This window comes from Phyllopteryx taeniolatus, chromosome 15 (genome assembly GCF_024500385.1).
Source record: "Phyllopteryx taeniolatus isolate TA_2022b chromosome 15, UOR_Ptae_1.2, whole genome shotgun sequence".
Classification (NCBI taxonomy): Eukaryota; Metazoa; Chordata; class Actinopteri; order Syngnathiformes; family Syngnathidae; genus Phyllopteryx; species Phyllopteryx taeniolatus.
The window spans coordinates 23032816-23104904 of record NC_084516.1 but is presented as its reverse complement, the minus strand read 5'-3'; the positions used below and the strand labels follow the sequence as shown (position 1 = coordinate 23104904).

Genomic DNA, 72089 nt, shown 5'->3' with positions numbered 1-72089 from the left:
ACTCACTCCTCATTATTCTCGGTGACTTTAAAAAAGCTAAACTCAACCAGAAACTCCCTAAATACAAGCAGCACATCAACGGTCCTACCAGGGAAAATAACATTTAGACCACTGCTATACTATGCTAAATGAGGCATATCGTCTGGGCTCGTCTGATCATTGTTTAATTCACTTAATACCAACATACAGGCAAGAACTTAAATGCACGAAGCCTACGGTGAAAACAGTGAAAAAGTGGACCAATGAAGCAAAGATAGAACTTCAAAGCTGTCTAGACTGTACAGACTGGGGTGTCTTTGAAAATTCAGCTTGCAGCCTGGATGAATATACGGACACTGTCACATCCTATATCAGTTCCTGTGAAGAGGTGTGCATACCAACAAAGTCATTTCACGCATTCAATAACAACAAACCGTAGTTCACTGCCAAAATCGATCGAGAAGGTGGCAGCGTAGGTGCTATGTGTAAGCGGGAGGAACACTGATTACATCATCACAGCATGTGACTAAAACGGGCCAATCACGAGAGATGCTCTCCATGGCATTTTATGCTTAGAGACAATTTTTGCCGTGTGCGCGTCAAGCTACGCAGAGGGGCCGCGCGGACCAATTCGTCGGTCACGTCACCCAATGCGGGCGTTGTCGGCCAATCATTGTGCCCACCCTGTGATATGTGAGATAGTTGATGAAGTGTTTAGGACCTTTGATTGTAAAAGTGGGAGTTATAAGGGAACGTTAGATACTTGATGAAATATGTAATTTTAATTATGTTTGACGATGTGTTAAGGAGTGATTTGTGAATAGATGTCCTGTTTCACGATTCATCAGGTATGAACAATCCATCCATCCATCCATTTTCTGAGCTGCTTCTCCTCACTAGGGTCGCGGGCATGCTGGAGCCTATCCCAGCTGTCATCGGGCAGGAGGCGGGGTACAACCTGAACTGGTTGCCAGCCAATCGCAGGGCACATAGAAACAAACAACCATTCGCGCTCACAGTCATGCCTACGGGCAATTTAGAGTTTCCAATTAATGCATGTTTTTGGGATGTGGGAGGAAACAGGAGTGCCCGGAGAAAACCCACACAGGCACGGGGAGAACATGCAAACTCCACACAGGCGGGGCCGGGGATTGAACCCGGGTCCTCAGAATTGTGAGGCTGACGCTCTAACCAGTCGGCCACCGTGCCGCCGGTATGAACAATCCTTTGATAAAAAACAAACAGAAAGAAAAGATGTTCAGATGTTTCTGAGAAATGTTTTTTCGAGGAATGTCTGAGAAATGTCTTTAGAGGAAGTGGGTTTAGCATTCACCGCATTCATTGAAAAGGGAAATTACTGGCGAGAAGCTTACAGGAAGAAAAGGTCATTTATGAGAAGTTTCAACTCATTCGGGGAAATGTATCATCATATGATTTGTCTCTTGGCAAAAAAGGGCAAAAAAAAATTTGAAACTTGTAGAGATGGGAGTGAGTGATTCTCAGATGACTCCAAAGTTCTCCCATAGGCCTAACAGCCAGTTTAGGCTAACACAAGACCTTGGCAAGGCCCGCCTCATGTATAAATAACTGACAATTTTAGTGTTTTTCTTCTCCCGTCGGTTAGCAGCTTAGTTTCAGATCTATCTATATGTAAAATGCAGGATTATTCGAGAGGGAGCTCAAAAAGGGACGATCTGAACTGCTTTAGAGAATGGGATAGACTAAAATAGAAGAGTACAGCAATGACCAAAGGGACGAAGCCCCACAACATCTCTCTTCTGAACCCACACCTATTCTCAACTCAAGGTTTGAGGGATGTTCGACCTGATCAATCGAATATTCCTTCTTTCATTTGAATTTAATTTTATTTTTATTTTTTATTGTACTTTGGATTTTCACATTTTGGACTGTTTTAATTTACCATCTTTTGAAACTTTGAATGTAACCAAATGCTCTCATTGCACTGATGCTTTTGGACTGTTTTGGTTTGCTCTTCCAAGGGCTGGCTTGGAACATTCCATCTCATTTGTGAGTGAGTAGATGTTTCACATGCAGGTCCTTTTTGTGAATTTTCATCCATCCATCCATTTTCTGATGCAAACTCCACACAGGGGGGGCCGGGGATTGAACCCCAGTCCTCAGAATTGTGAGGCAGACGCTCTAACCAGTCGGCCAACGTGCCGCATTTTGTGAATTTTATTATTTTTATTTTAATTATTTGAAGCTTTGCCCTTGCTAAATCCTGTTTATTAAAGTACCCTTTTCTGAGCATAGAAAAAATGTCCCTTCCTTTTCTTTTAAGAGTAATGAGTGTAGTGTTATGTATGTTAGCAGACCTAATAACATATTATCAACACAGCCATTGATTACTTTAGCTCTATTTTGAAAAGGTTGTTTCGGCTATAATTTGAACAACAACAGATCCTGACTGTCGTACCAAGACCGTCTAATCTACCTAGGTCACTTCAAGTGCCACAAGTCAAAAGCGGGAGAGCAGCCTTCAAGAAATGTGGTTAGAGTTTCACCCAACATCTACTAAGGTTACTCTGTGAAGGTGAAGCCTAATTGAAGCAGGGCCATCGCTTCATAAGTTGCTGTGAGAACCTAGGCGAATCTCTCTCGACACCGGCTTAAGCAAGCTCATGTCGTTGGTCGATTGTGAAATATGCATGGACAATGGGAAGCTCTAACCCTTTAAATGAAGAGCCTGTCAGGACTCCCTTTGTTCTAAAGAGCAGGGGACCCTGGGGTAAGTGAGACATGACTCATGGGACCCAACAGTGGGGCCTGGAAGTGTTTAGGGACAAAAAAGAAGCATTAACTATTTGTTAACCGGAGCGCAGAAAGCCCTACTGAACCTGAGTGTGAGTTTATCCTATTTTTCTTTCCAAATGACTTCCCAACTCGACTCACTGACGTATTTTGAGTCAGTCGACACTGAGTTGATGTCAAACAGTTCTCTTTGAGGAATAGTTTTTCCTGGAAAATAACCTTTCTGCCACAGCGCTGAAATAGGCGTGCCACAAACAAGATTGTGACTGTTTTAGATAAAAAACAACAGCGACCGTCCCTTCCCTGCAAAATGCCCATGGACATATTTACTGGTGATCTGCTCTGCTGGTTTGGTATAAGATTTTTCTTTTTTGGGCGATTGCAGAAAACGCTAGATTGCAGCGTGCTTGGAGAAAACAACTGTCTTGGAACAGCATTGTTGGTGGAGAAGCAGTCCGGACAAGCGATGACCACCTGGTTGAAGAATTCACCTATATGAATCTGAAACGTTACCTTTTTTGGAGGGCATCCGCTTTTTTTTAAACCGGGGGCCAGAGCCACCATTCTGTAAAGAGGACAGCCAGGTGGATCGCAAACATTTTTTTTTTTTGTAAATAATTTCAGGCTTTGTGAGAATCAGAGAGTGGAAGGCATCACTTTCGTCAAAGACTGCTTTGCTGAGAATGAGACAGCGGAGGCGACGCTGAGTAATCAGAAGCTGCAGTACATCCCTACCACTACAGGAGACTTTGGAAGACAACAGCTCAACCCTACAACTAAACGACTGGCTGTGAGCGATGGCGACTCCAGCTAAGACAGCAGACGACGTTCCGGTGGAGGTGTCTGCGCCCACAGCCCAAGTACGACACAACTTGCCCATTCAACTTATCCAGGTGCTGGTCATATCATTAGAATATCATCAAAAAGTTGATTTATTTCAGTGATTCCATTCAAAAAGTGAAACTTGTATAATGTATACATTCATTTCACACAGACTTATATTTCAAGTGTTTATTTTTTTCATGTTGATGATTATAACTGACAACTAATGAAAACCTCAAATTGAGTATCAGAAAATTTTAATATTGTGGAGGGGTGCAATATTGAAGACACCTGGTGCCACACTCTAATAAGCTACTTAACTCAAAATACCTGCACAGACCTTTAAATGGTCTCTCAGTCTAGTTCTGTAGGCTATACGATCACGGGGAAGACTGATGACCTGATAGTTGTCCAAAAGACGACCATTGACACCTAGCACAAGGAGGGCAAGACACAAAGGGTCATTGCTAAAGAGTTTGGCTGGTCGCAGAGCTCTGTGTCCAAGCACATTAATAGAGGCAAAGGGAAGGAAAAGATGTGGTAGAAAAAAGTGCACAAGCAATAGGGATAACCGCACCCTGGAGAGGATTGTGAAACAAAACTCATTCAAAAATGTGGTGGAGATTCACAAAGAGTGGACTCCAACTGGAGCCAGTGCTTCAAGAACCCCCACGCACAGACATACGCAAGACATGGGTTTCAGCTGTTGCATTCCTTGTGTCAAGCCACTCTTGAACAAGCGTCAGCCTCAGAAGAGTCTCGCCTGGGCTAAAGACAAAAATGACTGGACTGCTACTGAGTGGTCCAAAGTTATGTTCTCTGATGAAAGTAAATTTTGCATGTCCTTTGGAAATCAAGGTCCCACAGTCTGTAGGAAGAGAGGAGAGGCACAGAATCCACGTTGATTGAGGTCGAGTGTTAAGTTTCCACAGTCAGTGATTGTTTGGGGTGCCATGACATCTGCTGGTGTTGGTCCACTGTGTTTCCTTAGGTCCAAGGTCAACGCAGCCGTCTACCAGGAAGTTTTAGAGCACTCCATGCTTCCTTCAACTGACATACTTTATGGAGGTGCAGACTTCATTTTCCAACAGGACTTTGCACTTGCACACAGTGCCAAAGCTGCAAGTACCTGGTTTAAGGACCATGGTATCCCAGTTCTTGATTGGGCTGCAAACTCGCCTGACCTCAACCCCATAGAAAATCTATGGGGCATTGTTAAGAGGAATATGCGATACGGCAGACCCAACAATGCAGAAGAGCTGAAGGCCACTATGAGAGCAACCTGGGCTCTCATAACACCTGAGCAGTGCCACAGACTGATCGACTCCAAGCGACGCTGCATTGCTGCAATAATAAAAGCAAAAAGAGCCCCAGCTAAGTATTGAGTGCTGTACATGAATATACTTTTCATGTTCATACTTTTCAGTTGGCCAACATTTCTCGAAATTGTTTTTTTTGTATCAGTCTTAACTAATATTCAAATTTTCTGAGATATGGAATTTGGGATTTTCATTAGTTGTCAGTTATAATTCTCAAAATTAAAAGAAATTTGAAATATATCAATCTGTGTGTAATGAATGAATGTAATATTCAAGTTTTACTGAAATAAATATTCTAATATTATATATTATTATATATTCATATTCTAATTATATCACCAGCACCTGTACTCTACCCAGTGGGGTATTAATAGTAAATAAACAAAAAGTGAGAGATAGATTTGAAAAGTTATATTCTTTCACACCACCTGAGGAACTCCTGGGTAAAATAGATACTATGATTATTGATAATGGTGTTTTTTTTTTGGAGAAGCAACAGAGACTATCACAGGGAGCTATAAGGTGCAGTTAACAGCAATTATACCCCACCCTACAGTCCCCATTACAAAAGAAGGGAACAGAGAATGGATTCAATAGTGGATAGACAGACTGAAGTTACCGATGGGTCCTAATGTAAGTAAGATAATAAGTCCTGGGTTTGCCTATGATCCAATAGTGAAGTTAAATCCACAGGAAGCAAAGACAGAATATGAGCTAGTAGACGTGAATGCAGAATTTGCTAGTCATTATAAAGAGTGTGCTGAGGTACTAGATTTGTTGCAGGAGCTTGTGGGACACCACAGAGAGAAACATCGAGACTGTGTCCCAGAGGGGGATTCGACATGGAGCACTAACTCGGCCGAAATAGTTCTCACACCAGAAGGTAGACATGTACAGCTCAAGTGGGACATCCAGTCGGAAGAAGAAGACCTTCTGAAAGAGCTACTGCCTCATCAAAAAAATAAGAACAAAACCAAACACATAGGGGAAAAAAATGTGTCCTCTTATTAGGACGGAACCGCGCCCAGGTTTGCCCCCTTCAACAAAGTATGTGGAGACGAATGGAGGACCGAAGATTTGCATGTATCACGGAGAACGAGATTCCCCGTCCAAGTTTCAAGGATTAGTGACAAGTGGAGGTAATTCTAACTTTTGCATGATTATTCACCTTCCCATAAAAAGGTACAGCAAGGAACAGGAATGACATGAATATCGAGATTTGATGACAAGAAGTCTTGGAGTTGGGTTGGACGCGGCCATTGAAAAAGGAGCACAGCGTGTGATAGTCGACGTTAACGGACTGTATTCTCACAATCTGCCCTGGGAAGAAGCGGAAAGTGCAGCAGTGTGGGCCATGAGAGTACAGGTAGCTACACCCTGTAATCCCTTAGCGGGCAAGGAGTTGGTAATTGTAATATCACCAGAGCACCACGAACAATCAGTGAAAGAAGCTAGACCTGAGGCTCCGCCCCTCGCCAAAACCAAGATTTGCTCTGCCAAATGAAAAAGAGCCACCAGCACCACCACCAACACTTACGCAACCTAATATGCCTTTGACAGTAACATTTGCAGAGGTGCAGGGTTCAGACCCCCTCCAAGGACTCCAAAAAGGGTGGGTACTCTGAACTGCTGTTTGGTGCATAAGCACAAACAACAGTCAGGACCCGTCCCCCCACCCGAAGGCGGAGGGAGGCTACCCTCTCGAACCCCAACGTACAGGTGCCGAGCCGGGGAGCAATGAGTATACCCACACCTGCTCGGCACCTATCACCGTGGACAACTCCAGAGTGGAAGAGAGTCCAACCCTTCTCGAGAGGACTGGTACCAAAACCCAAGCTGTGCATGGAGGCGAGTCCGACTATATCTCGTCGGAACTTCTCGACCTCACACACCAGCTCGGGCTCCTTCCCTGCCAGAGAGGTGACATTCCACGTCCCTCGATCCAGCTTCTGTAGCCGGGGATCGGATTGCGAAGGTCCCCGCCCTCGGCCACCACCCAGCTCGCACTGCACCCGACCCCTATGCCCCCTCCCACACGTTGTGAGCCCATGGGAAGGGGGACCCACGTTACCCTTTCGGGCTGTGCCCGGCCAGGCCTCATGGGTGCAGGCCCGGCCACCAGACGCTCGCCTTCGAGGCCCACCTCCAGGCCTGCCTCCAGAGGGGGGCCCCGGTGACCCACGTCATCATAAGGGGTCTTTGAGCCGTGCTATGTCTGGTCCCTCACCTAGGACCTGTTTTCCATGGGTGACCCTGCCAGGGGCATAAAGCCCCAGACAACTTAGCTCCTAGGATCATTGTGACACACAAACCCCTCCACCACGATAAGGTGACGGCTCAAGGAGGGGGAAGGTAAGTTATTTAAATTATATTGAGACAGACAAATGGAACTCAAAACTTAGGATGCACCCGGTCCGCCATCTTGCCAGTAACCATTTATTCCTCAAAGAAAAAGAACTCACAGGCACTCCTCCACAAGTCCAATCTCCTAACCTTTAAGCCACCTTTCCTTAACTTTTGTTGGAATACGTCATGGGGTTAATCAGTTTCAAATTAATTCGACTCCACTTTTTTTAACTGGTAAGGTCGCGTAAGGTCTCGAGCTTGCCGACTTTACCCGTAAAATATTTAATTAATAATAAAATACAACATCTATAATGTATTTTACCACAAAAGGTCAGGATAAAGCAATCAAAGATTACAGCATTTGATAATTAGGCTTTATTCATGTTTACATATTTATATCACATGATATTTGTATAAATAAATGATACATATGTATTTACCTTTTTTGCTAAATATTTGCTTAGTAATAAAATATATTATTAATAATTCACACATTCTACCCATGTAAACGGTTTCTACAATGATTAAAAGAAATATACATACTAAAATAAAGTAAATAAATATCCATAAATATTAATGAAAAAGGTCTATATCTCGCTTTCTTCAGTCCTTTTTCTCTCTCACTCGAACTTGTATCCTTCGCAGATGTTACTGTATTTTATAATATTTTGAGTTTAAAGCTGTTTCTTTGTATGGATATAATATTAGTCTTACACTGATCGAGGCAAATTCATATGTGTACATTGCCGTTGTTACCAAAAACTATTCTTGATGCATGTTTGTTGATACATATCGTTCAGTACTATTCTTTTTTTGTTATTCGCAAACCTCCGTAAATGATTGTGGGTAATATGTCTGATTTCCTTTCATAAAGGTTGCTCAAGAGTAACTTATATTAAAGGTGGCATTGAGGCACCTTTCCAAAGCATCCATCCATCCATTCTCAACACCGCTTATCCTGGCTAGGGTCACGGGCACTGGAGCCTGTTCGAGGCAGACTTCGGGCGAAAGGCGGACTACACCCTGAACTGGTCGCCATCAGTCGCAGGGCACATATAGACACAGACAACCATTCGCACTCACATTCACACCGTCACTGAGTGGGAACTGACACTTTCCAAAGCATTTTGTAGAATTCGAACGACCTATCCTTCAAGTACTTCCGGTTCATCACGCTTGGATAGGATAGGAAAGTTTCAAAGCCAAATCGAGAATGGGAAGGGGCCACTATTTGGAGGTGATGTCGCTTTATGGAAGAGACGCAAGAATATTCATTTAATTTATCCAAAATAATATACTAACCCCAATAAGGATGGTTGAGAAATGGTCATACAGATGGGGATTCAAGTTTCCTGTTGAAAGACAACGTTAGTCGTGTTTAATAGGAAAAAAGATAAAAGATGTGTCTATCAATATGTATGGAAAACAATTAAAAGATAAGTCTTTGATTTTTTAGAAGTTATATTTGACTCGAAGATGACATGGAGTGAACATATAAGCTAGGTTGAGCTTTATATTCATAAATATAATGAAAGGTCTTATGGGTCCAAATGAGGCACCAGTAAAAATACTTTAGAGAACATTTATGTTCGTTTAATATGTTCAGTATTTGGACTATGGAAGCTTGGTCTATAGAGGAGCATCAAAAACATCAAAAAGTACAAGTGATGCAGAACTATGCATTACAATTATGTTGTGGTGCTTTCAAGACGTCTCCTGCCAATGCAGTACAGATAGAGATGGGAGAAATGCCTTTGCAAAGAAATACCCAAACTTGTAATCTGATGATGAGCTAGTGGGCGACATTTGAGTCACAAAGAAAAGCAGCATCCAACTGTGAAGGTTCTTCGTCCATACAGGGAGAGTGGCAAAGCCGAGATAGATGGTTCTGGGAGAACAGCAAATAAGATGGCAAATCAAATGGGACAAAGAACAAAAATATACAATTCAGCAGATGATTTAGCATCACCTTTGAGGCTATACGCCCCTGTGGAAATAGATCCTTACAAAAGAGTATACGCGGTGCTAAACGAAAGGATAAAGGATCCACAACACTGTCTCCTTCTCCATTACCCCGCAGCACTGGCCTCCCCCAGGGTTGTGTGCTGAACACTTAAATCTTTTCAAGTACAATGGACCATGGAAATATCATGTAAATATTATGTGCAATTCAAGCCTCTGGCATTTGTATTTCTGCTGCATCTAAATCCTTGCTGCATTAGCACCTTTGTAGACGTTCACAACTGCAAATAGGTATTTTTGATCTTCTTTTATTTTATATTATGTTCTTATTCTATTTATATTTCAGAAGTCTTGAGACTCAATGGGCTAATGTGGGATCTTGGGTATCAAATTGAATGCCATATCATGTGCATCATATCATGTGTGTTGGTATGGCAATTAAACTCCTTGAATCTTTGAAAAGGAAACATGGCAGAAGTAGTCGAGCAAAGAGTTTGAACAATACATCAATTTTACATCTCTTTTTTTACATATGGTTCAAAAGATCTTGGGAATGGAAGAACAGCGTTTACATATGTCATCCCAGATTTAAATTTAAACATTTAGGAACGAACATCAGATCACTTAGCAGTATATACAGTGGAATTTCTTGCAGTGACAATGGCACTACAGTGTACTGAACAAAACAAGTTAACGTAAGTTAAAGTCTGTTCAGATTCATTACACTGGTCAACAACAAATTTATTGTCTTAACATTTTTGCCAGATTTAGAACAATTTTTATGTACTGAATCCAAATATGGTGGCACGGTGGTCGACTAGTTAGAGCGTCAGCCTCACAGTTCTGAGGACCGGGGTTCAATCCCCGGCCCCGCCTGTGTGGAGTTTGCATGTTCTTCCCGTGCCTGCGAGGGTTTTCTCCGGGCACTCCGGTTTCCTCCCACATCCCAAAAACATGCATAAATTGGAGACTCTAAATTTCCCGTAGGTGTGCCTGTGAGTGCGAATGGTTATTTGTTTGTATGTGCCCTGCGATTGGCTGGCAACCAGTTCAGGGTGTACCCCGCCTCCTGCCCAATGATAGCTGCGATAGGCTCCAGCATGTCCGCGACCCTAGTGAGTGGCTCAGAAAATGGATGGATGGATGAAAAAGAAAAAGAAAAACTTGTAACCCAGTGTTATTGGTGTTTGTCCTTAAATAACATGGTATCACAAAGCAGGTCAGATTTGTTATTGTATTTGAAATTTATGAGACATTGTATAAACAAACTAGAGATAAGACTCAGATTTTATGATGGTTTCAGCACATAAAGGAATAAAGGGGAATGAAAAAAGCCGGTTATTTACCAAAACAAGCACCGAAACGGAAAGAATTGATCAAAATATCCTTCAGTGTGGGAGTGGTCAAGGCCTATGTAAAAAGCATAATCAATACTGAATGGCAGAAACGTTGGAATGGAGGTCACACCAGATGGCATCCCTAACAAACACAGCAGATGGTGGCAGGGATGAAGACAGTAGGTGAAAACATAAGGGAACAAACAAGATTAGGATTGGGACATACAAAAGGACTATAAAAGGGACAATGCGTTTAATTGGGCGGGACAGCGGGACGACTGGTTAGCACACCTGCCTCACAGTTCTGAAGATTCAAATCTGGCCTCTCCTGTGTGGGCTTTGCATGTTCTCCTCGTGCCTGTGTGGGTTTTCTCTCGGGTACTCCAGTTTGCTCCCACATTCCAAAAACATGCATGGTAGGTTTACTGAAGACTCTAAATTGTCCATAGTGTGAATGGCTGTTTGTGCCTTGCGATTGGCTAGCGACCAGTTCAGGGTGTACCCCTGCCTCTCGACAAATGTTAGCTGAGATAGTCTCCAGCTTGCCCACGACCCGATTGAGAATAAGCGGTATGGTAAATGGATGGATGCATTTAACTGGGAAACATGGAACAGGTTTGTGTGAATGTGGAATAAAGGAGAAGAGTGTTTTGGAATAGCACATCAGCTCTATGTTCACAGATAGAGGATATGCAAAAATGAAGCATACCAAGAACACTGTCCCAACTGTGAAACATGGAGGAGGCTCTGTTATGTTCTGGGGTTGCTTTGTTACATCTGGCACAGGGTGTCTTGCATCTGTGCAGGGTAAAATGAAATCTATCAACGGGGTTTCCCACGGCAGGAACCGTTGTGGGAAGTTCCCTAGCTACGCTGGTAGCTTGAGTTCCCCCTCTGTTCCCCCCCCAAAAAAACTACCAAGGTACGGAAGGATCCCCTGGATTATTTTGTTCCTCCTGACGGATAGGGTCTTCCTAGGGAGTCTTTGAGGGGGCGGGCTGTGCTGACAAACGCTGATTGGTTGACAGACCCCTGTAGGTGTTTACTTTTTCATTCACAGAGGCTGAAGAACGCTGATTGGTTGACAGACCCCTGTAGGTGTTTACTTTTTCATTCACAGAGCTGCCATTTTGCGGCGTTACGCAAAGCTCAAAACATCCATCCATCCATTTTTTACACCGCTTCTCCTCACTAGGGTCGCAGGCGTGCTGGAGCCTATCCCAGCTAACTGCGGGCGGGAGGCAGGGTACACCCTGAACTGGTTGCCAGCCAATCGCAGGGCACATATAAACAAACAACCATTCGCACTCACATTCATACCTACGGACAATTTAGAATCTTTAGTTAACCTACTGTACATGTTTTGGGGATGTAGGAGGAAACTGGAGTACCCATAGAAAAGCCACGCAGGCACGGACGGGAAGAGCATGCAAAATCCACACTGGCGAGGCCAGATTTGAACCTGGGTCCTCAGAACTGTGAGGCGGATGTGCTTAGCAGTTGATCACCGTGCCGAGGCTCAAAACAAGAGGATTAAAATACAGACCCATTCCAAAAAAATTATTTATTAAATATATTTATTATAATTTAATTCAAAAAGGTAAACTTTCATAGATTATACCGGGTGATTGAAAAGTAACTCCCTATTTTAAGTACTTGTAATTTATTTCTGAACTATAATTCTTACAAGAAATAGACATGAGAAGAAAGTGTATTGCATGGAGTTTTATTTAAAATTCGATATGTGCGCCAGCATTAGCCACCAGTTTCTCAAGCCATGTGGGAACCGGATTTATTGATTTCACAAGGAATTCTTGTGGGATGGAAGACATAACTTCTCGTATTCGCCCTTCAAGTTCTTCCAAAGTCGTTGGTTTGGTCAAATAGACTTGCTCCTTTAATCATGGAATATACACAAAAAAAATGAGAAAAATATTACAACATATGAATAAATATTTTACAACCCCAATTGCAATAAAGTTGGGACGTTGTGTTCAACAGAAATAAAAACAGATTACAATGATTTGCAAATCATGTTCAACCTATATTTAATTGAATACACTAAAAAGACAATCCGATAAACTTTATTGTTTTTAGCAAATAATCATTAACTTAGAATTTTATGGCTGCAACACGTTCCAAAAAAGCTGGGAGAGGGTCATGTTTACCACTGTGTTACATCACCTTTTCTTTGAACAACATTCAATAAACGTTTTGGAACTGAGGACACTAATTGTTGAAGCTTTGTAGGTGGAATTATTTTCCTTTCTTGCTTGATGTACAGCTGCAGCTGTTCAACAGTCCGGGGTCTCCGTTGTCGTATTTTACACTTCATAATGCGCCACACGTTTTCAATGGGAGACAGGTCTGGACTGCAGGCAGGCCAGTCTAGTACCACTACGCAGTCTCTTTTACTACGAAGCCACGCTGTTGTAACACGTGCAGAATGTGGTTTGGCATTGTCTTGCTGAAATAAGCAGGGGCGTCCATGAAAAAGACCTTGTTTGGATGGCAGCATGTGTTTCTCCAAAACCTGTAGGTACCTTTCAGCATTAATGGTGCCTTCACAGATGTGTAAGTTACCCATGCCATTGGCACTAACACAACCCCACAGAACACTTCTCCACTTTGCATCAGTCCATCTTAGATGAGCTCGGGCCCAGAGAAGCCGGAAGCGTTTCTGGGTGTTGTTGATAAATGGCTTTTGCTTTGCATCGTAGAGTTTTAAGTTGCACTTACGGATGTAGCGCCAAACTGTATTTACTGACATTGGTTTTCTGAAGTGTTCCTGAGCCCATGTGGTGATATCCTTTACACATTGATGTTGGTTTTTGATGCAGTGCCGCTTGAGGGATCGAAGGTCACGGGCATTCAATGTTGGTTTTTGGCCTTCCCGCTTACATGCAGTGATTTCTCCATATTCTCTGAACCTTTTGATGTAAAATAGGGAGTTACTTTTCAATCACCCTGTATATTCAGGGTCAAATAAGTAATAATAAATTAATTAATTAATTATAAAGAATTTAAATATCCATCCATCCATTTTCTGAGCCGCTTATCCTCATATCCTCACGGGAGTGCTGGAGCCTATCCCAGCTAAGTTCGGGCAGGAAGCGGGGTACACCCTGAACCGGTTGCCAGCCAATCGCAGGGCACATATAAACAAACAACCATTTGCACTCACATTCACACCTAGGGGCAATTTAGAGTCTTCAACTGACATACCATGCATGTTTTTGGGATGTGGGAGGAAACCGGAGTACCCAGAGAAAACCCACGCAGGCACAGGGGAGAACATGCAAATTCCACACAGGCGGGGCTGGGATTTGAACACCGGTCCTCAGAACTGTGAGGCAGATGCGCTAACCAGTCGATCACAGTGCCACCATAATTTAAAAAATTTCAATTTTTTAATTTATTTCCAATTTCAATGATTTATGTATTAATTTTTACATAATTTGGGCTTCCAGCTCATAAAACCCACAAAATCAGGAATTCTGGACAAACTCTGTTCTCGCCGAGCTTACGTCACAGACTGGAGGGCCACCGCTGCTACGAGCTCAGTGGCGAGATCCGCTGCCTCCCCGGCAGCAAGGTCCACCACTGGCCGACTTGGTCCCGCTAAGGAGCGGAGAGCCTAGCCCAAGCGGGCGTGTGCGTCTTCCTCAGCCGAGGCCAAGGGGCGTGAGGCACTTGGTGAACAAGGATCAGGCTGGACAAACTCTGTGCATGCCCCCGGCAAGGTCCACTGCTGGCCGGCGCGATTCCACTCAGGAGCGGAGGTCCGAGCCCATGCGGCCATGTGCGTCTTCCTCAGCCGGGCCAGAGGAGACGAATTCCACTGCGGTCAAGCCACCCTAATTTTATTCATACTAGGCATTACAGTAATAAGCCGCCAACAAGCAGCGAAAGCCACCTTCAGAATCAAAGCCTATAAATAAGATATGGCTATCAATGAATACTGATTTTGAAAAAGGATTAAAAATGATCATTGAGGTATCGCAAGACCATTCCACTTCTAGGGGACACAAGAAGAAAATAAGAGGTCCCGTCAAAATCTGGTGTTGTATTTCAGAATAAAACACAATCTCAAATCTGCATATTTCACCGTCATTACTCCTGATTTAAACAAATTAGTAAAAATAATCATTTCGGTGTTGCAATACCAGTCGCCTGAAATCTGCATAGTTCGCTGTCATTACCCCCGATTTAAAAAAATAATAATAATCTGTTGGGAAAAAAAATCCCTTCGATTTTGCAACATCAGTCCAGTTCTGTGGGACACTACACCACCCCAGGTCTCCACTTAAAGAGGTCCCATCCAAATTTGCATTTCAAAATAAAAAGTCCCCTGCAATCTGCCTATTTTGCTGTCATCACCACTGATATAAAAAAAATCATTTAAAAAATCTATTTGGTATCGCAACACCAGTCCAGTACTGGGGGACACAACACCACCCCAGGTCTCCACTAAAAAAGGTCCCATCCAAATCTGATGTTGCATTTCAAAATAAAAGTCCCCTGAAATCTGCATATTTTGCTCTCATTACCATCCATCCATCCATCCATTTTCTGAGCCGCTTCTCCTCACTAGGGTCGCGGGGGTGCTGGAGCCTATCCCAGCTGTCATCGGGCAGGAGGCGGGGTACACCCTGAACTGGTTGCCAGCCAATCGCAGGGCACATAGGAACAAACAACCATTCGCACTCACAGTCATGCCTACGGGCAATTTAGAGTCTCCAATTCATGCATGTTTTTGGGATGTGGGAGGAAACCGGAGTGCCCGGAGAAAACCCACGCAGGCACGGGGAGAACATGCAAACTCCACACAGGCGGGGACGGGGATTGAACCCCGCACCTCAGAACTGTGAGGCTGATGCTCTAACCAGTCGGCCACCGTGCCGCCCTCTCATTACCACTGATTTAAAAAAATAATTTTTAAAACTCTCTTCGGTATCACAACACCACTTCAGTTCTGGGGCATAGTACACCACCCCAGGTCTCCGCCAAAACAGATCCCATCCAAATCTGATGTAGCATTTCAAAATAAAAGTCCCTGAAAAATGCATATTCCGCTGTCACTATCACTGACTTATAAAATTATTTTAAAAAATCCTTTCAGTATTGCAACATCAGTCCAGTCCTGGGGGACACTAGACCACCCCAGGTCGCTACCAAAAGATCCCATCCAAATCTGATCTTGCATTTCAAAGGTCCCCTGAAGTCTGCATATTGCACTGTCATTACCTCTGATTTAATTTTGTCTATATAATTAGGTTAAAGCATTATCTTTGAGGTCAATTTAAATTATTTAAAGCTTTATGCTTGTTGGAGTAAGTACTTTGCACATTTAGAAGCCAAATTCAAGTAACATATTAGTTGCATGTCTTTGGCAAATAATCTCAAGAGCAATATACCGTGCTCAAATCATCTCCACGGGGCCTCGCAAATCAACACTGCTGGAGTGTCATGCTCGTGGGAAGAACTAAACCTGTAAGCGAGAAGTTTTGAGAATTATTTCTATGAAAATATAAGAAAGATGCTTGTGAAGCTGAGTCATTTTTGATCGTTTTGTTAACAGTTGTATTTTACAGAAGAATTGTATTCAAGGATCAAAACAGATATAAATATACTTTTTATTTGATGATTTGTACATTAATTTCAACATTTTACTCAAGTAAATAGCTGTTACAAGCTTCCTAGACAATAGTAGCAGTAGATGTTGAAACATTTTATTAATTGCGATTAACTACAGAAAACTGTGCGTTAAATCCATCCATCCATCCATTTTCTGTACCGCTTATCCTCACTAGGGTGCTGGAGCCCATCCCAGCTATCTTTGGGCGAGAATTTAGAGTCTTCAATAAACCTACCACACGTTTTTGATTCAAAGACTGTTGAAATAGCTTACATTGATCCTTGAATACAATTCATCTTCTGTGAAATACAACTGTTGAACAAAACGATCAAAACTGACTCAGCTTCACAAGCATATTTCTTATATTCTTCTCACAGAAACAATTCTCAAAACTTCTCGCTTACACGTTTAGTTCTGCCCACAAGCATCACACTCCAACTGTCATGAACAAAGGACAGGACCCAAAATGCACGACTCCAAATCAAATGGATAGTTTCAAAAAGAGAGGTTTAATAAACGGGCGTAGGTCGGTACATAGGCAGGCAATCCGAAAAGGCAACAGTATCTAAAAAAACGTGAGGCAAAAAGGCAAGGTCAATAATCAGGACAGGGTCTAGTCTTACTATGAGTCGGTAAGGAATGCTGGAACGTGACAACAAGGTACAACGAACTGGCGACCAGAAAGAATGAGACACGAGGTTAAATGCATGGGGTAATTAGGGTAAACGAGGCACAGGTGGGGAAGATGCTCTCAGGAGCAGGTGCGTACGAGACAGTGGGACAACAACAACCACAACACACACCCATGACAGTACCCCCCCACCCCACCCTTAATGGCCGGCCACAGACAGCCCTGGAGCCCCAGGATGCACGATGTGGAAGTCCTGAATAAGTGCGTCATCCACGATCAACCCAGACGGCACCCATGAACGTTCCTCAGGCCCGTAGCCCTCCCACTCCACCAGATATTGAAACCACCTCCCCCTCTGACGAGACGACAACAACCGACTCACCGTGAAGACAGGGCCCCCGTCCATTAAACGGGGGGCAGGAGGGGGCCTGGAAGGCGGGACCAGAGGGGACTCCCGAGCGGGCTTGAGCAGGCTGATGTGAAATGCAGGGTGGACTCGCATCGACCTTGGGAGCCTAAGCTTCATGGTGACAGGGTTGATGACCTTTGTGATGGGGAAGGGCCCAACGAACCTGGGAGCGAGCTTCCGGGACTCCACCCGGAGTGGAATATGCTTGGTGGAGAGCCAAACTCGCTGACCCACTTTGTAGTTCGGGGCCGGTGTCCTCCTACGGTCAGCTGCAGTCTTGTAGGACTGTCCTTGGCGTAGCAGCATTCGGCGCACTCGATCCCAGGTCCTCCTGCGGCGTCTCACCAAGGTCAATGCAAATGGAACCATAGACTCGGGGGCTACGACAGGAAACAGAGATGGTTGGTAACCATGCACAATGTGAAAAGGCGATAGACCAATGGATGCAGAGGGGAGAGAATTGTGAGAGCAATTGACCCAAAACAGCTTCTGAGTCCAGGATTGTGGCTCCTGTGAAGCGAGACATCGGAGCTCAGTCTCCAGGTCCTGGTTCAGCCTCTCAGTTTGTCCGTTGGTTAGAGGATGAAACCCAGATGACAGACTGCCGGTAGAACCTATTAAACTGCAAAACTCCTTCCAAAATTGTGAAACGAATTGGGGGCCCCTATCAGATACCATATTCTTGGGAAAACCATCAAACTTGAATACCTGGTTTATCATCAACTCGGCAGTTTCTTTAGCTTAGGGGAGTTTCGGAAGTGCAATGAAGTGTGCCATCTTAGAGAACCTGTCAACAACTGTAAGAATGGTGGTATTGCCTTTAGAGGCCGGTAATCCTGTCACAATGTCTAAAGAAATGTCTGACCAAAGACGTTGTGGTATTGGCAGGGGTCGCAACTCCCCAGAAGGATGTTGACGAGAAGGCTTGTTAGCAGCGCATACCTGGCAAGCATTGACGTAATTGATAACATCCCTTCTAACATTAGGCCACCAGAAACGCTGTTCGACCACAGATTGCATTTTGGCAATGCCTAAGTGACATACAGTCCGGTTAGTGTGAGCCCAGTGGATGACGCTTGCCCTTAAGGTCGGGACCACATAAAGCCTGTTTTCAGGGCAATCTTCAGGGCTAAGAGTGTTATTCAGAGCCTCTTTTACCACAGTTTCAATGTCCCAAACAAAAGCAGAAATAAAACATGACTTGGGCAAAATGGTTTTAGGGTCGGACAAAGAATTCTCTTCACAGAAAATACGTGATAAAGCATCTGGCTCATCTTTTTTTACAACCATGTTGGTAGAATAACATGAAATTAGGTCTTGTGAAGAATAGAGCCCATCTAGCCTGCCTAGCATTTAATATTTTAGCAGACTTAAGATACTCAAGGTTCTTGTGATCTGTCCATACTGAAAATGGAGTCTGAGCCGCTTCTGGCCAGTGCCTCCACTCCACCAAAGCCACCTTGACAGCCAGCAGCTCACGGTCACCTATATCATAATTTCTCTCGGCTGGAGTCATTTTTTTTTTTTTAGAGATAAGCATAAGGATGTAACTTAGCATCCTTGAGACATTTCTGGGAGAGCACTGCTCCTATTCCGGCATCCGACGCATCAACTTCCACAACTGATTTATCCCGTGAGCTGATTGGCTGCGCATCATTGCAGCCTCACCCGGCATCTTCCCTTGTTGTGTCTCGCCAGTCTCGTCCACGCTGTTGTGTTCACAATAACTTTTTGTGTTTAAGCGATAACTTTTTTGAATAGTTAAGCAAGCCCTTACAATGCCGCCGAAGCGCTGTGCCCCTGCAAAAGCTTCCTCCGGGGCGCCCAAGAGGAAGAAGAAGATGATGACCATCAGCGAAAAAGTGAAACTTTTAGGTTTGATCAAAGAGGGCAGAGGTTATGCATCTGTGCCACGCCATTATGGCGTGAATGAATCTACAGTGTGGTACATCAAGAAAGAGGAAGCAAACAGCCGCAAAACTGCTTCAATAACCTTCAATAAGGAGGCGAAACATGTGGTAACGCCACGTAATAAGAGAATTGTGAAAATGGGCACTAATATTATCAGGACAAAGGCCAAAGCTCTCTCCAACCAAATTTTGCCCAATGACGAGGCTGAAGAAGGTGCTGACGAAGCCAATACTAGCGCTGCCAGGAGTGATTGGCCTCCTCGAGGACGAGGCTTTTCAGCCAGCAAAGGCTGGTTTGAAAAATTTCAAAAAAGATACGGCCTCAGAAGTGTGCCTCTGTATGGTGAGGCTTCCTCTGCCTGACAACGATGCTGCTCGTCGTTACGTGGGAGGGAGAGTTTCCTAACCTCACCAGTGAGGGAGGCTACCTCCCTGAGCAAGTTTATAACATGGATGAAACAGGCCTTTTTTGGAAGAGGATCCCTTCGCGTACATTCCTCTTCAAGGACGAAGTGAAGAGGCCAGGCTTCAAACCCCACGAGAACCGTGTGACTGTCATCATGGGTGGCAATGCTGCAGGTTTTATGCTTAAGGTAAGGTAAAAACCCCAGCTACACCGTCAGTGCCTCCAGCAGAAGAGTCTCCAAGTCAAGTGAGAGCCTCTCCTCCGCCACCAACACAAGCCTCTTCGCCTCTCTCAGAAGGCAATGTTGATGAATGTTAATTACTGTATAATACATGTTAATTACTGTATAAGGTTTTATAATGAAAGATTTAAGTAAATACGTGCACTGTTGTAATCTTTGTCTCAAATATGTAAAGTATAAATACTGTTTACGTATTTTAAACATTCTGGTACCCACATACACATCCACAAAAATTCCTGGGGGGGGGGGAGAATCCTACTTCGCAGTTTTTGACCTTTCGCGGGGGGTTCTGGTCCCCATTAACCGTGAAAAACGAGGGAAGACTGTATACAAGGAGGGTCAAATGGTTTGGCTCTCCTCCCGTGACCTCCCTCTCCAAACCGAGTCACAAGAAGAGATTGTGAGGGTAATACGTGGCATAAATTATTGCCTTGATCAATTAATGTGTCCTCACAAATATCAGTGATTCATTCAATTCACTGGTTAACAAATGTATTCTGAGTCCTTGCCTCTTTAACATTGTTGAAATCAAATGTTGCTGGGCATTAGTTGTTCATCGGCGCTAATTGTTTATGTGTCTCTAATGTGCAGATATATTTATGATAAGTTTCGCAGCATCACCTCGAGGTGTCGCCAAATCACCAACAGCTGTACAACGTGCGTACGCCAGCCACGAAGTTAGCGTTAGTCACCGCACATTTCCATGGTCATTTCACGCTTGATATATCTATACTTTGCCGTGGAAAAAGAACGTACGCCACATTTTTGTGCGTACGCTCCTATTGTACACGAGGCCCCAGGACTGTACGTAAACCGACCCACAATACAAGATTGTAGGTGGCGGTAATTGACCTTCAACGGTAGATGCCACCCGCCAATAAAACGAAGAAGAAGAAGAGGAGGCGGAGGAGGAGGAGGAGAAAGAAGAAGAAGAAGAAGAAGAAGAAAAAGAAGAAGAAGAAGAAGAAGGAAGTAGGAAGAAGAAGAAGAAGAAGAAGGAAGTAGGAAGAAGAAGAAGAAGAAGAAATTATTTTTTTTTAAAACAAAAAAAAACAACAACAACAAGAAAAACAAGACTCGTTGAAGCCCCAAATGTTCGGAGGCACTTATGCACTGTAAGATTGCATGACAGGAAAGTGCCGGATGCGCAGAATCTGTTCAAAATGGCTTACCAGACATTTCAACAGGAGTACTTACAGATTCCGTTTGTAACGAGGGCATATACTACTGCATGTGTCCTTACAACTGCAGCTGTGGTAAGATGACGAGTTGTACTCACTGTGTTGTCAGAGGAACCATTACCTTCTCTTAGTTCGCCACGACAGCTATAATGTATAATATCGCTTTTTAATTTAATATCGTCATTCACATAGTAGACTACTGGAACGTGTGTATGCGAAACGTATTTGCACGCTTCTCATAATGCGTAACATGGATTCAAATTTAATTGAACGTCGTCTTTTTCATTGCCACAGATTTCAATGTGTGTTTTCTTCCTATACTGAGTGAGCGGTAATAGATATACATTTGGGGCAAATGAATGACACATTGTCCAAGTGGGATTTAGTAGAAAGTGTATTACATAGTACTAAGTAATACTTTGTAAAATATTCTGTAAGTACTTTGGCTGTGAACGAGGCCAAACACTTTTTTATATGTAACTTTTATTTGTCAATTTGGCACACACATACCTCTGATAACAGATAGCATTTTATTTGGTGTGTAAGTACAGTCAACTCAAATTTCTATTTGTAATTATGCGTTCACAACAGCTGCAACTTTAACAAAGCGACGTACACAAACAACAAACAATACAGGAATTTAACAATATACTACAATCACAAATAACCAAAGAAAATCTCCAATTAAAATACACAACAGCTCCCTTCATACTGGCCGTTTCCATACAGGAAGTGCAGAGTTGATTCCCTCTTGTTGCACATGTTGTTTGAAGCTTTTAGTAGATGAAAGAGTAGCAAAATTGATGTCTCCATTGACCTGTACGAAGGCCCTGGGATCATAGATGTCACAATCACAGCCCGCATGACGTCACTCACGTTTGCTACAAGCCGAGTTTGAAAGTAAACAAGCGACTGTAGTTTTCGAACAGGCGATCGTTCATCCGTTGGTGAGTGACACACTTACACATGACAGTGATATTTCACTTACAGCATGCTTTTGAAAAAGTGTACAAGTGTGGTTGGTAATCATGAAGATGAGTCAAAGGATTTGAGCTGTCGAGTAAATGAATTAATGTGTCTCACAGCTGAAGTACAAGTCTGAAGTTCATGTTTGTGTTTTTCCCCTCCAGCAACTGGAGATCATCACACCTTTTCAACTATACTTCAATCCAGATTTGATTTTAAGAAATTACCAGGTCAGTCAGCAACACGATTGTCATTGTCACAGTTATCCCTGGTTTATTTCAGGGAAACGTATAACGATAAACCAGCTGCAAAGGTTAGTTACTGTCTTTCTGCAAAGATGGCATATTTTTACTTAACTGAAGGTGTTCGGTTACTTCCGTTGTATTTTAAAAATTGAAGATATACAGTGGGTACGGAAAGTTTTCAGATCCCCCTTAAATTTTTCACGCTTTGTTATATTGCAGCCATTTCTTAAAATCATTTAAGTTCATGTTTTCCTCATTAATGTACACACAGCACCCCATATTGACAGAGAAAAAAAGGAATTGTTGAAATTTTTGCTGATTTATTAGAAAAGAAAAACTGAAATATCACACAGCCATAAGTATTCAGACCCTTTGCTGTGACACTCATATTTAAATCGGGTGCTGTCCATTTCTTGTGATCATCCTTGAGATGGTTCTCCACCTTCATTGGAGTCCAGCTGTGTTTGATTATACTGATTGGACTTGATTAGGAAAGCCACACCCCTGTCTATATAAAACCTTAAAGCTCACAGTGCATGTCCAGAGCAAATGAGAATCATAAGATCAAAGGAACTGCCTGAAGAGCTCAGAGACAGAATTGTGGCAAGGCACAGATCTGTCCAAGGTTACAAAAACAATTCGGCTGCACTTAAGGTTCCTAACAGCACAGTGGCCTCCATACTCCTTAAATGGAAGACGTTTGGGACAATGAGACCCCTTCCCCTTCCTAGAGCTGGTTGTCTGGCCAAACTGAGCAATTAGGGGAGAAGAGCCTTGGTGAGAGAGGTAATGAAGAACTCAAAAATCACTGTGGCTGAGCTCCAGAGATGCAGTCGGGAGATGGGCGAAAGTTCTAGAAAGTCAACCATCACTGCAGCCCTCCACCAGTTGGGGCTTTATGGCAGAGTAGCTCGACGGAAGCCTCTTCTCAGTGAAAGACACATGAAAGCCCGCATGGAGTTTGCTGAAAAACACCTGAAGGACTCCAAGATGGTGATAAATAAGATTCTCTGGTCTGATGAGACCAAAATAGAAATTGTTGGCCTTAATTCTAAGTGGCATATATGGAGAAAACCAGGCACTGCTCATCACCCGTCCAATACAGTCCCAACAGTGAAGCATGGTGGTGGCAGCATCATGCTCTGGGGGTGTTTTTCAGCTGCAGGGACAGGACGACTGGTTGCAATCGAAGGAAAGATGAATGCGGCCATGAACAGGGATATCCTATACGAAAACCTTCTCCAGAGTGCTCAGGACCTCAGACTGGGCTGAAGGTTCACCTTCCAACAAGACAATGACACTAAGCACACAGCTAAAATAACGAAGGAGTGGCTTCAGAACAACTGTGTGACTGTTCTTGAATGGCCCATCCAGAGCCCTGACTTAAACCCAATTGAGCATCTATGGAGAGACCTGAAAATGGCTGTCCACCAACGTTCACCATCCAACCTGACAGAACTGGAGAGGATCTGCAAGGGAAGAGGATCCACAAATCCACGTGTGGAAAAACTTGTTACATCATTCCCAAAAAGACTCATGGCTGTATCTGCTCAAAAGGGGGCTTCTACTAAATACTGAGCAAAGGGTCTGAATACTGTGTGATATTTCAGTTTGTCTTTTTGAATAAATCTGCAAAAACTTCAACAATTGTTTTTTTTCTTTCAATATGTGGTGCTGTGTGTACATTAATGTAGAAAAAAAATTAACTTCAATGATTTTAGCAAATGGCTGCAATATAAAAAAGAGTGAAAAATTTAAGGGGGTCTGAATACTTTATGTACCCACTGTATATTGATATAATGTAATATTTGTCAGCAAGTCTTTGCAAATAACTAGGAGTGGTGTTTCAATTGTGTATTTAAATTCATACAAAAAGGTGCAATGTTTGTAATTTAGCTTCTAGTGCCGACCTGGGCAAAGTACAGCCCGCAGGCCACATCCCGTCCGTCCAAAGTCCTCGACCAGCCCTCGTCAAGTCTTGATGAAGTCAAAATCACAAGTAAAATATGCTGCACTTTTATTTTGAAAGCGGTGCTTTTATTTTCATGTGTATGTGGTCATGAAAGTGAGCAAGAGCAGCAATTTGTCTTCAGTTTGCAAGCAGAGGTGTCAAAAGTACTGCGATTCAGTATTTACAGTGCCCTGAAAATGTAGTGGCCCCCTTCTCAAATTCTTATATTTTTGCATAGTTTCCCCACTTTAATGCTTAAAGTGGGGAAACCGATCACATGATGGAGAAATGTGTCTATTTAAATGACCTGTTCATTTCCTGTATATGCTTGTGTACTTAATTGCTCCAAAAATTGTATTTACAATATATAATGTATCTTTGTTCCTCTATTGGTCTTCTATGAGATGGCAGGAAGTACATACAGTAATTAATGTATCCACTTTCTGTGACATTTTTGTTTGTTGGTGTGCTGTGAGATTTTTCCATTGCAAAATATGTTCCTTGGCTCCATAAAGGTTGGAAATCACTGCTTTAGTCAAATCGTGTATTCTAATCAGTCAGGTCAAACCAACATTACAACATGACAGAAATAAGGGGTGCTAACTTACTCGAATACAATTTTTATTTTTAATTCAATTACTTCACCCACACAGAAACTTTAGAGCATGAGTCGACAGAACAACGGCATGTTTACGTACAACCGTTTGTGGCTAAAAATAAACTAGCTTTTGGATTCAAATATACTCTAGCTACTCTAGCCACATCTGGAGCGTACATCCTCTATTGCTCCTCTTATGTTTAAGCAACATTTTTGCTCATCAGATCAGCCAGTGTGGTATTTGTCTTTTGTATTTTCGCGTTGAGGTGCTGCGGGTTGTGATCCCAAGTGGAACTGCGAAGCACACGTAACATCGGCGACAAGAGCTGATCCGCTAGTACATTTTGTATTCATTAGGAAATGCGGCTCCAATTATCTAATTAGTTTACTGACTAACTAATGTTAAATGTGTTAAGCGACAGCGCTGTTAAGGATTATGTCACAACACAGAATGAACTAACTTCAAATTCAGAAATGGCCAATAAAAACAGAAAAATATTGTACTTAATATTTTCCTGGAGGATGCATTTGGGATTAGCCTTTAAAGTTGGTAATAGTGAAAAATTAAGCGAAACCGACAATGATTTTAGTCAATTCTTTCCCAAAATGAGAGTGCTTAAAGAGGAGGATGCTCTTCATGTGGCACAGCTTGAAGCAGGCATCAGGTGCAGGTGGAGATGGGCCTGGCTCAAGTTGGAGGCCAGAACATAAAAGCAAAGAAATGAGGCAAATTTAATTTTAATCTTAAATGTGTACATCAACATGTACTTGAGCGGTGTAAATAAGTTTTTCTGCGTGAAGACTTTTTTTGTTTGTTTGGCTTTTTTTTTTTTGCCTTATTATACTCTGTAGAGTCTTCTAGATTGCTTAATTTATGTTAAAATTAAAAAACAAATTCTCTTGTGGGGGGTTGGCGATCCCCCAAGACCCCTCCTAAAATATATATGTATATATTTTGTCACCTTTTTCATGCCTTAGGTGTTTGCATGTCTGTGATCAGCTTGATCGGTAATTAGCATTAGCATAATTAGCATTTTATGCTGATCGGCTTGAATGTAATAATTCTCCTATCGATCAATGACGTCATTGATCGGCTTTGCAAAAGACATTAACTACGTGTCGGCATTGTGTACGGTATATTTGAATCCAAAAGCTAGTTTATTTTAGCCTTGTCATGTCTTCTGACAGTACTGTAAATATCTGACCGCCAATAAAGTTATTTAAAAAAAAATGTCAGCGGTGTGGGACAGACAACACGCCTGAGACAGACAACACATAGCACCTTGATCAGACTACAAGACTTAATTTGGTATTTCCTGAACTGGTTGCCAGCCAATCGCAGGGCACATACAAACAAACAACCATTCGGGCTCACATTCACACCTACGGGCAATTTAGAGCTGTCAATTAACATGCCACGCATATTTTTGGGATGTGAAAACCCACGCAGGCTAAAGGGTAATTTGATGCCACTTACTGTGGTTATGTATGTCCTTAATAGAAACAGCGAATACGTGAACTTTGTCTTCATTTTTTTAGTTTCACTCTGTCAATCTGCCTGTGTACATTTACAAGGCATGGGGATTCTTGCACTTTCATTCTTAAAAATTCCCACTTTCGTTTGTAAGGTGTGATGAGTCAGTTGAGCCTTTCAAAATTTCCAGATGGATGTGAAAATGTATGTAAATTTAAAGTGATTTATAATCATAATGATTTTAAAAGGTACATATACCGTTTATAGAGCTACTGTGATCTGTAAATGGCGTGTTTAAATGAAAACACTGATCCATAATGTTGAAATTGCACACATTTTTGTTATGAAATTTGAGATTGCTCATGATTTGAAACAAAATTTGCAAGATAATAATCAATGAATGTATTTTCCGAAATGTAACTGTAATTACGTGGACCCAAAAAAATGGTAAAAAATAAAATTGTCGTTATTTATTGTATATACAGTAACGCCAGGAATATACTGGTCCGGCCCACTTGAGATCAAAGTGGGGTGAATGGCCCGTGAACTAAGATGAGTTTGACACCCCTGCTCTAAAGTTTTGGTGTGTGTGAAATAATTGAATTACAATAAAGTAATTTAATTACAAAGTTAACACCCATTATTTCTGTCATGTTGTAATCTTAGTTTGACCTGACTGATTAGAATACATGACTTGACTCAAGAATACTTTTTAAGATCCTCAGTATGCAGTGCACAAGTATATACAGTAAATGAACAAGTCATTTAAATAGACACATTGCTCCAATCGTTTTTTTAAACTAGGTGAGCAGCCCCAACAATCCTCATCGTTTAAACTTGTTGCCATGCTTCTTACACATATTGTTTACGTTATCACGAAGGGAGGGCGAGGAGTGGGTAGGAAAAGACGGAAAAGCATAATGCTAATTGCTAAGCTGTCGTGTCATGAGGTCGCAAAACATTGAAATAAGTGATTGGGTGATACAGGACACTTGTCACATACAGTGGGGCAAAATAAGTATTTAATCAGCCACCAATTGTGCAAGTTCTCCCACTTAAAAAGATGAGAGGCCTGTAATTTTCATCATAGGTATACCTCACCTATGAGAAAAATCCAGAAAATCTCATTGTCTGATTTTTAAAGAATTTATTAGCAAATTATGGTGGAAAATAAGTATTTGGTCACCTACAAATAAGCAAGATTTCTGGCTCTCACAGCTACATCCAGTGCTTGTTTTCTCTTTCATTATGATCTCAGTTAGTGTTTGATTGTGGCGTTCTAACAGCCCAAGGACTCCCAAGAACTGTCGGCAGCTGTTGACTTGCATGTTAAAATTATCAGCCATGTCTCTCACTTCTTCATTATTGAGCTCCCAACCATTGTCACTGAACAGTTTTGGAGGTGGGCTGTTCACACTTATCCAGTCATGAATAACATGTTTGACTATCTCAGAAGACTTCATGCTAGTCAGAACACTGCACTAAAATGAGTGAACCGGTCAATAATGTGTTGGTACCACACTCCTGGCTCAAGCGCATGCAGATCCACAGCAACTGTTTCATTATACGTCGATGCTAATGATAAGCCAACAGTGGGCTTGGGTATAACCCCCACAGTATTTCTGACACACTTCACCTCGACTATGAACCTTTTGTAGCAGGTTGGCACATTCAGCGTCCTAGTTGCTGGAACTGCTTTAACAGTCTTTGCAGCTTGTCAGCAGAGGAATGTCCAAACTGTTTATGATGTTTCTCTAAAACCTTTTATCTTCTGGTCTGTATTAATTTTATCTGTAATGGTCAGTACTTCTTCCTTGGTAGCTAGTATCTGATCCGTATCAGCATGACATTTGTCCTCACAGTCAATAATGTCCTGCTCTGTCACGCTCCATGTGCAGTATGGTTCCTGCTTTTTAGTGAGGTCTTACTTAAAAGTAGGGCAATGTGAACAGGTACAACTTTAGTCTCTGTTACACTTTGTGTGCCAAATTTTGGCAGGTATCTTCACACTTTTCATTGAATAGATCACCAGCCCATCCTCAAACTTAAAGGGCCTGCGACTTTGTGTTTCAGTCTCTCTCATAGTTTTTTTTTTTTTCCGTTGCTGCTCCGCAGCATACGTTTCCTGGCTGATACCATCTGTCATAGCACACGTATTTCAGCCAAATATTCTCCTTTGCGTTGACTTCATATTAGCAAAAGTTAAATCACTGCATGCTGTTAAAGCCAGCTGTCTGTCGGTCACATCCAAACACGCAGTGTCCAGTAGTTTAAAAGCTAAAACTGCATCGGGTAACTCCATGTTGTATTTGATCATCTGAGAATAACACTGTTCAAACGCAATAATATAGTCCGCCATGGACACATTCATGTCTTTCATAATCTGGTCGAAGTTACAGTGAGCCTCGTATATCCTATCATTTTCTTCATTTAGGAACAAACCAACAAGTGTAGCAAATAGTGTTCATTCCTCTGTCTTTATTTAAGTCGTCCACCGGAATTTTCATCACCGTTTCTTGCGCTCTACATGACTACTCCACAGGAACCGCAAGGGCTTGCTTTTTTTCTCTCTCCAAGTCTCGTGCAAATTCCAACCTTTTTTTTCAGCTTTCGTAGGGTTTTCCTTCTTCAGAAGTTGCCTCACAGACAATGTTAGCTTTAATAACTCCATGTTAAGTTTAACTTCAAGCAGGCTTTTATTTGACCCCTGGCTTGTTCACAAACACTTTAAGTAACTTCCCCGCCACACAGAACCCAACATAAGCATTCAAAGAGAGTAGCACTGCCCCCTAGCGGTGTGGCATGTAATGATTATTAGTTCAGTCAAACAATAAAAACTGCTCTAGAGTAAATTAATTTATTATTAGTAGTGGCACCTATTGTTTTTCGACACCCACACTTCTCATGCTGCCCAACTCCACTCTTTTTTGTTAACTTGCATTACGCAGGCCTTGTCAAATGTCATTTTTTTGTATATGCCATGGGCCGCTGATAAATATGCAATGTGTTGTTTGTGGTGTTTAATCTCTCTCTCTCTTCTTTTTATAGGTATGGCGACTAATAACAAACTTCCTATTTTTTGGTCCAGTTGGCTTCAATTTTCTGTTCAATATGATATTTTTGTATCCTTCCCAGTTTTCAATATCACTGCAATGTCTAACCCATAATACAATTGATTCCATCTTTGAGTATTATTATGATTTAGTGAATGATTGACCCCTTTGGTGTCAAATCAGGAAATTTAATGGTGCTTTCCTTTCACACGTTCACAATCTGCGTATCCTGTTTGGGGTTATGGGATCCTATCCCAGGTGGCAGACTACACCCTGGAGTGATGGTCAGTTAATCAAAGGGCGATTCAGATTTAGCCGTTGAGTGGGAATTGTTCCCTTACAGCTGTGTAAAAGTCATCGTAGTGACTACCAACAACTAAGGATGCGGTTGTGAATGTGTAAAGAACACCTAAAGGGAAGAGAACTATGCTTAGAAGCGGACATTTGAGACTAGCTTGCCTGACATTGATTCTGTGGCCTGCAGTGTAGCGTTTACCATACCTATTTTAAAAAGTGAAATGGTAAATTAAAAAACATTTGTAGAATCGTAGACAAATGATATTCAACGCTAAAAGAATATCACGGATAAAAAGTTGTATCAGTGCAAAACAGTTTAATACGTCGCAAAAATAATATAGGGTGGAAAGTGTAAATAAAGGAGAAAGTGAACGGAGGAGTTGTAAATATTATGCCGATTCAACAGGTGCACACATCATTATTTTTCGCCAATGAATGTCACGGCCAAAACACTGAAAACATTTTAGAATTATGCAAAATAGACACTAAATAATAAAAAAAAGTAAAAAAGTACAAATAAAGAAGAAAGTTAGCAGGGCTATTGACAGGCTAACGACTCACAGGCGCCTCCTTTCCAGATGTACTGCAGCTCCGCTGTATGACATCTAACAATAATCGCACCAATAATCACCACACCCACGTGTTTTTCTAAGCATAACTTGAAATCTCTAAGAAATTGTATCCACTTCCTCAACAATTTGTTTTCAGATACAGATACTGTCGTATGCTAGAGGAGGGCTCTTTCAGGGGTCGAACAGGTGACTTTGTCTTCATGTTCCTCTTTGGTGGATTTCTGATGACTGTATCCTTTTACATTGAAGTTTGGGCAGAGAACCTTTTTCCAGGGGGAAATTCATTTTATTTTACAAATGACACTGTTTATTTTTGTTATATTTGTTGGTTAAAAATTCATTCATTCATTCATTCATTTTCCGTACCGCTTAATCCTCACTAGGGTCGCAGGCGTGCTGGAGCCTATCCCAGCTATCTTCTAGCGAGAGGCTGGGTACACCCTGAACTGGTCGCCAGCGAATTGCAGGGCACATACAGTGGTTACGGAAAGTATTCAGACAAAATTTTTCACTCTTTGTTATATTGGAGCCATTTGCTAAAATCATTTAAGTTCATTTTTTTTCCTGAAAAGTTTTGCAAAAAAAAAAAAATTTTTTGCAAAAAAGAATTATTTTTTTTTTCCATATTTTTTTCCACACAGCACCCCATATTGACAGGAAAAAAAACGCAATTGTTGAAATTTTTGCAGATTTATTAAAAATGAAATATCACACAGCCATAAGTATTCAGACCATTTGCTGTGACACTCATATTTAACTCGGGTGCTGTCCATTTCTTCTGATCATCCTTGAGATGGTTCTACACCTTCACTGGAGTCCAGCTGTGTTTAATTATACTGATTGGACTCGGATTAGGAAAGCCACACACCTGTCTGGGGGGCAAAAAAAAGTATTTAGTCAGCCACCAATTGTGCAAGTTCTCCCACTTAAAAAGATGAGAGAGGCATGTAATTTTCATCAGAAGTATTCCTCACCTATGAGAGACAAAATGAGGGGAAAAAAATCCATAAAATCATATTGTCACATTTTTTTAAATAATTTATTAGCAAATTATGGTGGAAAATAAGTATTTGGTCAATAACAAAAGTTCATCTCAATACTTTGCTCTATACCCTTTGTTGGCAATGACAGAGGTCAAAGGTTTTCTGTAAGTCTTCACAAGGTTTTCGCACACTGTTGCTGGTATTTTGACCCATTCCTCCATGCAGATCTCCTCTCGAGCAGTGATGTTTTGGGTCTGTCGCTGGGCAACACAGACTTTCAACTCCCTCCAAAGATTTTCTCTGGAGTTGAGATCTGGAGAATGGTTAGGCCACTCCAGAACCTTGAAATGCTTTTACGAAGCCACTCCTTTGTTGCCTGGGCGATGTGTTTGGGATCATTGTCATGTCAAAAGACCCAGCCACGTTTCATCTTTAATGCCCTTGCGGATGCAAGGAGGTTTTCACTCAAAATCTATATAGCCCCATTAATTCTTTCCTTTACACGGATCTGTCGTCCTGGTCCCTTTGCAGAAAAACAGCCCCAAAGCATGATGTTTCCACCACCATGCTTCACAGTAGGTATGGTGTTATTTTTATGCAACTCAGCATTCTTTCTTTATGGCAAAGTGGCCCTATGGAAGTCTGTCCTCAGTGCAAGACACATGAAAGCCCGCATGGAGTTTGCTTTAAAAAAAACAAAAAAACACCTGAAGGACTCCCAAGATGGTGAGAAATAAGATTCTCTGGTCTGATGAGACCCAGATAGAACTTGTTGGCCTTAATTCTTAGCAGTATGTATGGAGAAAACCAGGCACTGCTCATCACCTGTCCAATACAGTCCCAACAGTGAAGCATGGTGGTGGCAGCATCATGCTCTGGGTGTGTTTTTCAACTGCAGGGACAGGACGACTGCTTACGATCGAAGGAAAGATGAATGCGGCTAAGTACAGTGATATCCTAGACGAAAACCTCCAGAGTGCTCAGGACCTCAGACTGGGCCGAAGGTTCACCTTCCAACAAGACAATGACACTAAGCACACAGCTAAAATAACGAAGGAGTGGCTACAGAACAACTCTGTGACTGTTCTTGAATTGCCCAGCCAGAGCCCTGACTTAAAACCAATTGAGCATCTCTGGAGAGACCTGAAAATGGCTGTCCACCAACATTCACCATCCAACCTGACAGAACTGGAGAGGATCTGCAAGGAGTAATGGCAGAGGATCCCCAAATCCAGGTGTGAAACGTGTTTCATCATTCCCAAAAAGACTCATGGCTGTATTAGCTCAAAAGGGTGCTTCTACTAAATACTGAGCAAAGGGTCTGAATACTTATGGCTTTGTGATATTTCAGGTTTTTTTTTTTAATAAATCAGAGAAAATTTTAACAATTCAAGTTTTTTTCTGTCAATACGGGGTGCTATGTGTACATTGATGAGAAAAAAATATTAACTTCAATGATTTTAGAAAATTGCTGCAATATAACAAAGAATGAAAATTTTAAGGAGGTCTGAATACTGTTGGCGGGTGGCCTTGAGTTGATCATGACCAATATGAAACAAAAGTTATGTCCTGGTGCTGGAACAAAGTAATCCTGAAATATTACAGACCTATTGCAAGCTATTGTTCCCTGGCGACCGTATATGTTGTAGCCAAGGATTTTAAACACTGTCCCCCTAAGGTACATGTGAGCATTTCTTAATTCCCAACCATGTCAACATCAGCAGTGGGGACTCAAATACTATCAGACTGTATCCTGGCGCCACACTCCAACCACCTATCTATGTTCCACCATCCACCCGCAGGCAACTTCACAAACAGGCCCCTCACTGAGTAAAATTAGTACGGTTAGGACTTAAATTGGAAACAGACTGATCTGGTACTTCAGGACTGCTTCATAGAATAAACTGGGATTTTAAGTTTGCTTTTGTGAAAGAGGAGTGTTCTAATTTTAGTTACAGTCGGGTTCACTGTACAGCATTAATTTTGCCACAATGCCTTTCTTAATAAAATGTGAAAAATTTAAGTGAGTCTGAATACTTTCCGTACCCACTGTATAAACAACCATTTGCACTCACATTCACACCTACGCTAAATGGCATTTAGAGTTTTCACGTAACCTATCAAGCTTGTTTTTGGGATGTGGGAGGAAACCGGAGTTCCCGGAGAAAACCCACGCAGGCACGGGGAGAACATCCAAACTCTAAACAGGCGAGGCCGGATTTGAACCCGGGTCCTCAGAACTGTGAGGCAGATGTGCTAACCAGTTGCTGCCTGGTTAAAAATTGTTGGGCTTTATTTCAAAAGTTGACTTTCAAAACACAATAACCTAAAAATACTGTATTTCTAAAATAAAGAAAATTCTTCTTATGCAACTTTTTGGAATGAAGTGTGAATAACATTCAAGTGTTTTTCGAACATAAACTGGAAGGTTTTGGGTTTTTAGTTTTACCTTGAGATCGGAGTAGATGGCTCGAGTGTCTCTGGTCAGACATCTGTTGTCACTGGTTTGGATTATCATTTCACTTTGTCTGGGCAGCTGAGCATCTTGGCCTTGGCAACTGGATACAAATCCCAATGGAAGTGGTTTCCTTGTATTTATTGATGATGTGACTACTGACAAAAGCAGCAGGAAGAACTGAAGTGATTCAGGCAATATTATCTGCTCCTATTCATGCAAATACTCAGAACCCATTGGGTTCACTGTGCTTCACAGTCTGATGGACAATGACCGTACTACGAAGGCAACCAAAGTTCTTTCAGGCAAAGAAGTGGAATGTTATGCAGTGGCCAAGTCAACTACCTGACAGGAATCCGATTGAGCATGCATTTCACTTGCTGAAGACCGAAGGGAAAATGCCCCAAAAACAACAAGCAAGAACTGAAGACAGTTGCAATCGAGGCCTTGGAGAGCATCACCAAGGATTAAATCCATAATCTGGTGATGTGTATGCGTTTCACATAATAGAGACACTTCAGGGAAAATTAAATGTTTATTACGGTGCACACGTTACTCAGGATGTGGCTCACACTACAGACATTTGGGCACATACTTTCTGCTAATTATAAACCCCACAATGCTTTACGATTCAACATAAATTCCTCTCCAGAAGTATTGGAACGGCAAGGTCAATTCCTTTGTTTTTGTTGTATAGTGAAGTCATTTGGGTTTCAGATCAAAAGATGAATATGAGACAAAAGTTCAGAATTGAACTCACCCACGTTTCAAGTGAGCAAAAGTATCGGAACATGTGACTGGTGGGTGGTTCTCGTTGCTCAGGTGTTGCCTTTTAGATTGATTGCGTAAACATTAGTGCTTGTTTTTGGCTCTGGGTTTCACCTGTGAAAACTGCATTTGCTGTTAAGCAAACAGGAAGACGAGAGAGCTGTCTATGGGAGAAAACCAAAACATTTTGAAGCTGAGAGAAGAGGGAAAATCATTCACAGCTATTGCACAAACATTGGGCATAGCCAATACAACAATTTGGAATGTCCTGAAAAGGAGAGGAAACTACTGGGGTACTAAGCAACAGACATCGAACAGGTCGGCCAAGGGTATCAACAGGAGTTGATGACAGAAACATTGTGAGAGCTGTAAAGAAACACCCAAAGACAACAGTCAGTGACATCACTGCCAACCTCCACAGGGCAGGCGTAAAGGGATCACAATCCACTGTTCGAAGAAGGCTTTGAGGGAAGAAATATACAGGCCATACCACAAGATGCAAACCAATCATCACCCCAATAAAAGATTGTAGGGCCAGATTGGATTTTGCAAAGAAGTACAGAGATGAGCTACAAAGTTTTGGAACAAAGCTTTATGGACTGATGAGACCAAGATTAACCTCTACCAAAGTGATGGAAAGGCCAACGTATGGAGAAGAAAAGGACACACAACCTTCATCTGTGAAGCATGGTGGAGGTAATGTCATGGCTTGGGCTTGCATGGCTGCTTCTGGAATGGGCTCACTAGTCTTTATTGATGATGTAACTCATGATTGTAGCAGCAAAATAAATTCTGGTCTACAAAACCATTTTGTCTGGCAATTTACAGAAAAATGCATCCAAACTAATCGGTAGAAGCTTCATCATGCAACAAGGCAATGACCCAAAACACACTGCCAACACAACAAAGGACTTCATCAGGTGGAAAAAGTGGAAGGTCTTAGACTGGCTAAGTCAATCACCAGACCTTAACCCACCACAGCATGCACTTTACCTCCTGAAGGGAGAAACTCCCAGAAACAAACAAGAACTGGAAGAGGCTGCAGTAAAGCCCTGGAAAAACATTTCAAATGAAGAATGCAACAGTCTGGTGAAGTCAATGGGTTGCAGGCTTGATGCAGTCACTGTAAGTAAGGGTTATGCCACCAAATATTAAATGTTTTTCACTTTAAGTTAATTTAATAATGTCTGTTCCAATACCTTTGCTCACTTGAAAAATGGGTGGCTTCAAACAAAAAGTGCTCTATCCTGAGTTGGTGAACACATCTAGATGTAAATACCATAAAATAAAAGCTGCAATTCTGAACTGTTGTCTCATTCATCTTTTGATCTGAAACCCAAATGTCTTCAGTGTACAACAAAAACAAAGGAATTGACCTTGCCGTTCCAATACTTTTGGTGGGGACTGTATTATGGTAGCCCGAATAACACAAAATACCTAACACTTGGGAATTTAAAGAACTCCAAGTTGTCTGTAAATTTTGGCATCGATGGAAGTGCATTTTCGAGTCGTAGGCTTATTCTGCTCGCGAACTGAACACTAGTGGCAGAAATGGTCCTTGTAATAAAAACTAACTCAGATTTTAGCAAGAAAACCCACTGATGCAAGGAGGCGCATAGGTTTTTATTGTGATCCATCCATCGATCGATCCATTTTCTTTACCGCTTCTCCTCACTTGGGTCACGGGCTGCTGGAGTCTTTTTATTTCATCAATTACTGTAAAGAAGCTTGGGGGGGGGGGGGGAAATTATCATTCAGCAATTATTTTTAATGGTGCCTTGGTTGGCGGCACGGAGGCCGACTGGTTAGAGCGTCAGCCTCACAGTTCTGAGGACCCGGGTTCAATCCCCGGTCCCGCCTGTGTGGAGTTTGCATGTTCTCCCCGTGCCTGCGTGGGTTTTCTCCGGGCACTCCGGTTTCCTCCCACATCCCAAAAACATGCATTAATTGGAGACTCTCAATTGCCCGTAGGCATGACTGTGAGTGCGAATGGTCGTTTTTTTTCTATGTGCCCTGCGATTGGCTGGCAACCAGTTCGGGGTGTACCCCGCCTCCTGCCCGATGACAGCTGGGATAGGCTCCAGCACGCCCGCGACCCTCGTGAGGAGAAGCGGCTCAGAAAATGGATGGATGGATTTGGTGCCTTGGTTTTATCTGGGTATGATCTCCCATGCTGACAGCTGTGCCTAGTCATGCGCCTAGCCATATTTTCAAAGTTATTGATTTAAAAATTTGGCGCATTCAAAGTAAAGTCTAACTGACAGAGCAAATGGTGGTGGCCCAAGTATTCATATATCTTTTACAAATTGTTCAATTTATTTTGTCTCGAATTGTACAGGTATTTTCCTCATAAATTCTCAAGTTGTAAATGCAGTAGTTGGATTACTTGAATGATTTGTTTTGTATATAAAACTAAAATGCTTGTTTTAGTTTATAGTAGACACATCGCCCTCAGAGAATAACAATGAATAATAAATATGTAACCATTTCTAGCAGGGGAAAACTCTTCAATTTACTTTTCTGGGTTCCTTAACATGATTTCAGGTATTTGGAACTTTTGTGAGTTTGGTGTTCCTGGGCCAAGCTTTCACAATCATGTTGGTGTATGTATGGAGTCGAAGAAATCCAAATGTCCGTATGAATTTCTTTGGCCTTTTGAATTTCCAGGCACCCTTCCTGCCTTGGGTGCTCATGGGATTTTCACTTCTGCTGGGCAATTCCATCATTATAGATCTTTTAGGTATTTATAACAGTCAAGTGCAATTACCTTGTGGTTAATGATCTCTCTTAATATTGTTGCAATGTGTTTTGCCTTTGTAAGGTATCGCTGTTGGTCATGTATACTTCTTCTTGGAAGACGTCTTCCCTAACCAGCCGGGTGGTGGAAGATGGCTGAAGACTCCATCAATCATGTGAGTTGCTAAGACTTATACCCATTTACACACCAGAAATGCAGTTTTCCCTGCATTCGGGCTAAAAGAAACTAGTCTTCTTCCTGGCTACTTTCAAGATGCCCTTGAGCAAGGCACCAAACCCTCCCTCCAACCTCAGCTCAATCGGCGGAGCACTGTTTGCTGACATCTCTCCTTGCATGCCTGCGTGTGACCTGGTTCTCTGTGTGGTGTGCAACAAAAAAAATACAGCGAACCCTTGTCTTGTTCACGAATTACGAATTCAAATATTTGCATTTTTATTTCTGTGAAACCCAACCTCAACTATTAGTTGAAAAAAAGCACCGATCATTAAAATTGTATTTTTTTAAGGGTTACGAAGGCGATATACACGCCTTTTAGAAATAAAATCATCTAAGCCACTTATTTTCAAGATTAATGTTGCAAGATGAGTTTGAAAACTATTCATATAGGCAAATATATATGGGTCATCCCACAATTTTGTGACATGTAAGAAAAATTTAAGAACTTGAATCATTTTGTTGAAAATATGTTAGTAAAATTTCTTCGAAGTATACCAGTTACATTTAGGGGTTCATGGGATAAAACATACATAGTTTACTTAATATGACCATTATTTGACCAGTGGTCGCTTGTAACACGGACTCTAGATGTGGACATGGACAACTGTTTATTGTATGAAAACCTTGGGAATTTTTCACACAAATATTAGGGTTAGAGTAGGTTCACAAACCAATTTATGTCCCATTTGTCAATGCTGTGTTAGTCTATCAAAGATAGTTAAAAACGTTTGACACGAGGCCAATCGGAATCGAATCCGGGTTTAATAATAGCGATTAAAGTATGCGCGTAATCATGACCGCATCCTCAAAACTGCTGTGACGTGTCAAAATTAGCAGCGAGTCAGCAGTGCAGTCAGGAGACACAGAAAACAGCCTTTGCCCGAGCGATAGAAAACAGTTGAAATTCATGAATTCTTCAATTCGATTCCGGTTCCAAAACGAATCTCGGTTCCGATTCTTTTAGGGGGCTGGGTCAAGAAGGTTTGCATGGTTTAAATAAAGGGTGTCTAAATTATGAAAATCCATTTTCTTAGCAGCCTGCAGCATAAATAAATGAAGATTTAACTTCTTTATAAGTTCTTTATAAGTATATAGTATAAGTCAATATCTAACCTATGCAATGTGTGGACCACTAACCCAATTCACTTAATATTCCTTAATTATTCTTTCAGCTAAAAGTTAAATATAGCATTGTTATAATAGTTACTTGCAACTGTTTTATCACATCAAATGGTTTATATGTGCAAGTTTTAACTTCACTTCCTGTTTTAAGCATGGAGCCTTTTATTTTGAAGGGTACGCACCAGAACTCAGCATTTTGGGACGAAAAATAACTTCACACGACACTGGTAAAAACAAATTTAAAATGAACGCAAAAAAAAAAAAAATAATGGATGGAACCAAATGCTCTGTAAAATGTTGATTCCTTTACCTACACACCAATGAGACACAAGGTTAATGTTTGTGATACTGTGAGACGCAATTCACTTGACTGACGTTCCACGCGATGTAAACTGAGGCTCGGAGCGGGAGGGAGCGCGTCAGACTTCTACACATCGTGAAAGCCTCCTTTGGACAATATCATCTTAATCCAAGTGTTGCCCTGAGGTGACTGGTCATTTAGTTTAACATAGTTAACACTTTTGTTCGCCGCTGCCATTGGTCACAAGCATGTCTTCGTGCGTGTTCTTCTTCGTTGGTTTTCGCTGCTTCTTCGTTGGTTTTCGCCACTTTCTTCTTCATGGTCGGTGGACTGTAGGCATCGAAACTGGGAACCGAATTTGAAAGATTTTAACGATTCCGGGAGAACCGGCATGTTAGTCCCACTTCCATTCAGTTCTCGATGCCCAACCCTAACAGTCACAATACAGTACTACTATGAGAACACCCGATTTCATATGATCTTGGAAAGAGCCGTAACAGTTTAGGGGCGACAAATAGGCGGCCTGCGTGTTGGAGGCGGCCCAAGGGTCTATTGAGTACCCTTGTCTTAGCGCCTAGCATTCCACCGGGAGAGAAGGGAGGGTGGTTAGAAAAATAAATAAAAATCACTGTGTGCAGGCAGCAGCTCCTCCAGCTTTGTGGTCTGATGTTTCACACTGAGGCAGATATGATGACATTTCAACTCAACTTTATTTCTAGAGCACTTTAATAACAGCCTCAGCTGTAACAAAGTGTTGTTCATTAAACATAATCATTAAAATAATAATAATAATGTAGCAGACACGCCATGAAAAGATGACACCAAGCACCCCAGTCTCCGGCGAGACTCGCTCTTCTCGCCGAGATAGACAACCACGGAGTGGCGAGACTCAACTTCACATACGGACGCTAAATGAATCACCAGCCATGATCATCAAAAGCAAGACACAGGCATTTGCTTTGAGTGAATTACCAGCACCCGCAGCATCAAAGCGGAGACCAAAGATAGCTAGTTCGCACTAGAACTTCCACCACCAGCAAGCCCGGAGGATTTCACCAACAAAGGCGTCTCCACTTGGCCAGTCGAGCCGGACAATGGACAGTGTGCTCGCAACACCCACAGGCGACAGTTGTTACCGGACTTGACTGGGGTCTAATATTTCAAGAAATTTACATGGACGCCACTAGTGACTGTATTGCTGCAAACTTGAATGTCTGTTGTCAAATCTGTTGTCAACTGAACCAGATGAAATGTTTCACTCCACACCACACAAATGCCACATTGAAAATAGCAGTGTTCTCAACAATCACATAACATTTGAAACATTTGTTACAGGGATTAAAGAGGATGGGCGTGGGACAATGCAAAGCGGGAAAATGGTCTCGTTATCTTAAATCCAATAATTAATATTTTATTTCACTGGTTTTAAACCACAAAATAATCTCAAAATGGAAAATTAACAATAAGAGGCGGTCCAGCTCCCCTTTTGGTCCCGAAGGTGGTGGGAAAGGAAGGAAGGAGGGGGTAAAGCTCCCCCTTTTTGTCTCGTTCCGGCCATAAAAAGCCCTCCGAGCTACCCTTTTTGGGGGGCCGAGCTCACCCCGGGGGGGGGACGGAAGCGGGCACAGCACGCCCTCACAACCACATGTGAAGCGCCGGGCCCGCTTAGGCTTTAGTTTGACAGAGTAACCTTAGCAGATGTCAGGTAAAACTCTAACCACACTTCTTTAAAGCTGATCTAAGGCACTTGTAATTGACCTAGGTAGAATTAGACGGTCTTGATACGACAGCCAGGACCTGTTGTGTTTAATCCTCTAGCCGAAATAACCTTTCAAAAATAGATGTGTTGATATGTTTTTAGGTCTGCTAACATTGATGCCACTGCAATCGTTACTCTTAAAAGGAAGGGACATTTTTCTATGCTCAGAAAAAGGAAGTTTAATGAACAGAATTTAGCAAGCAAAGCTTCAATGAAGAAAAAGAATGAAATTCACAAAAAGGAACAAATAATAAAAAATAATAAAATTCACCAAAAGGAACTGGGCGTGAAACATCTACTCAACCACAAATGCGATGAAGTGTTCCAAGCTGGCCCTTAGAAATGAAAGCCAAAACAGTCCAAAAACATCAGTTCAAGGAGAACATATTATTTCAAAAGATGGTAAATAATAACAGTCCAAAATGTGAAAATCCAAAATTAAAAGAAAATTCAATTCAAATGAAAAAAAAAGGAATATTTGATTGATCAGATCGAACATTGCTCAAACCTTAAGCTTTTGAGTTGAGAATAGGCATGGACAGAGAAGAGAGCGATCTGGAGCTCAGGCTCCAGAGTTAATGCTAAACTTCTCGATTTTATTCTAACCCATTCTCGGTAGGCTATTCAATTTGTCTCTAAAGCTGCTTCTCTAATCATCCTGGGTCTCACACAAACATAGATAAGAGATTAAGCAGGAAAACCTCAATAGCTAACCTTTGGGAGAGCAAGAGCCCCGATATTGTTAATTTAAAAGTTCACATGGGAATGTTCTCACCTGATCAACCGTGTAACAATAAATTATTCAAAGCATTTCTTACTTCATCATCAAACATACTTAAAATAACATTTCATCAGATATCTAACATTTCATTGTAACTCCCAATTTTACAATAAAAGGTCCTAAAGACTTCATCAACTATCTCACATATCAATGTATGGGCACAATTGATTGTGGGTTTCTATCACTTAGTTACCAAAATCCCCAAATATATTAAATAAGCTGTTCCAGTTGATATATGTTTGCAACTAAGCATTGAGCAAGCAAACAGTCGTAAGACTGCATGGTGACACTTACGTAGCCTCTACTTGGCTCCATCTTATGGCTGTCCTGTAAATGTGACTGATTTACAGTGGGTACGGAAAGTATTCAAACCCCCTTACATTTTTCACTCTTTGTTATATTGCAGCCGTTCGCTAAAATCCTTTAAGTTCATTTCTATTCCTCATTAATGTACGCACAGCGCCCCGTACTGACAGAACATAAACTGAATTGTTGAAATTTCTTCAGATTTATTAAAAAAGAAAAACTGAAATATCACACAGCCATAAGTAATCAGACCCTTTGCTGTGACACTCATATTTAACTCTGGTGCTTCCCATTTCTTCTGATCATCCTTGAGATGGTTCTACACCTTCATTGGATTCCAGCTGTGTTTGATTATACAAAACTGGACTTGATTAGGAAAGCCACACAGCTGTCGATATACGACCTTACAGCTCACAGTGCATGTCAGAGCAAATGAGAATCATGAGGTCAAAAGAACTGCCTGAAGCGCTTAAGTAGTGCAAGACACATGAAAGCCCTCATGGAGTTTGCTAAGGAAAAAAAAAAACACCTGAAGGACTCCCAACATGGTGAGAAATAAGATTATCTGATCTGATGAGCCCAAGATAGAACTTTTTTTCCTTAATTCTAAGCGGTATATGTGGAGAAAACCAGGCACTGCTCATCACCTGTCTAATACAGTCCTAACAATGAAGGATGGTGGTGGCAGCATCATGCTGGGGGCTGTTTTTCAGCTGCAGGCACAGGACGACTGGTTGCAATTGAAGGAAAGATGAATGCGGCCAAGTACAGGGATATCCTGGACAAAAACCTCCAGAGAGGCCTAAACCCAATTGCGCTTTGGAGAGACCTGAAAATGGCTGTCCACCAACGTTCACCATCCAATCTGACAGAACATGAGAGGATCTGCAAGGGGGAATGGCAGAAGATCCCCAAATCCAGGTGTGAAAAACTTGTTGCATTATTCCCCAAAAGACTCATGGCTGTATTAGCAAAGGCTCTGAATACGTATGCCTGTGTGATAGTCCAGTTTTTCTTTTTTTTTTTTAAATCTGCAAAAATGTCATCAATTCTGTTTTTTTCTGTCAATATGGGGTCCTGTGTGTACATTAATGACAAAAAAATAAAGGATTTTAGCAAATGGCTGCAATATAACAAAGAGTGAACAATTTAAGGCGGTCTGAATACTTACCGTAACCGCTGTAACTTCACTTGGTGATACTTTGCCTAGCAATGAATCTGAGTAACAATATAATCATAATTTGTACTATCAATTAGACATCCTATTTACTGCATTGCACATCTTTCAGGTTGACTTGTGTCATCAATTCAATATTGATTAATACTTCGTGCTACCACTTGACACAATTCAACGTCAATACAGTAGAACCTTGGGTTACGAACGACCCAGTTTACAAACAATTCGGGTTACCTCCCAAGTTTTCGTTGAAAAAGTACCTCTAGTTGCGTATTATTTTCGGTTTGCGAACAGTCTTGGTATAGACGAAGCGACCAGCAGCCACTGCGTTATGAATGAACATGGAAGTAGTTGCGATATTGTGGTGCGGAACGTTTTCTAAAAAAAAAAAAAAAAAAAAAGTAAACAAAGGACTAAACAGTCAGAACGGCTCCCGAGAAAAGCAAAACTGCTTAAGATAGTGTTAGGTAGCGCTTGTCATAGATGAGCAGAAAGAAACTTCTTTTCGCGTTGTGCAGCCTTCTTTGACTATGCGTCACGCAATGCAACTAAAAAGGTAGGCTACTGTATCTTTGTTGTTGTAGTTTGCTCTGTATTAAACTGACCAAAAAAGAGAACGTGCTCGCTGGTGATAGTGTGAGCGAGGCAGTCAAAACAATTAGCAATATGATGCGAAGAAATGTGCAGCAAATTGACCAACAGAGCAATTAATCTTTTAGAAGACAATGCGATGTCCCATTTCCTGATTTCCCCCCTGGATCATTTTGTTGTGGCAAAATCAACTATACCGGAATCTAAATTTCCCTGTGCTATTATGGAAGAAGACTTCTTCAGTGGAGGAGCTGTAGTCCTCCTCCCCTCTCCCTAATGAGCAATAAAACGTTAGGTTTATTTAGCATTTTATTTTATTATAATAGATTGTTTTCACTTCTTGATTTATTTATTTTTTTTCTATAAAGAACCTGGATTGTTTCGTTGTACCAAAATCAACTAATGAATTCGATAGAAAGAGAGTGTTTTGGAAATTAAATCGGGAAACAATCTTGTCTTTTGTAGTTTTGATAAACTCTTTGCAAAGAGAGAGAAACCTTCTCTACTGCACCACCAGATTGAGAGTGGTAGCTACAATGTGTTCTGTGGTTCAATTGTAGTCTTTCTGAAAGCTGGGTAATCACTTCGTTTACAAAGTGTGTGCCATTATCGGAGGAAGGTTTTTCAGGAGTTCCGCACCTGGGAATAATTTCAGCCAATAGTGCTTTTGCCACCGTGGATGCAGATGCATGTTTTGCGGGGGAATACTTCAATCCATTTTGAAAACATGTCTACCATAACTAGACAGTATTCTTTTTGCCTTCACAGAGTGTCAATTTTACAACAAAATCCCCCTTTAGACACACGGTCTATCCATAGTGTCAACTATGCATAGCAAAAAAAAAAACAACAACAAAAAAAAAACAAGACGATGAGAGAGATGTAGCTTACCATTGGGCCCCATCCAAACATCATCCCCAAAAGACGCACCACACCGACGCCACATAGCCGACATCCATTATACATGTATAATAGATGCAGTTATTTATTTGTCCACTTGAGGTCACCATCCACACACCACACAAGCACATGCCTTAAAAGGTGGGTGTGCTCTGCTTGAGTGACATGAAAGTCAGCCCGTGTGGACGTGCAACGGACTGGTGATTTGCTGGCTAAACCATTAGGCAATGCGATGGTCTTGTCGTTAGGCAGCGCAAAGCATCATGGTGGTTGCTGCGGCTTCCCAGAAGTCCTGAAAGCTTCTGTGCATTCTGATTGGCTGTAAGCTGCGATGTTGCAACGGCGATTTAAAATCTTGAATCGCGGCAAAACCAATGGCCAACTGGTCGGCCACTCATGAAAAGCCAAGCCACACGCACTACTGCGCAATTGCCCCGTCAATCGGTGTGCAGCAGCCTTCAGGTACATTTGTGTTAGTTTTCAGGGAAAAGGCATACCAATGGGAGAGAAATCCTATATATCCGAAAATGAAATTAGCATCTTCAGAAAACATACTGCATATCATGAAACTTGGTTTGGAACACGTAACGGTGAAGACATTTTGGCATGAAAAGTTTGGAAAAATATTACTTTAGAGGGGTTTTTTTTTCTGAGAAACAATTATGATCTTTTGTTGGATAACAACTGCCAATAATTCAAATACTCATCAGAAAAATGTATTGATTTTCAAAAGAAAATTCAGTGTGCCATGTCTTTACCGTTATCGATCAAATGATATGGAAATTCGTAGAGCCCGTATTTTGTCTTCAAGCTGAAAGTCTCCACTTCACACGTTCAAATCCATTATGACGGTGTTGTCAAAACGCTTTTTTGATGTCATTTTATACCTTTACAAACTTTGATCAATGAAATAACTTTTCAGTCTTGAATAATCATTTATCTGTACATCTTCATCCTCACCCCCTCCAACCCCACATTACCATGTCACCAGAAAGATGCTGTTTGACACTCCTGATGATGATGCCAATTACAATCCATTGCCCGAGGATCGACCAGGAGGGTTTGCTTGGGGTGAGGGGCCACCACACTTTGGAGGTTAATGCTGCTCTTTGAATACTCTGGTGTTGTCAAGTATCTCCCAAAAATGTTCCACCATTGTGATGAGGTGTATTGATGTGATTCTTTTTATTCGTTGGTGGAGAATGCAAAAAATGCAGAACTCCTCTGCAGAGAGCCATTTGTTATTGTTTAGTTTTTCACAAATGGATTCAAATGACCCTAAGAAACGATTTGTTATGTGTGTGTAAACATGTTTTCTAATCTCTTATTTGTGGAAAATTAAACTCATTTCAATTATTTTGATTGCAAGGGTTTAAGGGTGGAGTCAAAAAGCTGCACTGTTTTCTAAGTCTGTTTAACAGTAAATTGACATCTTCTGGTTGACTGGTTTCTTGTTTTGTTTGATTCTATTATTTTACTCACCGTTTTTCATTTGCGCAATACTGTATAATTTGTACAGTCATGTTGACGTATGTGATTGTTTTTCTTTTGAATTAAATATTAATTCCAAGTTGAACAATGCAAAATCTGATTATAACATCAGCTTTAATCTTCATGTAGCAAATAGAATGAAATGTGATAGATTAAATAGTGAGGAAAAAAAAATCTCATTCAAAAAACACTTCCCACCATTGCTCAAACAGCCAACATACACGCAGAAAAAAAATGAATATATAACAGATTAGCACGGGGCAGGGTTATTAATGCAATCAATGGATGAACACCAGAACCTTAATTGATATTTTTTTGCTGAAAATGAAGTTTATAACTGATCTGGCTGCCCAGGCAAACAAGATATCAAAACAACATACGCAAGGGCTGAGAAAGAAAGAAAACATAAAAATAAACTTTTCTGAAATGTGTTTGGTAGATTGTCTCTCTGTTGTAACAATTCCTCTTGCCAATAAATCCCATACTTGGACACCCTGTTTATTTATTATTATTATTATTATTCTAGAACCGGTGTTCGGCTCTAGCGGCCATAACACTGCCATCATCTCAGTCTGAAAGGAATATAAATTGCCTGATGGACGGTTTCCAAATGAGGATCTGTAGGCTGTTTCTAAATATTTATCAACAAAGCCGTCCGCCTGGATAATCCAGAAAACACTGCAATGCAGCCACTTCCAAGGCTCATACGCCTGCCATTACATTTCTTCGTCAAAAGGGTAAGGCCCATTTGGAAACACCTGCACCGAAACTTCAATATGTGGGAGATTGTTTTTTCTTTCTTTTCCTTTATTTTTCCTTTTAATTTTGCAATCGTTCAAAATTTGCCATTTCAAGATTCCCAAATATATGGAGACGTTCTACATGTGTACGCTGTCTTTCCACATTTCTAAACTGATTCAAACCACACCGTGTTCAAAGGTTTCAGGTCATTCAGGAGATTGTGCTCGGTTTCATATTTTCTGTGTGGACAATCAGTTTACAAATTCACTTAATTCCACTTTTCTCAATCGATCAGCAATACAACTTCAAAATATTCAGCTCATTCAGGACATATTCCTAACTGTCCAATAATTTCCACTTTTTTCCACAATAAAATTCCAAACTGATTACGGTTTACCTGTTTTTCAAATTTGCCAATTGATTCAAACCATTGCAACTTCAAATTGTTCAGCTCACTCAAGATATTTGCAATTCGCATAGGTTATTTTGCTGAACATTATGTTAGCATATAATTTTATCACTTGTCAATGGAGTTAGTACAGTCCATGAATACAGGATGTAAGGATCCTCATTGATCTACTGGCCTTGGCACGTTTGTTACTCAGGTTGCTATATTGCTATTTACAGTATTAGCATACCAGCTGCTACCATGTTAGTATTTCATCAGTCGTCATCAGAAATGACACCTGAATACAAAGGAAGGTTTTAAATCAAGGGGCCATAGCGATTTCTCCACTCATTTTATTGTCTTGCTATAGAACTACAATTTTCAGTGTCATTGCCCAGTTAATGAAATCGGGGTGCTGTCTCATCCATCCATTCTCCGAACTGCTCCTCACTAGGGTCATGGGGGTGCTGGCGGCTATCCCAGCTGACTTTGGGCGAGAGGCGGGGTACACCCTGAACTGGTCGCCAGACAATCGCAGGGCACATATGGACAAACAACCATTCACAGTACCCAGAGGAAATAAAAACACGCTCCACACAGGAAGGACGGATTTGAACCCAGGACCTCAGAACAGTGAGGCGGATGGGCTAACCAGTCAAGCACCGTACCACCCGGTACTATCTCACATAGGTGCAATAGATATACATTCAAAAAAGAAAAATACAATGACATTAAAAAAGGAACAAAGCATCATTATCTTTTCCTTTCGGCTTATCCTGTTAGTGGTCGCCACAGCGTGTCATCCTTTTCCATGTAAGCCTATCTCCTGCATCCTCTATCAACCTTCTCTTTGGTCTTCCTCTAGCTCTCTTGCCTGGCAGCTCCATCCTCATCACCCTTCTACCAATATACTCACTCTCTCTCCTCTGAACATGTCCAAACCATCAAAGTCTGCTCTCTCTAACTTTGTCTCCAAAACATCTAACATTGGCTGTCTCTCTGATGAGATCATTTCTAATTTTATCCAACCTGGTCACTCTTCGAGAGAACCTCAAAATCCTTATTTCCGCCACCTCCAGGTCTGCTTTCTGTTGTCTCTTCAGTGCCACTGTCTCTAATCAGTACATCATGGCTGGCCTCACCACTGTTTTATAAACTTTGCCCTTCATCCTAGCAGAGACTCTTCTGCTTGGACTCGTTTCTTCACTTCCTGACCATACTCACCATTGCGCTAGACTGTCGACCCCAAGTATTTAAAGTCTTCCACTCTCGCTATCTCTTCTCCCCGTAGCCCCACTCTTCCCCTTCCACCCCTCTCATTCATGCACATATATTCTGTCTTACTTCGGCTAATCTTCATTCCTCTCCTTTCCAGTGCATGCCTCTACCTTTCTAACTGTTCCTCCACCTGTTCCCCGCTTTCACTGCAGATCACAATGTCGTCTCCAAACATCATGGTCCACGGGGACTCCAGTCTAACCTCATTTGTCAGCCTATCCATCACCACTGCAAACAGGAAGGGGCTCAGGGCTGATCTCTGATGCACTCCCACCTCCACCTTAAATCCATCTGTCACACTTACAGCACACCTCACCGCTGTTCTGCTCCCCTCATACATGTCCTGTACTATTCTAACATACTTCTCTGCCACTCCAGACTTCCGCATGCAGTACCACAGTTCCTCTCTGGGTACTCTGTCATAGGCTTTCTCTAGATCCACAAAGACACAATGTAGCTCCTTCTGACCTTCTCTGTACTTTTCCATCAACATCCTCAAGGCAAATAATGCATCTGTGGTACTCTTTCAAGGCATGAAACCATACTGTTGCTCGCAAATACTCACTTCTGTCCTGAGTCTAGCCTCCACTACTCTTTCCCATAACTTCATTGTGTGGCTCATCAACTTTATTCCTCTATAGTTCCCACAGCTCTGCACATCACCCTTGTTCTTAAAAATGGGCACCACCACACTTTTCCTCCATTCCTCAGGCATCTTCTTGCGCTAGAATTTTCCTCCCAGAAGATACACCAAGTACTCTCCTGCCTGCCTCTCTGATCACCTTGGCTGCAGTGGTCCAGTTTTCTGGAAGCTCCTCCTGTCCACCGAGAGCCTGTCTCACCTCTTCCCGAAAAGCTGCACAACACTCGTCCTGTCTCAGCTTCCACCACATGGTTCTCTGCTCTGCCTTTGTCTTCCTACTCTTCCTCCCCACCACCAGAGTCATCTTACACACCACCATCCTATGCTGTCTAGCCACACTCTCCCCTACCACTACCTTACAGTTGGTAACCTCCTTCAGATTATTTCGTCTGCACAAGATGTAATCCACCTGCGTGCTTCGACCTCCGCTCTTGTAGGTCACCCTATGTTCGTGCCTCCTCTGGAAAAAAGTTTTCACTACAGCCATTTGCATCCTTGTTGCAAAGTCTACCACCATCTGTCCCTCCAAGTTCCTTTCCTGGATGCCGTACTTACCCATCACTTCTTCATCACCCCTATTTCCTTCACCAACATGTCCATTACAATCTGCACCAATTACGACTCTCTCTCTGTCTGGGATGCTCAGAGCTACTTCGTCTAGCTCCTTCCAGAATTTCTCTTTCACCTCTAAGTCACATCCTACCTGTGGGGCATAGCCACTAATCACATTATAAATAACACCCTCAATTTGAAGTTTCAGCCTCATCACTCGATCTGATACTCTTTTCACCTCCAAGACATTCTTAGCCAACTCTTCTTTTAAAATAACCCAGACTCCATTTCTCTTCCCATCTACACTGTGGTAAAATAATTTAAACCCTGCCCCTGAATTTATAGCCTTACGGCCTTTCCACCTGGTCTCCTGGACACACAATATATCAACCTTTCTCCTAATCATCATGTCAAACAACTCCCGAGATTTTCCTATCATAGTCCCAACATTCAAAGTCTCCACATTCAGTTCTAGGCTCTGTGCTTTTGTCTTCTCTTTCTGCCGAATAACCCGCTTTCCACCTCTTCTTCGACTTCGACCCACAGTAGCTGAATTTCCAACGGCGCCCAGCAGGTTGACGGCGTCGGTGGTGGACGTTGTTAACCGGGCCACGACCTTTCCGGCATGGTATTCTTTGGATGAATGCTCATATTTGTTTGGCAAAGTTTTAAGCTGGAAGCCCTTCCTGACGCAATCCTCTGCATTTATCCGGGCTTGGGACCGGCCTACAGTTTGCACTGGCTTGTGCCACTCACAGGGCTGCATTATCTTGATTTATAACGCTGTAATTTAAAATTACAATAACCCGGAAGTGACGCAGGCGCCGCTTGCAACTCATCGTTTCCTTCTAAATTAAGCACAATTCTTACAAATCCCATAACCGCTACAGAGTGGTGCCCCGAGTGAGGAGATACTAAGTTTGTCCTAAATCCAAATACACAAAACTCCCGATATTTTGCAATAAACAAGACGCCAGCCGCCATCTTGGCAGGGTCATGTTTAGACACGTCTCCTGCTATCTAGATTGTGGCTATATTGTCTATGTGCGAGCACATTCCGTTACCATAGCGACCAAGGTCCGAGCACTTATTAACGAGAGAAACTAAGGTTAGCCCTAGTGAAACTAGTGTTGTTGCATTGCAAATGTTATTTGGATATCCGTTTTATGCGCTGCATGCTTTGAACTGTCGGGAGATTCCCTATGTAAAGTTCTGTTGAAAAGGCCTTCGAGGATCGCGAACGGGTCACGAATCCTGAGCGTTCGCACGGTCCTCGTCTTCTTCCCGCTATGCTCTGGATTTGCTAACCAGACGAGCTATATGCCCGTTGTGGTTTGGGGAATTTTATTCTGAGTTTCGCTATGTAAATAGGAGGTTTGGGAAGTCACTAGTCACGAGAATGTGTTCTATACCGAGAATCCCGTTACATGTCAGTCGAACTCTAATCCGTAGCAGAAGCTCCGGGTTATCCTCGAGTGCCCCTCGTGGACGTTCATCCCATCACCTAACTTCTGGTTGTGTGACTGGAAACTGCCGCTGACTAGCTCCGGCTCGAGCCGCTAGTAAGCCATTACCGATCGCGTGCTCAGGCATTGTGTTCATCTGAGGTCGTTGCTTTTGAAACAATAAACGTAAGCTTTCATAATAACCACCGCCGTGTGCTTTTTGCGTGCTGATAACCTTCCAGTGTGCGCTGCTACGCGCACCCTGGCGTCACATTTTGCCTAGGCAACCGAACAACCCCAGAGAGCTTGCCTCAATTTATCATAGTTAGAAAGAGTGTTTTTAAATGTAAAGCCTCCGTTTTCGCTCGTTTTCGAAACACCGACACCGCGATCGTTCTTCGAAGCTTTATGTCTCGTGTTTTGAACCAGTTTTGGGAGTTATAACGTGAGACTAACGAGTTTCACCGCCGGAAAGCGTCGGCACTGCTATACAGCAACACCGCCACCTGCCACCAGTAAACGTGCACAACACCTTCTGTCAAATTAAACTGACAACCGCTCAGTAACCACAGTTAAATAACGGATTTTTTTCCGAAAAGCCTTTTTTTTGGGGGGGGGGGGGGGAACTTTTCTTTTGGAATTATTTTTGTTTTTTGAATTTATTTTCATTATTAATTTTTGTTTATTTTTTTCATTGGATTTTTAAAAAAATATTTTTGGGGGAGGGAATTTTTTTGGGTGGAAATTTTTATTTTTATTTTTATTTCTTTAAATAGCTTCTTGTTTTGGATGCCTCTTCACTTGGCCTAAAAGCGACACCGGTACTACCCATACAAGCAATCAATTCATTCACAAGTCTAATCATAAGTACATTTGACTTTTACCCGAAGTTAAATCAAACTTATGTGAATCAGCGGAACGCCTAAATTGCTTTAAGTGAATTGACTTGCAGTGATAGTCATTACACACCATCAAATCAAGTTGCTTAACTAAATTATAACTATCCATCCATCCATCCATTTTCTGAGCCGCTTCTCCTCACTAGGGTCGCGGGCGTGCTGGAGCCTATCCCAGCTGTCATCGGGCAGGAGGCGGGGTGCACCCTGAACTGGTTGCCAGCCAATCGCAGGGCACATACAAACAAACAACCATTCGCACTCACAGTCACACCTACAGGCAATTTAGAGTCTCCAATTAATGCATGTTTTTGGGATGTGGGAGGAAACCGGAGTGCCCGGAGAAAACCCACGCAGGTACGGGGAGAACATGCAAACTCCACACAGGCGGGACCGGGAATTGAACCCGGTCCTCAGAACTGTGAGGCTGACGCTTTAACCAGTCGTTCACTGTGCCGCCTAAATTATAACTAATAATTATTTATTTATTTACCTCTTCTTAGCCGTCACCTTATCATGGAGGAGGGGTTTGTGTGTCCCAATGATCCTAGGAGCTAAGTTGTCTGGGGCTTCACGCCCCTGGTAGGGTCACCCATGGCAAACAGGTCGTAGGTGAGGGACCAGACAAAGCACGGCTCCAAAAACTCCTATGACTAACAAAGTATATGGACTCAGTTTTCCCTTGCCTGGACGTGGGTCACCGAGGCCCCCCTCTGAAGCCAGGCCTGGAGGTGGGGCTCGAAGGAGAGCGCCTGGTGGCCGGGCCTGCACCCATGGGGCCTGGCCGGGCACAGCCCGAAAGGGTAACGTGGGTCCCCCTTCCCGTGGGCTCACCACCTGTGGGAGGGGCTATAGGGGTCGGATGCAGTGTGAGCTGGGTGGTTCGGGGACCTTGGCGATCCGATCCCCGGCTACAGAAGCTGGCTCTAGGGACGTGGAATGTCACCTCTCTGGCAGGGAAGGAGCCCGAGCTGGTGTGTGAGGTTGAGAAGTTCAGACTCGATATAGTCGGGCTTGCCTCCACACACGGCTTGGGCTCTACCCAGTCCTCTTGAGGTTGGACTCTTTTCCACTCTGGAGTTGCCCACGGTGCGAGGTGCCGAGCAGGTGTGGGTATACTTATTGTCCCCTAGCTCGGCGCCTGTACGTTGGAGTTCACCCCAGTGGACGAGAGGGTAGCCTCCCTCCGCCTTCGGGTGGGGGGATGGGTCCTGACTGTTATTTGTGCCTATGCACCAAACAGCAGGTCAGAGTACCCACCCTTTTTGGAGTCCTTAGAGGATGTGCTCCTGCTGGGGGACTCCATCGTTCTGCATTGAAGTTCAATGCTCACGTGGGCAATGACAGTGAGACCTGGAAGGGCGTGATTGGGAGGAACGGCCCCCCCGATCCGAACCCAAGTGGTGTTCTGTTATTGGAGTTCTGTGCTCACCACAGATTGTCCAGAACAAACACCATGTTCAAGCATAAGGGTGTCCACACGTGCACTTGGCACCAGACCACCCTAGGTCGCCGTTCGATGATCGACTTTGTGGTCGTGTCATCGGATTTGCGGCCGCATGTCTTGGACACTCGGGTGAAAAGAGGGGCGGAGCTGTCAACTGATCACCACCTGGTGGTGAGTTGGCTCCGATGGTGGGGGAAGATGCCGGTCCGAGGTGGCAGGCCCAAACGTATTGTGAGGGTCTGCTGGGAACGTCTGGAAGAATCCCTTGTGAGAAGGAGTTTCAACTCCCACCTCCGGCAGAACTTCACCCACATCCTGTGGGAGGCGGGGGATATTGAGTCCGAGTGGACCATATTCCGCGCCTCTATTGCAGAGGCAGCCGACCGGAGCTGTGGCCGTAAGGTAGTCGGTGCCTGTCGTGGCGGCAATCCCCGAACCCGTTGGTGAACACCAGCGGTGAGGGTTGCCTTCAAGCTGAAGAAGGAGTCCTATCAGGCCTTTTTGGACTGTGGGACTCCTGAGGCAGCTGATGGGTACCGGCTGGCCAAGCGGAATGCGGCTTTGGTGGTCGCTGAGGCAAAAACCCGGGCGTGGGAGGAGTTCGATGAGGCCATGGAGAACGACTTCCGGACGGCTTCGAGGAAATTCTGGTCCACCATCCGGCAGTTCAGGAGGGGGAAGCAGTGCACCATCAACACTGTGTATAGTGGGGATGGGGGGCTGCTGACCTCGACTCGGGACGTTGTGAATTGGTGGGGAGAATACTTCGAAGACCTCCTCAATTCCACCGACACATATTCTGGGGTAACTGGGGCGGGCTCCCCTATCTCTGAGGTTGAGGTCCCTCGTGGAGTCCTGTGGGGGCTGCTTCAAGAGTATGGGTTACCGAACCACCTGATACGGGCTTGCATGGGATCCCCTTGGAAGAGCGAGAGGAAGTGGCTGGGGAGAGGGAAGTCTGGGCTTCCCTGCTGAGGCTGCTGCCCCCGCGACTCGACCTCGGATAAGCAGAAGACAATAATTTATTTACCCAAACTAAATAAATGAATTGGTTAAATCAGCTTCAAATTTAGTCAACAAGCTGATTCGTCCACTCCACCAAGTGCCCTTCGCAACTATTTTAAATCACCAATTGAATTGCCAACTCTCACGCAGCAATTTAATTCAATCAAATCAATTGTGCGCGTGTCGCTGGACGCCGTCAACACTTTGGCGCTACTCGATCGCTGCTTCTATGCACATTCTCAAACACCTTTAAAGTACGTGATCAACCCTCACACCATAATTTGCAAACGCAATTTAAGTGTTTAACACATAAGCACATCGCCTATATTGTGCCTCTATTCCAAACTAGACTCACTGCTCAAACGAGCCTACATTACAAACAAGCTAGTGCACGCGCAACGCAAATCATGGCGGAACTTCCAGAAAGTCCCAGTCAATACGACAATCTTGACACACTGGAAGAGCTCGTCAGCAATTTAACTAGGGATATGCAGAGGCCATCAAAAATGTTGGCCTCGAAGTCCTCAATGATAACATCGCACAACTTATGAGTGACGCCGAGCACAAAACCTTAAAAGATAAAAATCTCGCGCAAACTCTTGGCTGCATGGTGCTGAACTTGGAGGCCCAACTCAAATGGAGCAACCGCAATGACACTCTGGTGAAACGCAAACTGGAAGCTGAACAGCATAAACAAGTCCAGTTAACTGCACAATTATAAAACTCCACCACGCTTAAACTTGGCTGACGTTGACGTTGAAATGCAACACGACGATGCAGAGGCTCGGATAGCTGACCTCACTACCGCAGCTGAGGCTGAACAGTTGCCGTCGAAAGACAGCAGCAGATTAAACTATGATGATGATATAACAACCCAAGCCCCGATCTCGAGCGAATTAACTTCCAGAGGTCAGTATAACCAACTACAAGACTTATGCCGAGATTGCCCACTTAAAAGCTAAATTGGTAGAATTAGCCGACCGACCGTCTAATGACCAAGTGCTTGAACTACGGGCCGAACAGCAGCAAGCAACTATTCTGCTGCGGCAAGCTCCCGGTGACATTCAGCAGCTCACCGAACGCACCGACACACTCAAAGCGGAACGCTCCAAAGAGATGGAACAGTCGTACGGGCTCAGGATACAGATGGTAATCAGGGAGACGGAGCTGTCCCGCCTCCAGCAACAACTCCGGGACCAAGAGGATGAGTTAACCCATGTCAGCTGTCCACTGACTCCCTGACTCATCCCAGTGTTCCGGCCACTGCTACAGACAGCGTGGGGCCCTCCCTTGCCAGAAATGTCTCAGAGCCCTACAAAACATCTCCAACCTTTGGGCCGGAACCCACCTTCCGGGGGCGACCTCCTCACGCGTGGCAGCCCCACCAGTCGCAGTTCACCTTTTCGACTCACCCCCGACTCTCCCTCCACCCAGCGCTGCTCCAGGTATGACTCTAAGAGACTTAGAAAAAGTTGCGCAACATTCCAAGGTTTGAACCTAAGCCAAACGGGTCACACGACACAGCCGCGTACCTTGGAGACCTCGAATTTCACATTAAACGGTTCCCTTCTGCTACTACGACGGACTGTACCTTATCAATGTAACATCAAGCCGAGAAGTCAGCAGCTTAATTGAACGACAACCGGCTCATGTGCTGGCCGATTACCCAGCCCTCTGCCAAGCATTGTCTCAAGAATTTGATGACCCAGAGGCCGCAACTGGCTTATCTGCAGCCCTCACAGTTAAACGGGAGACTTGAGACACGCCAAGCTTATTACTGCCGGTTGCGTAAAGCGTCCCTTGGAAATTTAAATGAGCCAAATATGGAGGAGGACAAAAATTTCAAAGCACTGTTTGTCGAAAACCTACATCCTAACACCAGCCACCAGCTGGGCGTAGAAGCATGCCCGCGCACACTGTCCAGTGCCCAACTATGTGAACTGGTCGCCAAGGGTTTTGCTAAACAAAAACACCCTCCCTCTAAAGCACAAGACTCAGGCGTCTTCTTTACAAACGCACCACCACAGATGGAATTAGAGGGCGCTACGTCCAACACGCGTGTGACTGACACACCACGTTCTGGCGATGTTAAACCCGACAATCAAAAGAAGTCGTTTAACCCATACAACCAATCTCGGCCCGCGTACAATAATGGTCCTCGTAACCAACAACGCCAATTCAACGACAAATCAAGATCATGGAATGACCGCAGCTCTAATACGCGCCAAACTTACATGTCGAAACAGGGTACACGTAACGACCAGCCTAAATCTGACTCGTCCAACCGAGACCCTAAAACGACAAGTGACAACCGAGAAAAGGGCTCCCGAACCAACAGCTCCCAAAGGGAATTTAGTGCCGTGGCAGAAGAATTACTTGAGGTGCTCCGCAGACTGTCCAAAGACTAAAAGCGGGACCCATCAGAAGACGCAATAGGTCAACCAGGTAACCTCAGTTGTTCGCCTAATGACCTGCCAAGTGCCTCGTTGACCCCGGCCGACTCTTCGACGACCTCACCTCGCCATAACCTAAGCGGACCATTTTGTGACGACCAATCCCTAAAGCCCTCTCGTGGCATCCTAATTGTCCGACTAGACCCCTGCGTTTTCAGTAACTAATACCGAGCTAAACACCGTAACTATGCTCCACTGGACAATTGGCCCCATGACATTAGTCCACCCGGTCTACGTGTCTCCAATTGAAACCGTACCCCTGCTCATCGGCCAAGACCTGCTTTGCCGGTTCGAGCCACTAATCAATTACAAAAAAATTCAGCTGTGGGCGCAGGTGGAACAGGCATTACCACCACCAACTCGGGAACTGCCTGGGGTGGGACCACTCGGAGGATGGTGACCTGTGAGGCCGCACTCCTTCAATTAACGGCACCCCCATTGACGACACTGCCGAGTTCCCTGTAGTCACCTCGCCACCGCTGAACCGACTTGGTGCACTTGACACGTTTCTCTGCCATCTTATCAGAATCAGAATCAGAATCAGAATCATCTTTATTTGCCAAGTATGTCCAAAACACACAAGGAATTTGTCTCCGGTAGTTGGAGCCGCTCTAGTACAACAGACAGTCAATTTACAGAACACTTTGGAGACATAAAGACATTGACAAAAAACAACAACAAACAACAATTGTGCAAAAAGATGCAGAGTCCTCAGTTCGAATGGCTAATAATGCAATAGTCCGGTGCAATGACCATTGTGCAAAGGGCACTGAGACTTCAAGGAGTGTATGCGGTTTAAAGTGACGAGTAGTGCGATAATCTGGGACAATGGTTGTGCAAATGTTACAGATACTCCTCAATCAGTGTGCAAATGAAGCAGATGCTACTCTGGCATGAGTGGCCACTATATGCAAATAGTGCAGCACGGCGAGACAACTACAGTGAGTGCACGAGTAATACATAATACAGAAATGTGACAACGAACTCAAGTCAAAAAATTGCCAGCTTGTTGTAATGGAATTGTAAGTTAGCTGTTCAAGAAGTTGATTGCAAGAGGGAAGAAGCTGTTGGAATGTCTACTAGTTCTAGTTTGCATTGATCGGTATCGCCTACCTGAGGGAAGGAGCTGGAAGAGCTGGTGACCAGGGTGGGGAGGGTCCGAGAGGATTTTGCACGCCCTTGTCTTAGTTCTGGCAGCGTGCAAGTCCTCAAGGGTGGGTAGGGGGGTACCGACAATCCTTTCAGCAGTTTTGATTGTCCGTTGCAGTCGGAGTTTGTCCTTTTTTGTAGCAGCACCAAACCAGACTGTGATGGAAGAACACAGGACTGATTCGATGACCGCTGTGTAGAACTGTCTCAGCAGCTCCGGTGGCAGTCCATGCTTTCTCAGAAGCCGCAGGAAGTACATCCTCTGCTGGGCCTTTTTGAGGACGGAGTTGATGTTGGTCGCCCACTTCAGGTCCTGGGAGATTGTAATTCCCAGGAACTTGAAGGTCTCGACGGTTGACACAAGGCAGCTGGACAGCGTGAGGGGCAGCTGTGGCGAAGGATGCCTCCTGAAGTCCACGATCATCTCTACAGTCTTGAGCGTGTTCAGCTCCAGGTTGTGTCGGCCGCACCACAGCTCCAGCCGCTCCGCTTCCTGTCGATATGCAGACTCGTCACCGTCCTTGGTGAGGCCGATGACAGTGGTGTCATCTGCAAACTTCAGGAGTTTGACAGTCGGGTTCGCTGAGGTGCAGTCGTTCGTGTAGAGAGAGAAGAGCAGCGGAGAGAGGACACAACCTTGGGGCGCCCCAGTGCTGATGCTGCGTGTGGATGAGGTGGCCTCCCCCAGCCTGACCTGCTGTGTCCTGCCCGTCAGAAAGCTGTAGATCCACTGGCAGATGGCAGGTGAGACGCTGAGCTGGAGAAGCTTGGATGAAAGGAGTTCAGGGATGATGGTGTTGAACGCTGAGCTGAAGTCCACGAACAGGATCCTCGCGTAGGTCCCTGCACTGTCGAGGTGTTCTAGGATGAAGTGCAGTCCCATGTTGACTGCATCATCCGCAGATCTGTTCGCTTGGTAGGCAAACTGCAGGGGGTCCAGCAGGGGACCAACCACCGCACGGTTTTGCTGGTGGAATTAACTTGCATTACTGCCCAACAGACGATGTCATCCTATCAACTTCCCTATTCGACTGGTCGTGCGCGCTAACCAAGCTGTAACCGGTCCGCATGTGTTCTTTCAGTCTTCGCCGGAGTTTAATGACCTGGGTTTGTCACTGCATGCCACACACCTCCTAGATGGTTCCCGGACAACCGTGCGGCTGATTCACAACCCACACGAAACGACATTCACATCCCCAGATCCACTAGGCTTGGCCTCTTGATCTGCTCCGACTTCCACGACTTCAATATCACGGTCCCCGTGATTGGTCACCTTCCACTAAAACTTTTCGCGACACATTGCTCTCGTTCCAGTAGGACCTACTGAGGGTGATGGCATCAGCAGAGTGGACCTTGCTACAGACCAACACCTGGTGAGCCATGCGCTCAATACAATCCCAGCTGCACCCGAAAGTGCGTCTCTTCACCCACTCCCTCAAACTCATCGCAAACCAACCCGCCTGCACCGGTAACACCGTGTGATAAGCCTACTCCCTTATCCTGATGTTGAAACTCACGTGCAGCAGATCCGAGCGGATGCTCGTTCCAATGACGAACGACGGCGTTTGCAGGAAGTGTTAACCAAACACGCCGCGTCATTCGCTAAAGACTCACTAGACTGCAGCCTAACAGACTTGCACATGGGCCGCACTCCGACACATCAACTACAACCGCAACCGGTTGACGATCTTACAAAAGGGGTGACTGCACCTGCGATACCAAGCACACCCGCCAGGGGTCGCTCCTGTGACACTGGACTTGCTCTCAACCTTTTGAGCCTACTCGACCCCCTAATAATTACAACAATTGCGCCCTTCGAAAAGCAATTTGTGGACTCTGCCCCTAAACAATGGACTGGATTTCCAGCCATCACGCTGAGCTTCCCTTCAGAGCTGGCCCGCTCCGTCGAGGGCCGCTAAGTCATCTTGCGTCTTCTGTGACTTTCACACATGCATGGCTTCAACAGCACAGGACATGTGCACCTCCATGCCGTTTTAACCACCCTACCCACCCACCTCTCCCTCAGGCCACGCCTGGGCCCCGGCTCTTTTTGGTCACCTCCATCATCCACTGGTGATGTGAGCCTCCTTCTGTGCTGGTTACCAGCCTTCCTCTTCTGTTCCACATTGTTCATGATGGCGAAGTTGCCAGCCTTTCTTTTGATCTTTCTGTGGCTCGCCATGACCGGCATTCCTTCTCTTCTTCCTTCCCACGTGCTGCGGAACCTTGACTTCGGTTTCTCCTTAGCTTTGCACCTGCGCATTCGCATTGTCGTGGACTTTTGGTTATTGCCCCACCGTGAAGCGTACTTCACCACCCTTCGTGGCTTCACGGTGCGAAAGGGGGGGGGTCACACAAGACTCCGCCCACGATGCTTCATGCACAAAACAGAGGAAGGTCTACACGCTGAGACCGGACCGGTCAAGCTGGTCCAACCTCCGTGACAGCATCCTTGCCACGCCAAGGATTCCACCATGTCCACAAACACACACGCCCGACCGAGACACTGGTGAAACCGAACGCGCTGCTCCATCGCAAACCATAAACATAGCGACCGAAATAACAGGTATCCGCAGCGCCCCCACCGGTGACGCGTGTAGCCTTAGTACCGTCGGGACGGCCACCAAAACCAGCTACGCAGGAGCCACGTGGTCTCGCAACGCTATCCACCATGCCGCCTTGGAAACCACTCACATGCTACAGCAATTAGAAAAATTCGACGATCTCAGCGGAATCCCCAGACGTTCAAAGGATTTTGTAGGGGGCCCACTTATGGCTGCCGCCTACCTCGGCACATTGTTTAGCATAGGAATCTCCACAGTTAACGCCATCAGCTTAAACACGGTTAAGAAACAAATTGGTGAACTCAAAACCGAAATTCCTAACATCCAATGCAACATGGAGTGACAAACTGCTAACCTCCAATCGTTACGCGAGACACTCAAGGGCACTATCCTTGTCCTCAACACGCACAGTGTCATCCTGAACCAAACTAGACAGAACATAAGTAAACTACTGTCGGTGGTCCAAACGGATTATGCTCACACACAGATTGTTACCACATTGATGAATGACATGCTACGTGAAATCTCTTCGTCCATAGACCACTTAGCAAAGGGTAAAATACCTCCGTATTTGGTTCCCCTGAGCTTAATCGAAAGCATCCTGTCTAAAGCTCTGGCAAGCCCCATTAGCCCTGTCCAAGCCCACTTGGCTTTTTCTCTCGGGAGTTCCACTCTCCTGTATGTCAACCCTGAGTTCCGAGAAGTAGCCTTCCTTGTTACTCTTCCAATTATCGACTCCCACATCTATCGCCTAAAAGACGTAATTAATGTTGGCACCTGGCAAAGTGACACACGTCAGAATCAGTACTCCCGTGGTAGTCGCCTATCACGATAGTAACCCTGATCTGTATCTGGCTCCAAATTTGCACATGTGCATCCTCACCAAAGACATCCATTACCTGTGTCCCAGTAAGCCGTTCATCCAAGATGTAGCGGAAGGGATTTGTGGCCTGAAGCCCATGAAGGATGGGTCGCGGTGTAGAGCAGAAGCTACACCTCGCTACTAGGTTTCTACTACTCACGTGGAAATTGTTGGGTCCAAGTGGCTAGTCAACACACCAGCCCTAAGTGCCACGCTGAGTTATGACCACCACGACACCACAACGAGACTCGCCCTGCCAAATCAAACCATGTGGCTCGACGTCCCCAAAGATGCAATTTTGCATATTGAGGACGTCGCCCTCTACCACCTGCCAACCGAAAATTATGAGAGCGAAATCGAGATTTCTTATATTTTTCGGACAGTACAAATTGGAAGTTGATCCTGAGACGCTTATACAGATTCAGTTTGAAGGAACTCAGGCGATTGACATCACCCACATTGACAACACCTTACGCGCTATTAGCACTGAGGACAGAACACACGAGCTCCCGCTCATGCATTCCTGGTCCACAGCAGATAACATCTTAATTGCCCTGGTCAGTCTCGGTTAATGCATGACCTTCGGCATCCCCTACCTGCTCTACCGAAAGACTCAGAACTTGCAGGGTCTTCTGAACCAGTGCTCAGGTGCGCAACTCAAAATTGTCCGTTGGAAAAAGAACGACTGAACCCGAATCTAACCCCATACAGACAGGGGAAGGAGGTCTTCCTTGACCTAAACTGCCCTCCGGACCTCACTACCCCCTTTTGAATCTAGACAAGGATTCAGCTCTCCCCAAGATTAGAACCTCTACTTGGCACCTTCCCTATCCTTGATTGATTTGTCGGGTTCTACTCCTGACCGCTGTGCCCCCGACGTGCCAAGTTGGAGCTAGCTACCTTTTCTTTATCTTTCTTTCTCCCCGTAGAGCCATGTTGAGTTTCTACTCTTGTTTTTTGTTTGTTTTTTTTGTGTGTGATTTTTACTGAGAACTCTACACCTAGGTAATGTTTGCCCTTAGTTTTAGCTCTACCCATGCCCTGTATTTCTACTCTCACTGCCATCCCAATAGCCACACCTACACACATCCATCCACACACGTCAATCCTGACTCCTACACCCATATACACATATAGGCTGACATTATTTTGGAAGTTGCCATGAACAACTGTTATAGCCATAAGGGGGGTGATATGCACTAAGGTTGTACTTTGGTAACTGCATTGTTGTGTGTGTTCCTGCCAACCTGTGCCATCTTTCAATGAGACGTCGCCCACATCCGCCATTAAGCCGAATCCAGCCGCCGAAGGGGGGATATGTAGCGGACATGCCACGCAAAAGATGCCACCCGACACCCCAGCCTCGCACTACCGCCGCTTCCCGCCGAGGTAGACGTTAAGTCCAGAGTCACACGCAGACTCTAAACGGATCAACACCATAAACTATCTTCAACAAGACACAGACATTTGCTTTGCCATGCTGACGCTAAGTGAATCATGGCTGCCTGGCCCTTCAAAGCGGAGACCCAAGGATGCAGAGTTCGCCCCCGGACGCTAAGTTAATTAACTCCCCACCAGTCGAAGGATTGCACCAACAAAGGCGCCTCCACCCTGTTGAGTAATGCCACTTGGCAGTTGGAACAGGCAACAGCGACACCCATGGGCGACAGAACGACACTACAGACATGGTTTCATAAGACAGTCTGTGACTCGACTGGGAGTTAATATTTTAAGAACTTTACATGAACGCCACTAGTGACTGTATTGCTGCAAACTTGAATGTCTAACGTTGAATATGTTGTTAACTAACACCCCACACCACAAATGTCACATGAAAATAGTAATGTCTCCACACCACACAACATTTGAAACATTCATTACAGGTATGAAAGAGGATGCGCGTGGAACAATGCAGGGTGAAGGAATGGTCTCGTTATCTTAAATCCAATAATTAATATTTTATTCCACTGGTTATAAACTACAAAATTATCCTAAAATGGAAAATAACGCCAAAAGGCAATCCAGCCCCTCGGTGTTCGCGAAGGTGGTAGAAAAGGAGGGGGTGGGGGGGTAAACCCCCCCTTTTTGACCCGCACGGGCCATAAAAGGGGCCGGAGGTGGGATCAGAAAAAAAGTTTTGGGAGTTTTGGTGGAGAAGTCTTCCTTTGGGCTCACCCCGACCAACTCGCAGACGACCGGGCCAGGCAGGACGCCCACCACACCCGAGGTGGCAAGGACACATCGGATGATCCCCGGCTGCAGAGCTTCCTGCAAGCGCTCCGAGCCACCCTGCTTGGGGGCCCGAACTCAGTCTGAGGGAACCGAGGCAGACGCAACGCGCCTGCTCCGAACGTCTGGCAAACATAGACACCCGAGAGACGTCCTGCCTGGGAACTCGTTGGCCACATGCTCTTCCTCCTTTTTTTCCTTCCTCCCTTCCGTCGAATCCACCTGTTCCTGTTGCGGACCGGGCCGGCCGAACACTCGGGAGCCTGACTCGCCTGCCTCAAACGTGTTCCAGACAAGTAAGTCCAACATTGTGGTCGACTAAAAGTACGGATTAGTGCATATTTGGGTTTATATTAATGAGACCAGGAGTCCTCAGCTATACGCATTCACTACACGCCCATTCTGCTCATCTCACGTCACAAATCCCTTCCTTTGCCAATGTTCGTCAGTACCTTGTTTGTCTGTGTTTTATCCTGTAGAAACCCCTTTTTATTATTAAATTTTCTATAAAATTCCCCACTTGCATTGATTATGTGTGTGTTTGGGTTCGGAACGAAACCTCTAGAAAGTCTGTAACTCAAAGTTTCTAAAATGTAGTCACCTCCCGATAAGAGACTGATTATAAATGTTTGTCGTCATTTTGCCTCAAGTTAACAAATATGACATTGTGCCCCTCATATATATCAAATATCTTGATTTATAACGCTGTAATTTAAAATTACGATAACCCGGAAGTGACGCAGGCGCCGCTTCCAACTCATCGTTTCCTTCTAAATTAAGCACAATTCTGACAAAACCCATAACTGCTACACCTGCTACTTTTTTTAGCCACGGTATCAGCCGCACCATTAATAAATAGTAACACTCTGACCTTCAGATAACTCCATTGCCCTGCACATGGCCAGCAGTTCTGCAGCTCGAGCGGAGGGTTTCACAAAATAATTTGTGGACCAAAGCGTGTGGAAGTCAGAATTTGGGTCTCCATGATGTCTTCACAGCTTGTTTACAGGGATACTACGGCACGTTAACAAAAGCAGTCGGGTCTACCTCAAACATTACCAGAGTCACGGATGTACATAGTCCCCCATCAGCAGGCCCCTCGGACCACAGTCAGTCCGGCAGCGAGTTCAACAGCTGTACGGCGTCCTCATGGTCCGAGAGCTCTCTGCCATGGAATTGCGCCAATGTCACATGCTCCAACACCCCCTCATCCACCGCGACACCCTGAATACAAAAACATTCAGTACTAGGAGAGTACAACACATTGGGTATTTGACCTTGTTGGCAATCATTCGCCAAATGGCATTTCCTTACCATGGGTCCCAGTTCTCGGGCTTCATGACCTAGTGCAAGTGCAAGTGAAATGTGTGGAAAGATGACGAACTCATCATAAACTACTCACTCTGCTCAGGCGTCAAGGTGGAGGCCGCTGCCACACCTTGCTTCCCTATGTAAATACCTGTACTATTGAGCATCCAGTTTTCATCCTGTATTGACTCAAAGGCTTCTCTGTCAACCAAATTGTCATTTTTATCATAGTACAGTGTGAGATGGAGGCGATCGATCGGAGGGCTGTAGGAGTCAAGAGAGTCAATCCAGGACTTCCACCGCAGGAAGGCAAAGTAGACGCCGCCTCCTGCCTTTGTTTCTGGTTGAAGTCGGGCCCAATAAATGTCAGCAGTCGCTTCCGGGAGTTCATGTTACACCATGTTGCATCCGGCGGACAATTTCCGTCCACAGTTCATCACGGTCCCGTCTGGGAACCGTATCGTCAGTCCGTCCGGGCTGCAAAAGATGGTAGCCCTGGTTTTGATAAGCAGATCTATGCCCATCAGGTTCACTGGAGCTCCCCCTTTCATCAGGACAAGCTGATGTTCATTTGTGTGTCCAGCCATTTCACTCTTTAATGGTGTCGAAATCGGCAGACTTATGGGCACCCCTGTGTGCACTAGCATGTGGATGTCTGTCTTGTACACCTTAGCCTTTCCTCCGTCCCCTGGCTCCAGGCACCCCTATTGGTAATCGGACCAGTCCTCATCGCAGTAGAACTGGCTCAATGGCTGTTGTTGCTGTGGAGCCTGCTGCGGTTGCTGTTTCCAGGGTGCCGGGCCGCGTCCACCTCTCCCACGTGGAGCTCTGTATCCTCCTCTTCATCGTGCCCCTCTGGGTTCCGGTAGAGGTTGCTGTTGCATCAGTGGGGGAGCAGTACATTGACGATATCAGTGTACATGCTGACCGCAGTTGAAGCATGCTTGGTCCTATGGAGGATGGGGAGCGCGTCTTCTGCCCCCATTGGTGTATCCCCTATGACTCCTGCCTCGTCCCCCCGTTTACCCCTGCGCCATCCACATCTGCTTTTCTGCTTCCATTTTTTTTTTTTTTTCGTACTACACTTTCAGCATGTCTAGCATGATTCATGAACTCATCCAAGCCTTGAGTGGCCAGGTTTACATCATGTTTCTTAATCCACTCTTTTACTTCTGATCTCATTCCATTTCAGTGATATGTGCAAACCAGTTGTTGCATATCACTGCACCACTCTTCTATCTTTTTTGTAGGGTGTTAAGCTTTCCACCTTTCACACACTCTTCTTTTGACCAAGGTCTGTAAACAAGAATTATACTGCCTTTTCTACCTCCTTCACCTTCATATGCAGGATTTGCCACTTCAATCATGGGATAGAGGTCCCCTTCAGTTAATCTTGCAATTTGGGAGAGGAGTCTGGACTTAATACTCCACCCATCATTCTGCTCCTATTTTACTTCTGTTATGTGCTGGTGTGGCTGGCAGAGGCGAATACAGGCGTATCGCATTCTTGTTTACAGAAAATGGAAGAGAGCCAGTATATGCTGGAGGATTCTCCTCCCCCGCAGGGCCAGATAAGAGAGGAGCAGAGGCCTCAGGTGCCCGTCCCTGTTGTCTGCGTTCCTGTGGCATCTCATTGTCTTCATTTCTTATCAATCTTTGTTTATCATCAAACTGACCATTTTTCCGTTTTTTGTTTGTTGTCAGTGGCCACTTTTCGGGCCTGGGCCAATTGTAACTTCAAAAGTTGTTCCTGCATGTCCTTTACCTCTTCTGATGATTTGTGGTGTCTGTCGATAAAATGTTTCAAATGGAGAGACACATGACGATGAAAGTAGTTATTAATAAAGTCAGTCCTAACTTCAGCTGGCAATGTGTCAAACAAAGCAATTAACATTTGCCTCCCTAAGACGGGCGGGATGTGACCCTGTCTTATCTGTTCACATACTTATGGAATTTTCAAAATGAGAATTGGGATCCATTAGAGGTTTGAAGTCCGGGAGCTTCGGCACCATTGGCGAGGAGGACAGGAACATGTCACGGATGACCGCAAACACTGGAGGAGCAAAAGGGGCAAATCAAATTTCAGGTTTGGCATTATTCAGACCAGACCGTGTCAAAATATCATCCGATTGATGAACCGAAATGCAACAGGCGCGAAACAATCTCACTATGTCACCACACGCTGATGTCGTCAATCTAGTTTTTCAGCGCCTGGATCCACATTTCACCGCCAGCAGCCAGTCTGAGCAGCCGTTTCTGTAAAAACTCAAGATCTTTTAAAGACAATTCTTGGTATATTAACCCACCTTGCTGACTTGGGGCTCGTCCGGGATTGATGGGAGTTTTACTTCGTGTCTTGCTGTGTCATTTGAGCGGCTCCCTCGAGCAGCAAAGCCGGATAACGGGAAGTCACTGGGAGGCCGCTTTTGGGGAGGTCCGTAATTAGATTTAGTGGGTCAATTTGTCGCTCTTTTTCGCTGAACAGCTGCCATGGCAGTCGACACCGTACAAATCTCGTGAACATTTCTCCTCAATTTTTCATTCTCTTCTATTTTCTTATTCAAATCTCTTTTCTCCATCCACCCTGCAGTGTCCAACTTTTCCTTTTTCCACTTTGCCCACACACTTCTAAATTCTGCTTATTTCTTTCAATGCCAGCCAACAACTGACCTATTTCAATCCACAAATCCTCCAATGACTTCTGGTAATCACTCTGATACATATCACATTCATTACCTCTACACTCGATTGTCCAATTCACACCCCAGGGTTTTGGTGGCACACTCATCTTATTCTAAATAGTTTTTTTGGGAGTCCCGAAATACCCAACGTCTACCGAAACGTCACAGTATGAAACCGCGTCCGATTTCAAGTCAGTCTATGACGGGACTAGTAGGCACCTCGTTACCCTACTTTTCCCAGGTCATGTTACCCTGGTCTGTCAGGACATCTGTTACCCTGACCAGTCAGGCCCTTTGTTACCCTGACTTCCGATTAACACCACAATAACAACACAACGTCCTTGTAACTATTGACAATGAAACAACTGTGCCACAAATCTCCCAAATTTCACAATTTCCAATGTGCAGAATTTGAGATTTACTCAAACAAGTTTCTGCTCACCTTTTTCTGTCGGTGCACCGGGGAGATTGCAGTCCAACTGAATACCTGTCCACTCCTCTGTCCTTTTATCTAATGTCCTTCTAGGATCACATATGGGGTCACCATTTAAAGGAACCTGTGTTTTAAAATCACCTATTAACTCTCGAGGTTCCATGCGTGTTTGTTTTCGTGAAAGAACTACAATTATAACGACGTGTTAAAAGCCAACCAATTTATTCCTGACAGAGGAGTCTATACATTTTTCAGAGCTCTGGGTCAGCAGCTACGCTTATCCTAGCCTCAGCAGAGACAGCGTAGACTGAACAAAGCTATCTGTTCCTGCTCCAGACTTATACAATGTTTCAAAGAGGAAGTATGGAATCGTCTTCACCTGATTGGTCCAGGGTCCATTGACGTCATCGTTGCTATGCAGAATGATGGCCATTTGCCGCTGGGGCCAGACGCCGTCTCCACATTCTTGCTTCCCATAAGGTTTAAAGCAACACTTTGTAGCCACTTGTTATCTCCGACAGATGTTCCCTGTGGCCTCCACATGCACCCTTCTGGGAGCGTTCCAGCAGCACACCCCCACACCCTTATCTGATTTACATTTTATCCTCCCTGCAATAAAACACCCATGTTCACACAGACGAGTTACACAATCAAATCATATATCAAATTAGCACCCGCAAGAATGAATAAATAAAAGTAGCGAAGGGCATGTCGATCATTTTAACGGAATAAAAGTATCGATGCTTCTTCACGTAAATCCATCCATTTTCTGTACCGCTTATCCTCACTCGGGTCACGGGCGTGCTAGAGCCTATCCCAGCTATCTTCGGGCGAGACGCGGGGTACACCCTGAACTGGTTGCCAGCCAATCGCAGGGCACATAAAAACAAACAACCATTCAAACTCACATTCACACCTATGGGGAATTTAAAGTCTTCAATCAGCCTACCACGCATGTTTTTCGTGTCATCGGACTTGCGGCCACATGTCTTGGACACTTGGGTGAAGAGAGGGGCGGAGCTGTCAACCGATTACTCCCTGGTGGTGAGTTGGCTCCGATGGTGGGGGAAGATGCCAGTCCGACGTGGCAGGCCCAAACATATTGTGAGGATCTGCTGGGAACGTCTGGTTGAATCCCCTGTCAGAAAGAGTTTCAACTCCCACCTCCAACAGAACTTTCCAGGGGAGGTGGGGGACATTCAGTCTGAGTGGACCATGTTCTGAGCCGGCTGACCGGAGCTGTGGCCGTAAGGTGGCCTATCCTGGCAGCAATCCCCGAACCCCTTGGTGGACACCAGCGGTGAGGGATGCCGTCAAGCTGAAGAAGGAGTCCTATCGGGTCATTTTGGCCTGTGGGACTCCTGAGGCAGCTGATGGGTACCGGGTGGCTAAGCAGAATGTGGCTTTGGTGCTCGCTGAGGCAAAAACCCGGGCGTGGGAGGAGTTCGGTGAGGCCATAGAGAACGACTTCCGGGCGGCTTCGAGGAAATTCTGGCATCTCAGGAGGGGAAAGCAGTTCACCATCAACACTGTGTATAGTGGGGATGGAGCGCTCCTGACCTCGACTCGGGACGTTGTGAATCGGTGGGGAAAATATTTCGAAGACCTCCTCAATCCACCAATACGCCTTCCCTTGAGGAAGGAGAGTCTGGGTTCTCTCAGGCGGGCTCTCCTATCTCTAGGGTTGAGGTCACCAAGGTGGTTAAAAAGCTCCTCGGTGGCAAGGCCCCGGGGGTGGATGAGATTCGCCCGGAGTTGCTCAAGCCTCTGGATGTTGTGGGGCTGTCCTGGTTGACACCCTTCTGCAACCTCGCGTGGACATTGGGGACAGTGCCTCTGGATTGGCAGACTGGGGTGGTGGTCTCCTTTTTTAAGAAGTGTGATCACACTCCTCAGCCTCTCTGGTAAGGTCTATTCAAGGGTGCTGAAGAGGAGGGTCTGTCGGGAAGTCGAATCTCGGATTCAGGAGGAGCAGTGTGGTTTTCGTCCTGGCCGTGGAACAGTGGACCAGCTCTTTACCCTCGGCAGGGTCCTCGAGGGTGCAGGGGAGTTCGCCCAACCAGTCTACATGTGTTTTGTGGACTTGGAGAAGGCGTTCTACAGTGTCCCACGGGGAGTCCTATGGGGGGTGCTTTGGGAGTATGGGGTACCGAACCCCCTGATACGTGGTGTTCGGTCCCTGCACGACCGGTGTCAGAGTTTGGTCCATATTGCCAGCAGCAAGTCGGACTCGTTTCCGGTGATGGTTTGACTCTGCCAAGGCTGCCCTTTGTCACCGATTCTGTTCATAAGTTGTTTCGGGCACGTCCCACTGGGGGGAGACCCCGGGGACGACCCAGGACACGCTGGAGAGACTACGTCTCTCGGCTTGCCTGGTAACGCCTCGGGATCCCCTCGAAAGAGCTAGAGGAAGTGGCTGGGCTTCCCTGCTGAGGCTGCTGCCTGCGACCCGACCTCGGATAAGCGGAGGACGATGGATGGATGGATATTTTCACGTGTACACTGTTGTTATGATGTTATGGTTTTTTAGTTGTTATTGTTGCTGTCCTTTATTTTCTGAAAAGTTATTTTGAGAAAGGACGGAGCCCATCTCAAACTTCGTTCTGTCTTACTACTTTTCCCACAAATATCCATCTCCGTTGCGAAAATCAAATGCCTCTCAGCCAGACAGTCCCCTCCAAAAGTATTGGAACGGCAAGGTCAATTCCTTTGTTTTTGTTGTAACATTTGGGTTTCAGATCAAAAGATGGATATGAGACAAAAGTCAAGAATTCCAGATTTTATTTCATAGTATTTACATCTAGACGTGTTAAAAACAACTCAAGACAGAGCACCTTTTGTTTGAAGCCACCCATTTTTCAAGTGAGCAAAAGTATTGGAACAGACTATCAAATTAACAAAGTGAATAAAATTTTATATTTGGTGGCATGAACTCTTATTTCCAATAACTGCATCAAGACTGCGACCCATTGACTTCACCAGACTGTTGCCTTCTTCATTTGAAATGCTCTTCCAGGCCTTTACTGCAACCTCTTTCAATTTTTTTTTTGTTTCTGGGAGTTTCTCCCTTCAATCTCCTCTTCAGGAGGTAAAATGCATGCTTTATTGAGTTAAGGTCCACTGATTGACTTGGCCAGTCTAAGATCTTCCACTTTTTCCCCCTGATGAAGTCCGTTGTTGTGTTGGCATTGTGTTTTGGATCATTGTCTTGTTGCATGATGAAGCTTCTCCCAATTAGTGTGGAAGCATTTTCCTGTAAATAGCCAGACAAAATGTTTTTGTAGACTTCAGAATTCATTCTGCTGCGACCATCACGAGTTACAACATCAATAAAGACTAGTGAGCCCGTTCCAGAAGCAGCCATGCAAGCCTGAGCCATGACATTACTTCCACCATGCTTCACAGATGAGGTTGTGTGTTTTGGATCATAAGCAGAGCCTTTCTTTCTCCATACTTTGGCCTTTCCCATCACTTTGGTAGAGGTTAATTTTAGTCTCATCAGTCCATAAAATGTTGTTCCAAAACTTTTGAGACTCATCTCTGTACTTCTTTGCAAAATCCAATCTGGCCTTCTGATTCTTTTTGCTGATGAGTGGTTTGCATCTTGTGGTATGGCCTGTATAATTATTGTCTCGAAGTCTTCTTCGAACAGTGACTTGTGATATACTTTATTTCTTTTCCATGACATTCCCAATTTTAGTATTGGCTACGCCCAATGTTTGTGCAGTAGCTCTGATCGATTTTTCCCTCTTCTCACAACTTCAAATTGTTTTGCTGTTCTCCCATAGACGGCTCTCTGGTCTTGGTGTTTCTTAATAGCAAATACAGTTTTCACAGGTGAAACCCAAAGCCAAAAACAAGCACTATCTAATGCTTAAGCAATCAATCTAAAAGGCAACTAAAAACACCCATCCGTTACCTGTTCAAATACTCTTGTTCACTTGAAAAGTGGGTGGCTTCAAACAAAAGGTGCTCTGTCCTGAGTTGTTTAACACATTTAGATGTAAATGCCATGAAATAAAAGATGGAATTCTGAACTTTTGTCTCATATTCATTCTTTTGATCAGCAACCCAAATGTCTTCAGTATACAACAAAAACAATGAAATTGACCTTGCCGTTCCAATACTTTTGGAGGGGACTGTGTATGGAGCCAGCATGACTTAGCACCAAACAGGTCAGGTTAAAAAAAACTGAGACCTGTTTTATTTGTATTACCTCGGTACGTAGAGAGTCAAACATATTAGACGTATCTGTCAAAGTTATAAGATATTAGATTGTATATCCTGGATAAATATGT

The 72089-nt window shown here is 44.1% G+C and overlaps 1 protein-coding gene across 1 annotated transcript; it reads left to right on the top strand.

The window, feature by feature from the left end:
• The first annotated feature begins 20706 nt into the window (after positions 1–20706).
• derl2 (derlin 2) lies at positions 20707–46207 on the top strand. The gene is made up of 7 exons (XM_061800114.1): positions 20707–21028; positions 22084–22149; positions 29236–29309; positions 30246–30339; positions 36860–37055; positions 37137–37227; positions 45218–46207. The coding sequence occupies exons 1-7, from the start codon at positions 20936–20938 to the stop codon at positions 45324–45326; spliced, it is 723 nt and encodes a 240-aa protein (XP_061656098.1). The 5' UTR covers positions 20707–20935; the 3' UTR covers positions 45327–46207.
• Positions 46208–72089: the final 25882 nt, after the last annotated feature.

Bases quoted from the DNA above. Each gene is read 5' to 3' on its own strand.
- derl2 (XM_061800114.1), top strand. From the start codon at position 20,936: ATGGCTTACCAGACATTTCAACAGGAGTACTTACAGATTCCGTTTGTA. The intron at 29,310-30,245 runs GTATCCTTCCCA...ATTTGTTTTCAG, and splicing joins CTGTTCAATATGATATTTTT to ATACAGATACTGTCGTATGC. The intron at 37,056-37,136 runs GTATTTATAACA...TGCCTTTGTAAG, and splicing joins CATCATTATAGATCTTTTAG to GTATCGCTGTTGGTCATGTA.